This window comes from Neolamprologus multifasciatus, chromosome 20, assembly GCF_963576455.1.
Source record: "Neolamprologus multifasciatus chromosome 20, fNeoMul1.2, whole genome shotgun sequence".
In the NCBI taxonomy this organism is placed as follows: domain Eukaryota; kingdom Metazoa; phylum Chordata; class Actinopteri; order Cichliformes; family Cichlidae; genus Neolamprologus; species Neolamprologus multifasciatus.
This window is the reverse complement of record NC_140458.1, coordinates 2,137,629-2,208,045: the sequence shown is the minus strand read 5'-3', so window position 1 is coordinate 2,208,045 and position 70,417 is coordinate 2,137,629. Positions and strand designations below refer to the sequence as shown.

Sequence of the window (70,417 nt, the reverse complement as noted above, 5' to 3'; positions counted from 1 at the left end):
AGTTTTCAGGTGCTTCTGACGCGGGTTCATAAAACCCAGCTGTGGAGCATTTAAACATCTACATTTGTACCTGCTGTTAGCAGCATCATGCACGTCATGCTCCCAAACACAAGAAGCAAAAGCAGCTTTTGTCACACACGAGAGTCACGAGTTGGCTTTGAGTTTTTCTTCCCATAAATAAAAACATTTGCACCAAGAAATGAAGCAGAGAAAGAAGCAGCAGGTCCAGAAAGTTCCTCTCCAGTTTTCCACGAGCAGCTTGCATGAGGATGCAGAGGGAAGCTGGGGAGGTGCTGCCCCCTCTGGTCATCACCGGTCCTGCAGTAACTGCTACACTGGCCGGTGACGAGAACACGAACAGGACCACAGACGGACGGCGGCTCAGTGCAAGTACTCAAGTACTGCACTTGTACTTTATTGAAGTATTTTTCATTTGGATACATTAAATGTTTTATGTTTTGTGTATGATGCATATGTGTCATCATCCGCAGCTGCAGCTGTGATTTACACATTAATGAATGAAACATGACCCAGTGGACCACAGCCTGCAGATTTTAATACCGAGACTTTTGCACTGTTACATCTGAAGTAAAGGACGTGTTTCCCTTTGGAGAAGACTTTTCTACCTTTCATGCAGAGGCACAGGCCTGCACACGAGCATCAAATCATACACAATATCTTTGATCAAATATTTTAATATTAAACAGCAAACATCTCATAAAAATCTAAAAATAAGTCCAGAAGTTTGTTTTGAATTTTCCCGTCATCTCATAACTCGCTCAGACTTATTTAGAGCAGAGGCATCAAACTCACTTTACTTTACATCAGCTGCGTCTTCAGTGGCCCGGAGCAGCAGCATCGCACGAGCTTTACTTACGATCATTTCCATACGCAGGAGCAACAACACAAACACAACATTCATGTTGGTGAGTCGCAGTAAGAGCCACAGGCCTCAGTTTGCTCCACTGATATCAGGATGGCAGACAAACAACTGGTGCTGATTTTGTACCTGAACATGTTTCACTGAGCAGCACAGCTGCTGACATCTGCAGGGGGAGGTCGCCCCCTTGTGTCTGCATGAGCACACTGCAGCTTAAAAAGCCTCTAACAGCAGCAGTAATGCTGACGTGTTTGTGTTGCTTCTGCAATTATCTTCAAAGGTTGTATTTTCCTAACTTTCTATTGACGACAGTACAGGACAGAACCAGGTTTATGTCCAGTGTTGATGATGTCACAGCGTCTCACACAGAGGCTGTTTGTCATTAATAGTCTCAGTAAGACTTTCACTGCTGCAGCAGAAAGAAGATGCAGAGATCTTTTAATGACACAAATCAGTGATGCACATTTAAAATAGACTTTATCATTTTACTTTGGTAGGTTGAAGCTCCTTTGCCTTAAACTGCTGCCTCAGTGCTGCGGAGCAGGCGACGAGCTCGAGGCTGCTGCAGCGTCTCTGAAGCCCAGGACGTTTACACAGCAACCTTCAGCTCGTCTGTTTTTGGATCACATCTTTCACACCTCGTTCTGAACAACACTGCAAAGACTCTGTGGGGTTAAAACTGTGCTCTTCAAAACATTTGGTGCAAGTTTTAGCAGCAGGGCTGGAGAACGAGACGGTGGCTTTGGATGTGATGAAGCACAGCGGACCAACCACACGAGCAGACGACACCACGAATCATCAGATTTTCACAAACAAGAAACATTTACTTTCACCTGAGAGGACGACTTTGGACCTTTGAGCAACCGTCCTGGGCGTCAGACGCTCTGACCTCTCAAGTCAAAATGAAATATTCTAACACTGAGTTACTGGAGCTCTGACTCTTATGAGCAGTAAAGAGGCTTAAATTATTTTACTTATGATTAACATAGATGTCTCATTTTTAGGTGCACTACACCAGTGTTAGCCCTCAGCCTCCTGGCAGCTGCAGTTATGCTCTTAATTTGAAAATCCTACGTCGTCTCGTTCTCAAGTTATCGCATTCACAAACTCGGCGTCCACGCCACCCAGCGAGGCGATGACGTGTCCCGTGAGCTTTTTACGGCGAAAATGACACGATTTAGAATATTTGTATTAATTACAGACTTTGTGGAGCTTTGATGTGAAGGCGAACAGTCTGGAAACTTCACATTAAAGGTCGACGGCTTTGTTTAAAACAAAACAAACTTGGAGTTAAAAGAGGGGCAGAAGTTTTAATGTTTCCAACATTCAGCTCTTTACAAACATTTGTGCAGGAAGACGATGAATGACGGGAGACTCGGGTTCAGCTTCAATGACACAAACAGCTGTTTCACACAGCAGCTCATCAGCAGCCATAAATTAACACACCCCAAAAATACTTAAAGGGAACATTTGATTCTCGTGGTCTCCAGACTTCAGGCCACAAAGCAACAAAAACTAAATACACAGAAGACACATTTTCAAATGACACAAATGAAACCGAAGCAAACGAAGATTAAAAAACATAACTGGAATCACTCGGAGCTGCTCGCGTCCTCACACAGAAACAAACAACATGCTGCGACGTGCAGCTCAGAGAGAAACACGATTATTGCAGTTTCAGATGATCAGAAACTAAAAACAGTCACTGCAGCAACATTCACCACAGCTAACATGACCTCCTGTCACATTAAACCACCGCTCTAAGCAGATGATCATCAGAACACAAAACAGACTCAATTATTTTTATCTTACACGCTGTGAGAAGATGGCGTGCACTCTGATCGCACGTGCACGCTGGAATATTCACTTCTACTCTCGTTTCTACTGAAGCGAAAAGAGCGTAAAGGTTGGAAACCTTCTCACCCGGCTCCTTCGCTCCTCTGTACAACCGAGAAAGTTTAAATGAAAATGGAGGAAAGCTGGAGCGTTCTTCCACTTCCTGCTTCACTACCAGGTGAAACGGCTTTAAAAAGGTAAAAGAAAAGGCGGGAAACAACAACGGGACATTAACTGTAGCAGAGTTTACGATGATGTGCTCAATACTCCTGGGTGGCTTCTTCGTAGCCTGACAGGCAAAACTCGGGGCAAATCCAACCTTGGCATTAAAAACAATAAGACAACACACGCCGCTCACGCTGCGGTCGGGTCAGCCGTCTGCGCGCTAAAAACGCTCCAGAGGCGCTTCCAGACGTGTCGCTTCCTCCCACTGTAATCACACGATGAGATGAAGGCACGGGTGCCGGGTGACAGGTGGCGAGCAGCCAATCAGAGAGCAGCCACAGAGGGGGCGACTGTAAGAGGACGGAGAGCGCTTAGACGACCTCGCTCCAGGATTACACGACACAAAGCTCGCAAGCTCGGCTTCTGCGACGGCAGCAGCTCCTTCACCTCCTCCGCGCTCCTCCGTCTCTGTCCGTCCCCCGCTCAGGTGCGCCTCCTCTTGGCTCCTCCCGGACTCGCTGGGTTGGAAGACGACAGGAGCTTCTCGGCCGCTCGACTCCTCTTCCTCTTCTCTGCCTCCTTCCCTCCGCTACCGCTTCCGCCGCCTCCTCCCGTCGCCGCTGACGACGACCCTCCGTCACTTCCTCCCTTCTCCTTGTCTCGCTCTCTCTCCTTATCCCGACTGCTGCTTGTTCGCTCCGACATCTTCACAGAGGAGTTACTCCCTGAAGCAGAGAGACGGAGGATCACATTAAAACCTGCACAGAACGCTGGTGTGGTCTAAACTCTGCAGCACAAACTTCACCTCGTCGCTTATTCTTCTAAGACTGGTGGGACGTTTTTCTCTCCTCATCTTTTCTGACTGTTAGATTTACACTTGGCTAGTGTCGGTGTCACTACTGGCAGCATGAGGCGACACCTGGAGCAGAACGTTTGCTGTGGCTCACAGCGCAGTCTCAGGAGCATGGAGGATCCTCCAGGCCCGTATCTGCTCCTTTATCCCAGGAGGAAAAGGACGAGTGCAGCTACAACATGACCTCCAGCAGGACACTGGTGAGAATGTCTCTGATGTCTCTGACTAAACAATCAGAAACAGACATCACGAGGGTCGCCCCATGGCCAGACGTCCTCTAGTGGGCGCTGTGCTCTGACCAAAGTCTGACTTTACAAACTTCTGCAAGTGTCACTATTAGGGATGCACCGATACCGATACTGGTATCGGGGCCGATACTGTAAAATGTGTGTGTACTCATACTCGTGAAAGTTAACCGATACCATGAACCGATGCCAACTTATTTCATTAATCAGAGGGTGGCTTGTCATTTCTGTTGTAGTTTTTTTAGATTGGCCACTAGGGGGACATCCCGCGCTAAACAGGCACAGGGTTAGACGAGTGAGACTGGCGGCTCCAGATAAAAAAGAGAAACTGGAGGCTGCTGTAGCTAGGCTAAACAAAATGTCAGCAGTGTGGAACAGCCAACTTTAACTCAGGTTTTGGAAAAGCGATGAAAAATGTCAAGAGAAAATCCACGGACAGTTAAAATAACAGAGGCTCTGACTCATTTTATCGCTCTGGATGACCAGCCAATGCCGGTCGTGGAAAACATAGGATTGCACCGTCTTCTCAGCATACTCGAGCTGCGATATGAAATTCCCAGCCGCCCACACATCAGGGAGATAATGGTGCCAAAACTTTCTGAAGAGGTAAAGACAAGCAGTGTGTGCGCGATGTCAGTCCTTGGTTTAACGGCACAGTGGACTGATGATCCACGGGCAGATGGGGAGTTCGTTCGTCAATGCCAAATACTTTCGTTATTTTGTTTGTTTGTTTACAATACGGACACTCTGCAACAATTTAAAAGTTTATTTTATTCACAAACCTAATTTGTATTTATTTTATTCCAAACAGAAGTGATTATTTATTATTCTGAAAGCTCGAGACAGTGCCAATAGTTCAGTGATATTTTGTTAAATTACAATGTGGAGACTCTGCAATAATTTAACAGAAGTGCTTATTTTTCACTTGAAATTTTTTTGTGGTCATTTTTATTAAGATTTTATTTTTTATCGGCAGAGAATAAAATAAAACCTGTCTTCCAATTCATTGTATTTGTGTGTGTGTGTGTGAGAAGTATCGGTTTTTGTACTCTGTATCGGCAAGTACTCAGATCCAAGTATCGGTATCGTATCGGTTTGAAAAAATTGGTATCGTTGCATCCCTAGTCACTATCATCTGCTGAGAGCGAGCAGAAGCAGCTGGAGGGTATTTCAAACGGTTTGATTTTGAAATCAGAGCATAACTTGCAAAGTTGCTGTTTTAAAAAACTGTTATGTATGAGGAGGTGAAGAGACGAGTGAAACAATGTTTTTAAAGAGGATGAACAGTGCCGCTCCTCTGCAGTCCTGCCCGGCGGCGATGCCTCAGGGTGTGATGGAACGACTGGACTACAGAGTGGATCGACCAACTCTAGCAGCTCCCGATGAAACCTCCGAGCCTTAAACATGGCTGACGCTCTGAGTCGGTTGTGACGACAATATATGGCAGAGCACCCTGGAGTCGGTTTAACCTTTTCAGACTTCACATGCTATCAAAATGTATCAAAATGTCTGAAAGCGAGCAGCTAACTCTGAATTTAAGTGTAAAAGAACCGCTGAGGTGCCAGGACGCCCCAGCTGACTGCACCTTAAATGCGACACACAGTCTGGTACCTTCTTCATGTGTAGCTGGAGGTTCTCTCTCCATCCTGAACTCCTCTTTGGACTCCTCCTCTGAGCCCAGCTTCCCTACAAACGCACAAATTAGCGTCCGTTTACACAAAGAAATGATGTTAACTTTTTTGGTGTAATCAATTTAAAAAAGCTGAATTTCTGACGCCAGTTCCCTCACCTTCCTTCACCTCCTGGATGATGTCGTCGGGCAGGGAGAAGCTCTTCTCGTTGTTCGGGAACGGCAGGATCTCCGACTCGTGCTGCGTCACAGATAAATGACAGTCTCAGTGGTGATGACCGCGTTCAGCGCGGCCTGTAACAAACACTCAGCATGTATGTGTGCGTCCTCACCAGCGCCTGCATGTCGTACATCGTTCCCAGGTGGTCCCAGATGACGGAGGAGGAGACCTGCCGTCCAATGTTCTGACTGAACTTGTCTCTGATGCAGATCATGTGGAAGTGACGGTTCACGCCTGCAGACAGAGACACACAGCATGCAATGCATCATGGTCACTGTTTTTTACCAGGAAACACATTAACGCATCAGCGCGTCGGCGCTTTTGCCTTCCTGCAGTCTGACGGAGCCACCTACAGGCCAGCTGAGCCACATCAGTGCATTTATTGGACCATAACTTTTCATATTAGCTGTATTTTATAGAGGAACCCAAATCCTTTATAATCCTCCTCCCTCAGTTAGAGGGACTTTGAAATTAGCTTCTCTACTTTATACACCTTTCTTCTTTTTTGTAGAGTTTTCTTTCTTGACAATACTGAGTCACTCTGTTTACACATAAATCCAAAATTGGATTTTTAAATGACTTCTTTGAACTTTTTTGCTCTTACAAAACTGCAGGAGCAAAAATAAAAAAAATGAAGTGAAACTGTAACTGTACTGGAACTTAAACAGCTCTTTTCCACATTTACTGAGCATTCAAAGCATGTTCAACTGCACACTACATTCAACCATTCACACAGCGAGGAACCAGGCTGGACACACAAGAAAAGTGGTGTAGTTTTCCAAACACCTGGACTTTATTTTACCCGGAAATGGAATAGAATTCAACAGAATAGAATTCAACTTTATTGTCATTGCACATGTCACAAGTACAAGGCAACTAAATGCAGTTTGCATCCATCCAGAATAGGGCTGCCACAATTAGTCGACTAGTCACGATTACGTCGACTATCAAAATCGTCGACGACTGATTTAATAGTCGACGCGTCGTTTGAAGCTTTGTAAGATCACAAAAGACGCAGGAATAAGTAGTAGGATTTAAGAGTGTAATAACGGACTGAAACAGAAGATGGCAGCACTGCATGTACAAGGATGCCAGCTGCCGTTATACCCCGAAGAAGAAGAAGAAGAAGAAGCTGTGTCCCAGAATTCATAGCGCGGCCCAGCTCAGTTTCCAACAATGGCGGCAGCTTGTTAGTTTTAATATTGCTCTTATTATTCTTTCTGGGTCACAAAATAAACGTTTAACATATTTTCAGGCGAGAATCTAGCTGTGTAAACCTCAAATATCTGCTCAGTTTATCAAGACACCACATATTTTCAAAAGCGCTCCGACGTTTTCGGAGACGTCTGTTAGCCACTAGCTCGATAGCTAGCCGGGGGCAAGGCTAACTAGAGCCGTGAGAACACCGGACTCCCGCAAATTGTTTTCAAACCCACCGCTGTCTTTCGCTACTCAGGTTAAATATATATAAGTCACTTAGATAACTTAAAATGTTATTGTTTGGCTTTTTTTAGTATTTTATTTGTTCCTGAGTAAATCGGTTTGGCTGAGATTAAAGTTATAGTTTTTACACAGCTGAATAAACGTCAAGCAGACAGCTGATTATCAGAAGTGTGAGATGCTCGAGAATTTACTCCGGTGTCCTGTTATATTTTAGATAGCAAGGAGTTTATTAAACTTCACCAAAACAATCTGCAAATTTAATTAAAATGTAATAAACTATCATCTTGTCTTTATTTTTAGTTAGCACATACCTTAAACACTTAAAGCTGTAAGCTAATGATAGTTATATAAGAGCAGATGCTGCTGGTGCAATAAGCTGTACGTTTTAAGTCCAATGGATGATGATCTGATAAGTCGACTAATCGCAAAAATAATCAGTGACTAGTCGACTATCAAAATAATCGTTTGTGGCAGCCCTAATCCAGAATGCAATATTATAGCTCTATTACAAAAATGGGTCTATTATGGGTATGTTACAATGTACACGGTATGAAGGTATTTTATGCATAAGTAAATAAATAAATGCAAAAACAATATTAGAAAAGTTAAAAGCAACAGTGGCGGGCCCTTAAAAGAAGTCAAGTAAATTGAGTTGGACTGTAACAGCAGTAAGACTCCAAAGTAACATAAGGATCAATTTCTGTTCCAACAAAGAGGAACTAAAATACCGATGAGATCAACACTAACACACGACCTCATTAAAGGAAACAGGCCGCAGTTGGTTAAATCTGATTGTGGTGTCGATGAGCACTGTTAGGTTTGGTCAAAGGTATCAGTGTAATATGAGTTAGGTTAGGCTTCCTTAGTACTGGCCATGGGTTGGATGCAGTGAAGTAAACAAACAAAGAGCAGTAAACCTCAGAGTCCGCACAGCTCAGCTGATCTCACGATTTTTATTCAACTTATCTCGAAGTCAGCGTGTAATTCCCTCTTTGGGTCCTTTGTCCTGCCAAACACAATTAACAATCGTTTTTCTCCTTAGAATCAGTTCCACTCTTGACCTGCTAACCTAAGTGTCTCACCTGCAAGGCGAAATCTCTGGTTTTTAACTTTTTAAATGAGCATCTTCCATTAAACACCTGTTATTGCAATAAACTGAAATTAACGGTTTCCTAGTGTTTACATATTGGTTCAGAGGCTCCTGAAAGCAGTCCAAGTTAAACTGGTTTAACTAGAGGAGATGCTCCAGCTAGCCGCATGCTAACGTTAGCTCTGGTCTTACCGACAGGTTTATGTCCGATCATCGCGTGGAACAGGCACACCTCCACCTCGTGGCTCCACACCACCGAGTCCTCCCCGGGAGCCAACGCCGAATCCGGCGGCTTCTCGTCGGTCTGGTTCAGCGTCACATCAGCTTCTCCCATTATTAAGGCAAAACCTAAAACTGGCCAGAAGCAAACGACCGTGCTCCGTTTGCATCGGCAACCGGAAACGTAGTAAGACTTCCGGGTATCGGATTTCAAGATAAAACGACAAAACATAGCCAGAGTGGAAAAAAGTTTTAAAACCGAATTTTGAGGTAAATTCATTTATTTATTTTTAACAAATTCCAATAATAATCCTGCACTTACAGTTTCAGTGACCGTCGAAGTTAAAGTTAAATTATAACTTTATATATTTATTTAGAAAAGCATTTGATTAATTTCTTCTTATGCTGTTTTTATAGTTTTGTTTTACATTGTTTTATTTACTGTTATATTGTTTTTATATTCCCATTTCCTGTGTTGTAAAGCACTTTGTGATTTTTATCTGTGAAAAGCGCTATATAAATAAATTTTACTTGCTTACTTACGGTCCGTTAAAACGCCACATAAAGATGGCTCTAGAATTTTCTCTGTGTTTGGCACAGAGACACCTCAGAAAAGTGAAGTTTGTTCCCGAAATAATTCAATAAAACAAAGTAAAAGTGTCTAGGGACCTAAAAGACCTTAAAACTGCTTTCATTTGAGGAAGTCGCAAAGAAAGCGACTGGACTTAAGTTTCTTTCCAAGCCAGACACTTTACTGTTTTAATTTTACTAGAAAGCAGCATCAGAGATAGGATTATTTGTATTTTTTGGCATCAACATTCAAATTTATGTTAAACATTTTTATTTTCTATGATATTTCCGTATTTTTAAAGCCTCAAAAGACAAATTTAAAACCAATTTATCAGTGAGTTTACCATTGTCAGACATCAGATTTAAATCAAATTACAAGCCTCAAATATATTGCCTCCCCAAATTAGGAGTTCCTCAGGGATCTATTGTAGCTCCTCCATGGTTCTCAAAACAAGACAATGTAGTTTAGAAAACTATGTATAAATGCCCAAACAAACAAACTTTGTCGTGATAATAAAAAAATGCACTTTATCAGGTGCTATTTTGCCAAGTAGTTAAATTGTTAAGCACCAAATCTCTAAAGGTGAACATACAAGCAGTGGATGAGGAGTCATAGAAGCAGCCAGACTCGAAGGTTATGCTTCTCTATACGGTGATCAAAACACCAAAAGTTTTATTGCAAATAAAACGGATACAGTTGGCGCCGTAAAACGGCCGCCACCACAAATACAACCAGAGAGGAAGAAAAAAAACAAACAATTTCAGGTACATTATATTTAAAATTAAGTGGCTACTGAACTTCACTGAGCTGAATAAGAGCATTTTCTTTTTACATCGATACAAAAACTGTGCATCTCTTAATAAAGCATCCATAACAATCAATAACATTGAGAGTATTAACGTGAGGCCGATTATGTCCAGTTAGGCAGGGTTTGTCCAAGCATCCAAAAACTTTAATTATCTGCAACTGCATTTGATTTTATTTAAAAACAAGTTAGGACCGTTTTCCGTTTAAACCTTTACTTTGAAAGTCTGAATTACATTAAATTGCAGTTGTACTTGCATTAGGTTAAGTTTACTGGCGTATCCGTGGAAACAGTTGTAGGATATGTTGACATTATGGGAAATGCAGTTTCAAGCAGCAGATTTTGGAAATGAACCTGTAACACAGGCCAACAATCACGATGTCTCCGATTCTGCTGAATTTTTATTGGCTATTTTTCTGAGTTTGATCCTAGTTTGAGGAAGCTTTTGTAAAACATCCTGTGACACTTTGCCTCCTGGGCTCATTCTCACTGCTTATCAAACGAAGAAGCCACGGAGCTCCTCCCCCTTGCACCTTTTCACCAATAAGGTGTGAGAATGATGCCTCTTGCTGGGCAGTGAAGGCAGTTCAGTCTGCCGCCTCCTCCTTTTGCTCTTCTCCTCTCACAGACCAGAACTTTAAGACTGAAAATCAAGAATCCAGTTTTTATTTATCCAGACAGGAAAAAGTTCACCTGTGCAGCCGATTAAATTCCAGACACTCCAACTGAAAGAGACAGCAAGGAGCGAAACTGAGGGAAATATTTTGTACCTTTAGTTTCTAACTACAGCTGTCTTTGTCATCATTATTTATTACGAGTGGCTGCACTGCAGTATTCACACCTGGAGCTATAACTAATTATTTCACTGAACTAAAGAACCACAGTTGGAGTTCAAGTCGCCCCCTCGTTTTCCAAACTGTGCTTTTGGTTTCTAAACATTTTCCACAAAAACCACACTGGCATTTTTCTGTCACCACAAAAAGTGTATCTGTTACACGTCTGAGCAATAAAGCTCCAGAACCTTCACAAGAGACTGTAAATAAAAGATGGACAGCCACTGTGGCATCAGAGGGCAGGTCTGACGTGCTCATTGGCCACAGACGTGTCAAACCTGCTGTCTCACATTTAAACTAAGCTAGTGACCGACGCCGTAGACCAATGATTGCTAACGTGTGGGCTGCAGTGATGACAGCAACTCAGTTTTACTCAAGTTAAATATTTATATAAATTTATATCCATTCATCCTCTTCTGCTTATTGTCAGGTTCACAGGCAGGTTGGAGACTATCCCAGCTACCATTGGGCGAGAGGTGGTGGTTGGATTGTTATTACTGAACTAAATTTGCTGCTCTTGTATTCAGTTTTGTGTCCCAGTGGCAGCTGGTCACACTTTGGCCTCAACGCTTTATAGCAAACAACCTGCGTTGTGTTTTTTGAAGAAAATTGAAGAAAAAACAAAAACTAAATTAATACTTTCTCTTGAATTTCAGAGGGAAGCTTTTAAGACTGGATGAGCCTCGTGGGACTTTGTTGCAGCTCTCTTGACTTTGTGAAGAGCCATAAACTATTCATCTAACTAATCCAACACATTATACAACTGGAACTCTTTCATCTTTTATAGACATGTCTACGATATTAGCTCTCATCTGTGCACCAATTCACCTCCAATTTCCTAATTCTAAAACAAACCAACTACTTGATCCTCGTCAGGAACAGGAACCATATTTTAGGTTAAAAACCGATAACACTCGGACTGTTTCTACTTCCTTTCTGCGCCTCAGCTGTACGGCCCTACGACCTACAGCTGAGGGTTTAACTTGAAGCCACGTTAGCACCACAGGCCTGATTGGAAAGCAGATTTATTCTCTGGCAAACAGCCGGACAGACAGGGAGAACTCACATGTACAGTCAGCATGGAGACAAGTGGATGTAAACACAACACAGCTTTAACAAATGACAACATAACTGTATACCTAAAAAACTGAAACTGTTAGCCGGGGTTTCCCTCTTAAAATTCTGGCCTATTATAAGAAACAAATACAGATAAAACCGGTTGGAGATGATGATGCTGATGAGCAGAAGGCAGTGTGAGCAGCGCCTGGTGAGCGGAGACACCCGGAAACAAAGAACCACATCATTCCCACGCCTCCAGACTTTTTTACAGGATCAGATTCTGGGGATCGTCACAATCATCAGCGGTTCTTTGTTTGAGGGTTTCAGAAAAAAAAAAGGAACAAACAAGAAAGAAAATGGCAGCGGCGCTCGCTTTTCCGTCCGACTCGTCCACGCTCGGGGCCGTGTAGAGGCTAAAACAAGCGCTCCTCCTCGTTTCCCTGCCTATCTGAGCGGCGAGCTGCAAACACATGATGGGATCCGATTGGACAGGTGTTCCCTGACACGCCACTTCGTGGTCCTGTGTGAGGATTCGTGGTAGACACCGGGTCCCGAAACGACTTTTAATAATTACAAACGTCATCGTTGGCAGCGCGACGGCAGTCGTAACCACGGGTAACAGTCGGCGGCCGCTCCCGTGGTTATCAGAGACAAACGCGTTGGCAACATGAGCCCCGTTTCCCCTGGCTGACAAGCTGGAGAGACTGGAGGGGGCGGGGCTTCAGTGAAATGTGGTGGCAGCAGGCTGATGATGAAAAGTATTTGAAGGAGGAGGGAGGGCAGGGGGCGGGGGCGACATGGATATTATTGGTCCTTCTTCTCTGATTCTGTCACTTCCTCTTTAGTCTCCTCAGATGACTCCTCATACCTGAAGAAGAAGAAGAAGAAAAGGACGATGTTAGTGTGTCTCACGGATATGAATCCAATGCTGCAGTTCCTCTAATGGCCTCTGGAGGCTGGCTCCTAGAGCGAGTCAGTCTGCTCAAACACGCCGATTCAAACAGTTTGGATTCTCGCCAATTTCCACCTTAAAACTACTGAAAGGTGAGCGATCGCTTTTTTAATAAATCACCCATTTGGATTTTCTCGAGGCCTAAAGTTACAGGTGCAGCTGCTTTGCAGCGTTTGTAAAGATCGGTGGAACAAACAGTATCATCGTATTTTATTTCTCGGTTAATTAGCAGTGACCTGAGTCTGTGCACTGCACCTGTCTGCTGTACCAGTGCTAATCAAGCTAGCAACACCCCACCTTTGGTCACCTTTGGATCAGCTGAATCTTTCCTCCTTCATGATTTTATTAATGTTATGAAGGTGAATCTGATGGAGCGATGGTTTCATGTAAGCAGGTTAATGGGCTCATTAATGGGCTTTTTACCTGCCCAGGTGAGACAGAGAAGGGGACAGTAAAGATAGAGGGGCGGGGCTTCTACATCGAGGTGGGTTGTAATCTGCGGTGGCGCGGGGAGGAGCCTGTCGCCACAGAGACGGCATCCATGGAGCTAGCCAGGCTTGCGGGAGAGCCGCTGACGGTTGGAAAGGAAGTAAGTCTGGGAGAGGCGGGAAGAACTTCCTCTGAAGACTCATAGCTAACCACGGGGGGGACACGGGGGGCAGAGGAAGGAAATGGAGACACAGAGGAGATAAAGAAAAAGAAAAGAAAGAAAAAGGAGATGATAAAAGTAGTGAGAAAGAAAGGAGGCAACGACAGAATGAAATCATCTTAAACTCCAAAGGTCTAAGTTACTATAGAGCTCTACTGCTGTGACAAACGAGGAGGGTGGAGGATAAAGACCAACCGGAAAGGTGAAAACAGAAGACGGGAGCGAAGAAGAGAGGTGGGAAAAATGTAAGAGAAAGTACAAAACAGACATGGGAGTGAAATGATGAGGTCGATGAGCAGGAGACCTTCAGTCTGCTGACAGAAGCACCTGAACATACAAAGACTCTGCATTTAACATGGAAACTGCTGCTCGGAGAACCTGGACGGTTCCTGCAGCGCAGACTAAACTCCAGACAGAGAGATCCTTTAAAAACTGAGCAGCTGCTCCTGTTTTTAAAACACTATCATTCAATCAGGCCCCGAGGTTTCAGTCTCTCCTCCTGCACTGGAGTGTCTGTGCTGAAGTCAAATAAATCTTATTTATTCTTAAATGAAACAGAAATGTGGTTTAGCAGACGTGCACTTTGGTGCATTAATAACAGAAATGCTTCAGTCTCATTGGTCGATAGATCACACTTTTAAATATGACATTATACCCGACAGCAGCGGTTTGACTCGCCGGGGCAGTATTTGTTTGTCTGGCATAAAAAAGAAAAGAAAGAAATCTGTCCAATCACAGAGCTTCATTCTGGAATAAACAGCCAATAGGGTTTCAGTGCGCCAGGCATGAGATTCTGAACCTTTAATCCACTAAACAAAGAATCCTCATGAGTCTAACTTCAGTATTTACAAATAAATCTCTCAGTTCGTTAATTTTAGTGCAAACGTATGTTCAGACGTCAGAAACATGTTTTCCTGCTAAAACAAGCTCGGCCCTGCTGCCTCATGTGGTCACCGTGGTTACTCACCTGAACATCTCTGTGAGCTCTCCTTTGAACAGCGCTATGATGACGGGGAAGCCGACGCAGGCGGGCACCAGGTACAGCAGGGCGGGCTGAACACAGACGCCAGAGATTAAACAATCCAACCAGCATTTAACAGCTTTTAACGTCCTCAATCATTAAAACTGAGACGGGCAACATCATCGGGTCTTTTTTAAATAAATGATAACTAAATACTAAACACAGCAGCACAGCATTTAATGGTTTCTTTCCCTTGTTTGGATGTTGGTCTGTAAATAAATAAACTGCACAACAACAAACAGCCGTGAGCGGCGAGTAAATCCTTAAAGTTTTATTGGCTGCGGCTTCTTAAACACATCCTGTGCAAATTTAATACCTACAGCAGATTTTCCAGAAAATTAAAACTTCAGACTTTTCACTTAATAAGCTGCTCACAAAATCTGACTTCACGTTTGTCCCAGTTTGTTAATAAAGCCGACGTTTAGTCCGCCTCCAGGAAACAACAGACTCCACGTTAAAGTAAAGTTCCCGACTAGTGAGGACACAGAGTCACTGCAACTAATCATCAGTTGTTTAAATAATGCTGGGCTCACACTGTGCGATTTTTGGCCCATTTTGAGCCGATTTTTGAGTCGTGCGACCGTTTGTGATTGGCCCGATTTTGGCCTTCATCGTGCGTCGTGCATCGTGTAGTATACGTGGGGTAACGAGACGCGATTAACACCTCACGACCAGCTCCCGATCATCAATCGCTTGGTCATGAGGGTGTCACTGCAGTTTCTCACACTGCGCACGCGCAAACACAAATGTCAGCGAAAAAGACGGCGCAGCACGGCGGCGCAGCGTGTGATCTGGACACAAGCGATGGAGGCACTTGTAGAACTTTGGAAAGCTCATCCGAGCCTTTTCGATGTGGCCTCACAAAATTATCACGACCACAACAACCGTGAAAATAGTTGGATGGACATTGCTGCTCAATCACAGCTGATCATGTTTTTCATTAGCAATTTATCAAAGTTGATGGTGGTGTGTGTCTGTGTGAGTGAAAGACAGAGAGGGAGAGCGAGTGACAGATTTTCTGTTATAACCTTCATTTTATGGACGCACAGTGTGAGCACTCAGGTCGCATCAGAGCATCGGGTCGTATAGTGTGAGACCTGCATCGTGACCTATGAACTCTAACCCCTGCGAGTCAATCGTACAGTTTGAGCAGGAGCTGAATCGCGCGACTGACAAAATCGCACAGTGTGAGCCCAGCATAAGAGGAAAAAGAGCAGACTAGCTGACTGTAACTCTGGTCGGTATGACAGGATGTGGTTTTCATCGGCTTCACATGGGGGAGCTTCAGGGTCCCAGAGGTGGTTTAAACTGGAAATTCGAAGCTTTACTGCACCGATGATAAAAGGAATAACGCAAGAACACAAAGGTCCCAACCCTTAAATCGGAGCCTCTCTCCTATTCAAAGCTCTCTGGAAATCTCCCGACAACCTTCAGCCTGGCTCAAGAGCAGTTCAGTAAACTAAAGTCTGTATTCTGCTTGAATAAATTAGACTGAAAGGAACAGCAAACAGAACGCAGGAAGAACTCTGGGATACACAATGAATCGAACTTTAATCTCGATCATGATTTAGACTAAATTATCAAACGATGCGGCGTTTGCTAACGTGAATCGTCCAACGTGAACTCAAACGCCCGTAACTGCGCGTCCTCAAAATGAGCTGATGTGACTGGCTGCAAAGAGGCTGTTTTGACAAGAGACTGACCAATTACTGCAGTTTAGTTACAAAAACAAAGTTGAGAAGAATGATTGTGCTTTAAGCCTCGTACCTGTGCATGTTTGAAGGTGTGCATGACAAAGATGGTGAGGCCCAGTCCAAAGATGTAGGCCAGGAAGCTGGAGTAGAAATACGTCCTGCTGTTTTTATTCAAGCTGCAGGTAGAAGACGGTTTCACATGAGAGTGAATAAAGAACATTCGTCTTATTTAAATCCCACCAATGAGAGAAAACAAAGGAAACGAGGCAGCTGAGAGGAAAGAGGGCCGAGTGTTACCTGACATCGAAGCGCAGCAGCAGAGCGATGAAGATACCCGGGATGACGATGTCTCCCAGTCCCAGCATGGCAAAGTTACTGGCCTCCAGACCTTTCTCCAACAAGTCCTGTGGAAACACCACTGGAGTGGAGCAAAGACGGGTGGGGGAGATCACAGCAGGACAGGAGGTCAGCTGGTGAAGTCTATGACGAGCAGAGCTAAAACTGACACGCTCATACACAGCACTTACATTTGATTGGTGCTTCAAATGACTTGGCAACAGTCACCATGACGTTGGTCCCAAACACCTGGAGACACACAGAATAAGAATTCATTGTTGGAACATCTGGATTGTGTCAAAGTGCTGAAACTGAACATCTGGACATGACAGAGCTGAGCTCGACTACCTGAGCCGGACACGTGATCTACTCACCCAGAAGACGTCGTAGACAAACAGCCCCCCCAGCAGGATACAGCCGGTGCTGACGTTGTTCAGGTGGAGCAGCTCCACTCCGTTCAGGGCGAACGCCAGCCCGAACAGGTTATTGGCTATCCAGTGCTGTGATGTCACAATACACACGCACACGTGAGCACAAAATGACGCATCTGACCGGCTGAGACGAACACATTTACATAAAGCATTTTGTTTTTGAATCCTTTATACAGATGTTGACCAGAGGTTCTTTAGTCTCAGCTAAATGAACGAGTTTGGATTCAGAGGTTTTATCCTCATTATTCTTTAAATAATAATGTGAAGCTGACAGCAGGCTTCGATCACATTACAGATTTCAGCTCTATGCCACAGCGTGGAACATTATTTCTAATGGAAATAATTAGAGCTTACATTTTATACCATCTGTCATAAAAACAGGAAACATTTTAAAATCTGTCGATTTTCTTTGTTTCACACCGGACGTCTCAGAGAAATCACAAAAGGAATCAAACATAAGCACTAAAAACTATTTACTCAGTAAATAACTGATTTGGCAAAAACAATAATAACGTGCTTCACTGTTTTTTACTGCTTTTATGTAAAAGAGTAAACTAAACTTGCACATATTTGTGGATTGACCATTACAGAAACATCATAAATACTTCATTACCCACAGATCTGAGCTCAGCCACGTCGGAGCTCACAGCTATGCTCAGCTGTGTGTGCAGTGCTGCACGTGTCACTTTTACCTTTTTGAGCAGGTACCAGACTCCCACCACGGTGCTGATGAGCAGACACACCAGGTTCTTAGTGTCAAACTCATAATTGACTATTTCTGTAGAGACATGGAGATGCAGGTCAGACATGAATGACGTCAGGAGACCTAAATCAGGTTCAAAAGGCCGTTCAATAAGCCACATTTATACAGAGATGCTTACAGTTCTGACAGATTCAACCTAATAAACTTTAACTGAGGCCATTTGTCGCTTCCTCAGTAAACACGATTCAACGAGAAGATTTACTCCAAAACTTTACTCGTACTTTCTTTACAGTTTGCTCTGCAGATGAACCTGTACAGCAACATTATCGTCTTTACAAAGAGAAACAACATTCACTGTTCTAAGGTTTTATACATCAGGACATAATAAACAGATCATGTGGCCCACGGCTCGTTCTTTACTGCTTCAATGGGACCTCAGAGGGTAAGTGGCAGCCAGGCACTGATAGTTAAATGCACTTCATTAAGTGATCATCAGCAACAAAGTCCATCGTTCTAAGATTTGAAAATACTGACGGCTGCTAGTGCCATCTGTCAGCCTCCTCCTAGCTCAGGGATGGGGAACTGCAGGCCTCGAGGGCCGGCGTCCTGCAGGTTTTTAGACGTGTCAGCTGATGTAAATGGCTAAATGACCTCCTCAACATGTCCTGAAGTTCACCAGAGGCTTGGTAATGAACTGGTCATTTGATTCAGGTGTGCTGACCCGGGGTGATCTCTAAAACCTGCAGGACGCTGGCCCTCGAGGCCTGGAGTTCAACAGCCCGTCCTAGATTCATCTTTGGTATCATTTTGAAACCTATGTTCAGAAATTATTGTGTTCACAAGCTTTTCAGACCTCTGAGGTCACTGAGATTCTAACTCATTCGAGATTAGTAGCTGCACCTGTGGGATGAATTTGAAAATACTGCGTTGCCTCGTTCCTGAGTTATCGCATTCAAACTCGGGTTGTCACCTCGGCCCATCCACCCGTAAAAATACCCTTTTACAGGCGAGGAGGGTAACAATTATTCATCTGAAAACTTTCCATATCAAGCCCAGTTAGCATGTTAAAGGTTAAAGTTCATGACAGCACAGTTAGAAAAAGAAAGCACAGCTTAGGTTAGTGAAGCTTCATCTGAGGGAACGATGACATAATCCACAGCAGCACAAACATCTCACACCAACGATTTAATCATCGAGCCGACCGTGACGTCCTCTCTATACCAAAGTATTCTGGGGTCAAGCGTGAGGTCGTCTGTCTCATAGCTAATGCTTGAGCTAACATTTGGTCCAGAGGAGGATCCAAGCACAGCAGCAAATGTCCAACAGAATAAGAAAATCACCGTGCAGCAGTGACCCAGTCAAAGTCCAGACCTGAGTCTGAATGAGACTCTGCAGCAGGACTTCAGAGAGCCGCGCATTCACGAAACCCCACAAACCTCAACCTGAAGCAACATTTGAAAGAAGACTGGACTAAAATTCCTTCAAAGCAATATGCAAAACAATTCACTTCCTCTGGCATCTTTGCCATGCAATACTTTAAGAATTAAATCAGAGCAATAAACTGTTTGAACATGTTTTAGGTTTTTTGGGTGAAACAAAAACATTTCTCCTTTTAGGAATCTGGGTCTTTTAAACTGTGTATTTTTAAACGGTGTTTGTTCCCGTCGTTGGTGGGACGGGCAGCAGGTCTCACCTTCTTTGGACTCTCCGGAGCCCTGAGTGAAGAGCAGCTGGTACTGTTTGTTTGGGAAAGAAGCTGGGAAGACTCTGGACATCAGAGGACTGAGAGACAGAACCAAGAACAGAGTAGAGTCACCTCCAACATCAGTTAAACCAAAGCGATCTACTCGCACACACATTCACGTTCTCTGACGTACCTCATAGTGTGAGACAGAGCCAGGACGCCCAGGACGAAGAAGTAGACCGACAGCAGCAGGTTGATGTACTCTTGAGAGAAAACCTGCGTCACAGCACACGTCCAGCATCAGAAACAAGCCTCATCTGACGAAATGCACCGTTGCAGCTCTCCCTGAGGTAAGAGACGCCGACTTACCTTGAAGAAGAGGTAGAGCCCGAATAGAGTGCAGCTGGCGATGATGGGGAACCTCGCTGCGTCCCGACTGGTGATGGTCTCGGGCATGTCGGCTGCATTCTGGGAGAAACGGAGCGGAGACAGAAATATGAGCAGGTGAGGTGAAGGTTCACCAGAAGACAGGGATGTGCACACCAATCCAAACGCCAGGTGAGACCACACCAAGCTAAAGCCTCCCATCACAAATTTAACCTGAAAGAAGATGAACTAGTCTCCAGACAGAAACCAGTGAAGTTTTAAATTAAGATCATCAATTTTAAATTAGGGTTATATGGACCACAGATTATGTGTTGTAATGTAACTGTTACTGTCAGCGTTTAACGCCTAAACTAACCCAAATACCGGGATTAACCCTGAGGCGCTGTGTGGGGCGCTGTGTGAGGAGCTGTGTGAGGCGCTGTGTGGGGCGCTGTGTGAGGCGCTGTGTGAGGGGCTGTGTGAGGCGCTGTGTGAGGCGCTGTGTGAGGCGCTGTGTGAGGCGCTGTGTGAGGCGCTGTGTGAGGCGCTGTGTGAGGCGCTGTGTGAGGCGCTGTGTGAGGAGCTGTGTGAGGAGCTGTGTGAGGTGCTGTGTGAGGCGCTGTGTGGGGCGCTGTGTGGGGCGCTGTGTGAGGCGCTGTGTGAGGAGCTGTGTGAGGCGCTGTGTGAGGCGCTGTGTGAGGCGCTGTGTGAGGCGCTGTGTGGGGCGCTGTGTGGGGCGCTGTGTGAGGAGCTGTGTGAGGAGCTGCAATAAGCAGTTGCTTCACTCTGCAACCACAAACTAATCTGAGGCGCCGCCTGCTGCTCGTGAAATGAGGCAACACAGGCACCACAAACCTGCCTGCACAGCTGTCATGCTGGGGGTCAAATACTCAGTTTTGCTTAGAAAGCCTGAAGTAACTGCAGCTGTAATCAGAGCCGAGCCAATCTCTAAATACTAGAATAACATGCTGCAGTGCGTCCTCCTCTGTGGAGGCGACAGTGGAGCATCGCTGAAGAAAGAAAGGAGCAAACTGTCCAACAAGTGCTCACCGGGACTGATGGCAGGCACACAGGCACAAATCAGGTAAATATTAAATATTAGTGTGTTTGTCACTTCATGCTACAAACTGATACGAGTTTAACCTTCAGTGACAGCCTGAGTTAGACCCACAGACGAACACTGAACACTATGCTTCTGTAATAAAATCTGATTCTTATCGAGGCGTCGCTCGTGTGGATATTCACCATTTAGCAACAAAGCTTCTCAAAGCTGGGACTTCCTGGTGGTATAAAAGGCTTTGGAGGATACAGCCATCACACCAGCGTGGGTTTGAGCGCTGCAATAATTACACAATGGCAGAAATGTGCGTTTCCACAGACATGCCAGAGGGCACCTCCCTGTCCTCCTCCCGATCAGGCCGTCCTTCCACACTCCGGTCGGATCGCTGCAGCTACCAAAACTAACAGAAAAGAAGAGCTACTGTAGACTGACAGTAGCCCTGAGAGAGAAGCCTGAGAGTCACCTCCATCTATATTCTCCTCCATCTACTCACCCGAGACAGAAACTGGGACAGAGGAGGATGTAGAGGGATAAGGAGAGGAATCCTACACAAACCAAAGCTCAAGTTTACAGTAAATGCAGTATTAATATTACAAACATTTTCTAAATGGTAACATTCTGTCTTTCCTGAAACTAGAGATGTTTTCAAAGCAACATGAGCTTCTATAGAAACCAGTAAATCTGCAGGTGACTGAGTTACATGTACCACAAACACACAGCTGTTAGCAAACAGGCTGAAGTAACACCGTGTTAGTGCGAGTTAGACGCTGCTGAGATCTACATCAGGACGAGGTTAGTCGCAGGAACCTGCATGATGATGCATCATCATGCAGGTTCCTGTACAGTTAATATTCTAAAAATAAACCTCAGTACTGTGACGTTTGCGTTTTATGTACCAGAGTTTGGGCTCCACTGAGTCCAGTCATTTTTTACTCCCTCAGCTTTCAGAAGTATTTTCTACTTTAAGCCGTTATTCTATTTGCAGGCTGTTTGTGGTTTTGGCTTCTTTAACGAGTCTTCTGTGCATGAAACTGGTTCCTGGGATTGCTGCAGGACTTACTGCCAACATCCCGCCCCCGTCTGTGTTATGTACTGCTTTGAATTTGTTTTTGTTAAAGTCTGGCTTACAATCTGCATTAACCTGAATCAGACTAAGTGATCAGTGCAGTCGGGACGCAGGTGAAGCTTCAGTGGAACTTTGCATGTAATCCAGACGCCACAGTCTGTGTGCGACCGCCGAACCAAAGAGGCCGTTTAAAGTAATCAAGTTCCCGTAACGTTATCAATTCCTTACGTCACCCATGAAATGCCGTGCTGATGGTTTGAGGACAGTTTAATGCAGCCATCAAAATGCACATTATTCTGTTAAATTTCGTATTTTCTTTTACTCAACCTTCATATTTAGACACGTTATTTCCCCCATTCTGATAAATTCCTTTCTGCACAAATTTTCCTGAAGTAGTTTTAGACAATTTCCTGGGAAATCCTGTAGCAGAATCTTGAACCCGTTTCAAAAACGTGTTTATACTTTTGGCACCGCGTTTCATTTTCTAACTCCTACAGAGCGTGTGAGCAGCTAGCAGTACCCATTAAGACACAATGAAGTTGAATATATCAGGCAGGAATAAACTGGGACTATCAGCCACAGCAGATGATCTCTTTTTAACTTATCAGTGCAGAAAAACAGAAAACAATTTAATCTGATTGGTTCTTGACCCTCTTCTTCTCCGTTGCAGGTGTTCCTTTTATTCACATGTCTGTTTGTTTTTGGACAGCACACACACTGAAACAAGCGTGAGCTGATGAGCAGTTTGTTGTTCCGGCTCCACCCAACACCTCTGCGTTCATGCAATCCCTGCTGTGTCAGTGCTGGAAACCAACAATGTCTGGGTGTATTGGTGCACACAGCGGCTCTCATACTCACTCTGAACCCAGAATCGTAATCATTTTCTCCGAGCTCCTACAGATAGACAGACAAACAGAATGGGTGGACAGACAGATGTGCACACAGACAGACAGGGAGAGAGAGGATCAGATCGGCAATCAGGAGCAGGGCTGGAAGCAGGGCCCAAAATTAAAGCAAGCAAACAGGTGTCCAATGCAGGAAACAGATCATCATTGCTGGAATTACACAGGGCAACAGCTTCAATGAATCTGAACTCATATTCATATTATAGGATGGCTGACAGAGGAGAAACAGCGAGAAAGAGGAAGAACGGAGGAAGAGAGGACGGATGCCATGGACGCCGATTTTAAACTGAACATCACCCGAGGCTCAGGCAGAGACTTTCTGTCAGATTTACCAACGCCAGCACAAAACCCTGTTTTGCCGTTTAAAAACCCCCCCCCACATCTTTGCTACTGAGGTACGACCCGAGTCGTCACCCAGAGGGTTTACAGCCCAGCTCCAGGTATTTCTCATCTCCAGTGTTGCTATCCCGATGTCACAGGGCAGAGCGTGTGATGCTGAGGAGAAGGAAACACTCTGAGGAGCCACAAAGAGCCATACAAGTCACAGATGTATTAAAATGAGACAAGTATCTCCGTACAGTGAGCAGAGCGGTGTGTGGAGGGTTATAGTCAAACTTATAGTTCACAGATCATCAAGAAAACCTCCAATGGTACGTGCACACACACACAGAGCTCTGCAACATCACAAATCCCTGTCATGTGTTTCGCAATAACTGTTAAAGGCTCCATCCCATAACACGGTGAAATATTTGAATTAATTATTCAATACTGTATTTCAATTTTCTAGGATCATTTAATGCCAAATACAGATAGCATCGTATCTCTGTGAGGCTTTAATAAACAACAAATTTGAATGAAGTCAACACACTCAGGCTGATTTTCATACCTTGTTTTTTCCGTTTCCAACTAAATGTGAACAAAGACCCAGTTTGTAGATTTTAATTATTTTGTGAAGAACTATAAAATATTTAAATTCTCAGCATGACTGAAAATTCTCCCAATGAGGTGCTTTATTTATGCAGTAATTACAATCAAAACAAAGCCTATAATGTTAAAAAACCCACATATTTCAAACTATTTTCCATCTTCCTCACAACGGAGGGAAGAAACTGAGCAGGTGGAGAATTAGCAAACTGACAATTTCACAGTAGTACGTATAAATGTAGGGTTAAGATAGTTAACTTAAGATAATCCATAGGTGGCATCGCAACACCGCAACAATTGTATAAATGGAACCTGGCCCCTACGGACGAATGTTGGAGATGTGATGGTCAAAATGCTTTGATTTTACATATCTTATGGAGCTGTTCGGTACTTCGGGATTGGTGGGAAAATATAATGGAGGTAATTTTCAGTGTTCTAAAAAGGAGATTTGGTATCTCACCAAAACTGTCCATACTTGGTATAACCACAGAACCTTCTGATGGAGATTTTTCCAGTTATACAAAAAGATGGATTATTCTGGCTCTTACTACGGCCAAACGGGTCCTGCTAAGACATTGGTGGAAAAAGAGCCCCCCTCCCTATGAAGAGTGGCTAAAGACAATGGCTAAGTTGGCGTCTTACGAAAAAGTGACTTATGGTTTATTAGACAAATTGCATCAATATGATTGTATTTGGTCCTTTACAAGCTGGCTTTCTGTAACTTGAAGAACAGAAGAGTAATGACAGAGTGGTGGTGTGGGGATTGGTGTGCGAAGAAAGAATAGGATAACTTTCCTTTGTTTTGTTTTTTGTTTTGTTGTTGTTGTTGTGTTTTTGTTTGTTTGTTTTTTAAACTATTTATGTAGTTACCCTTAAGTTCTGTTATTGAAGTTTAAAATGAAATAAATAAAAATTGTTGATGACAAAAATAAATGTAGGGTTGGGGTCAAAATGACCCACTGGAAAATTAATCCACAACTAAAAATAGTCCCCCGAAAGAAGACTGCCTGCTGTTTTCAACATCTACTAACCAGCTGATGTTTTAATGGTTACTTTGTTCTTTAAATTTCCAAACTGAACATAAAATTAAACATTTAGTTTTGAAATTTCATGTCAAATGATCATTTCAACTTTGTAATGATAAATGTATTTTACTAACTTAAACATATATTTTATCTCTAAATATTTAATACTTTTCTCTCTTTATCATTATTATCACTCCTGCTATTTTCTTCTTAATATAACTGCACACTCTCTATATGCTCATGTAACGCTGAGGAGCACGAGCCAAAGAATGTCATTATGGGTAAACGTGGCTACACTGTTTCTCTGTACGTGACAATAAAACTTGACACTCTTATACTTGCCTTGTAAATCAGTTGTGTAATAGTTTCATGTAAGAAAAGACAGAAACTGCGTCCTTTCGTAAAATTATTTCCATTCTGATCTCGATCCATCTCATTTCCACTGAGTACGATCCTGTTTTGTGAAACACCTGCCTCAGGCCACCGAGCCGATTCCCTCTTTCCTCGCGAGATTTCATTCGCTTCCTGTTTTTGCAAATGTGTTAAGCAGCCGCTGATATTAAAGAGACCAAAGGAACACCCGTGGTTATGATTTCTGCCTAGTTACTGCTGTTTACGTCTCATTTCAATTAATTTTGCAATTCCTCCTGCGTGACACGTCCGCCTCGGTTTGTGGATGCCTTACATGCGAGTGACAGGATCCGCTGTGACTCAGTGAGATAAAACAGAGTCTACGTTAACTATAACCATCAGTGAAGGCAAACGTCAAAAACCAAAGAAACGAGCGACAGAAAATGAGAAACATGACAGAGAGCAGCGTGAAGCGTTCAGGCTGAAGTCATTTCTGAGAGACGGGTGAAGCTTTCTGGCATTACAATAACTGAGCAGCACGTCAAACCGAAATTCATCAAAAGTGGTTTATGTCTTGTGCTGTAATCAGGGGAAAGGTACATTTGTCCCTAACGTGACAAGAATCCATCTAGTTTCTGTTTTGTCTTTAGCCAATTAAAACATCTTGAGGGGAAATGAATATTTCTCTCTGCTCGGAAACCCGTTTTTATGCCTTCTGTATATAAACAGAAGAAAACAACATCTAAAGTCATTCTCTTCTGTCTCATTGTCACGTGTAAATCTGAAAATTTAAACACGTATAGTAGCCAACAAAGTTTAATCAGACTTAAGGTTTCTGAATTTGTCTGATCTCTCGACGCTTCTCACGGTTACAGATCAGGTTCTGGGTCAAACTGATATTGCTCCTTCACTTGGACAGTCACACAGATATCACCCACTCTGAGAATTCAGTTTAGACATTACTCTGTTTCATGCCCCGACGTTTCCCTCTTAAATCCAAACTTTGTGCATCAGAGCATGGGGAATTTTCCCCGTTTCACCTGATCCTACACTTGCTGCAGGACAGGTAGTTTTAACATGAATCCCCAGACAGTGCGCCCATAAAGGCAGAGCACCGTTAGAGCAGGGTGTCTGTCTCTGCTGGTGATACCTGAAACAGCAGCCGGTTTCATGTCACAGCTGTTATTAGCAGCTTCCGTTTATGCAGATTAACGTGATCTGCCAGCTGTGTTGCGTCCTCAGAGTCACTAATAAAAACCTCCATCACCTCCACCCGGCTGTTCAAAGGATGTGGGAGGCTTTTTTTTCCTTTAAGCTAACTGCGCATGTCTGCAAAAACCCCCAAAACGAGAACAAACAGAAACAGTACACGTCTCTCTCCATCACCTGGTGATGCGTTCACGACCACGAGGCTAGCTTGGCGTTTTCTGACAGTCGGTTTAACCTCGTATTCATGTCACGACTCCGTTCAGCACAGTCTGTTTTCGGCTCACTGTACATCTTTTACTTCAACTTTAGGTTATTACTCCCCTCCCGGATGGCAGCGGTCCCTGTTACTCAGCCAGGTAAAAGTCCGTTAGGAGAAATGTAAATAAACATCTGGGCACACATCCTTTCCATCACACGCCAAACAAGCACAAGTTGAGGAAAAAAAAGAGTTTAAACAGACACACACCAGAGGACCCGACACCCACCACCCAGCGTTATGAGTGCAACAAGTGCAGATAACGACTTTAAAAGCCTAATTAGCATCTGGAAATAACCGGTAAAATCAAACAGCTGGATCTTTAAACCTTCACTCGGAGTCTGGACGCGTATTTCCCAACTTTATCGATAATTTCAGCACATCATTCTTCAATTAACTCTATCGCGACCCCCACTTCTGTATTTGCTTTGGAAAAATATTATTTTTAGCGTTCTGGTGAGCCGCTAGTTAGCCAGCCGCTAGCTGTAGCAGCTAGCCGCTGAAGGCTAACGACAGGCGGGCTGAAGTCAAACCTAAACGCCGGGGTCCACTGACAGTTACCTTGGATTTTGAGCAGGTGACGGACCGCAGGGCTCCGAAGAAGATGGGCAGGAGCGCCATGAAGACCAGGCTGCCGTACGCCAGAGCCGTGCCCTCCGGGGTGGCCACAAATTTGGCCGTGGCGTTGAGCGCCTCGGTCCCGTTGGAGTCCGTGGCGTTCAGGGCGTCCAGGACGGCCGATGCGGCGGCCTCCGAAGCAGAGGCCGGGATTTGTTCAGCCTCAGACATTGTTCTTCACACAGAGAGAGGCTTCGGGGTCTGTTGAGGCTGTGGCGTTAACTGACAGGCGGATAGAAGTGTAAGCTGAAGCGGGGAGTCTGTCATTCATCTACCGCTGTGCTGCTGGAGTCCTGATAAGGCCACGTTTCCTAAAGCAGTGAGCGGAGAGCAGGCAGGAAGAGGAGGGCTCAACCCGCTGCTGTTTCCGGGGACACTGACAAGCCGTGCACGGCAAAAGAGGAGGTACCACGGGAGTAAAAAAGCAGGTAGTAACCATCTCTTTGTTTCTGCTTTCAAAACTATCAGACTCATATATTATCTATACATAGATAATATATGCATATTCTGAGAAGCCACTAGATACAAACAGCAAGAAAACAAATTAATACATTGCACACAAATAGCAGGCTATCTATATTAATGCAACTGAATTGTAAAACAACAACAACAAACCCCCAAAAAAGTTTTTAAAAAGCGCGAGCAATGGGATATTTTTTTACAGTAATAATGAAAGTTTGTGATGCATGAAGTGTGTTGTGCTTGCAGTATGACGACACGCACAAGCACCAGATGCTTATTTTTTACTGTTCCCTCATTCACAAAGAGTCGTCGCAAGGAAATGATCAGTGGGTGGATCGATTCAAATATCAGCAGTAACCTTAACAACGCTGGGATCGATCACCTAAGTCCACTAAGTTGCTCCCGTATCAGAGAGGAGACAGGTCTGTGCAAACACCGCTCCTCTCCTGCAGGAACACTTTGCTCCGCCACAGTACGAATCAGGTGGGCTTAACGTCTTAGACTTTTCTACTTTAAATAACACTTTCGAAATTAATTGGGCTAAACATTTTCTTAAAAACCCTACCTCTATCTGGAACTTTATACCATATCATATTTTCTCTCGTTTTGGTGGCTTTAATTTTATTTTAAATTGTAATTACAGTGTTGAGAAACTCCCTGTAAAGCTTTCATCCTTCCATAAGCAGGTCCTCTTAGCGTGGACCCTCATTTATAAACACAACTTCTCACCTCACAAATACCTTATCTGGAACAACAGAGATATTTTATATAAAAATAAATCACTTTTCCTGGAAACTTGGGTCCAAAATGGGATCCTATTGGTGGCTCAGCTGGTTAATATAGAGGGACAACTACTTACTTACAATGACTTTATTGCACTATGTAATTTTCCAATCAGTGTTCAGGAATTCTCAATGGTGCTTGGTGCCATACCCTCAGGGACTTTAATGTTATATAAAAACACTGACAGCTCAATATCTACCTCAGTCACTCTCCCTGATCCAGCTGAGTCACCAATAGGAAAATTCTGCTTTTCACAGGAACTTGGTAACAGCAATAAGAGAGTACGTAGTTTATTCCAAGAAGATATCGTCTCTCTCCCATATATAATATCTTATTGGAACCGATATGTTCCAGATATCAAGTGGAACACAGTCTGGATGATCCCCCATAAATATCTGATTGTAAATAAGGTGAAGGAAGTCTCATTTAAAATTCTACATAAATGTTATCCAGCCAGTCACTACATGGTAAAATTTAAAAGGGACATAAATACCAATTGTACTTTCTGTGGGGATCATCCAGAAACTGTGACACATCTTTTTTGGTACTGTTTTTTTACACAGAGATTCTGGAAGGAATTTAGCAGGTTTGTTATTGTCCATATTTTAAGGGAGTTTTCTTTACGATGGGAAAATGTTTTATTCTGTTTCTTTAAGTTGCCCAAGAAGTATGATAAATGTTTTTTTATGATAAATTTGTTAATACTTTTAGCTAAATTTTTTATCCATAAATGTAAGTTTACTAACAAAACACCATATTTCTGTCATTTTTTTAAGGATGTGGAAATGTACATTCAATCAATATCAGACTCCACCAACAAAAAGGCTCTAAAACAATATATGTATGTGAATTTCTGCGTGTATTCTTATAATTGTTACTTTTTTCTTTTACCCCTGGCCTTTGTGTTTATGTTCTGTTGTTTTGTATACTTCATCTGTTTGTATGTTGTATACTCATTGTTTGTTAAATAAAGTTTAAAAAACAAACAAACAAACAAAAAAAAACAACTTTGCTCCGCCACCTCATTCCTCCTGTGCTGTTCAGTAGTTCCACAGTCACGTGAGTCAGTGGGCCATGTATCTAGCAGGGCTGGCTCAGTGGTTGAGAAGGGGCGGAGCAAAGTGTGTCAGCATGAGAGGAGCGGTGTTTACATGCTTCCTTTCTGATGACCAAGAGCAAAGTATTGAACTTACAGCAGAGAAGCAAAGTCCAGCATTGATCCTGTAATAATATCAATATCCAACTACCAACCTCTGTATATTTTATTTTATTGTTTACTCTATTTAATTTGTAAAATATGTATACACACACACACACATATACACACACGTAGATATACATATTTAGTATACACATTCAGTAATATGCATACACTCTTATATTGTACATATATTTATTCATATAATTCTCAGATTTAGCCATTCTTATATTTTGCTTGTTCTTATGTTATTGTATTTTTGCACCTCTGTTGCTTGTGGAGCTCGCACACAACAATTTCACTCACATGTACTGTACCAGTGTACCTGCACATGTGATGTGATAATAAAAGTGATTTGATTTTAACACTATCATTGATCCAATGCCGATATCAACGCTGATATTGATACTATCAGTGTTTGGATCGATTCTCTGAGCCCAAAGCACTGATCTATGCAGGCTGCAGTCAGGAAAAAGTGAAGTGTGGTGGAAAGGTATTATGCCACGACACTCACTAGTCTCATTGATGCTCATGAGATTAGGGAGTGTTATAAAAATAAAATGTCTCCATAATCCCAATCAACAGATTAGTTTTGTGATATACAAATAATCAAAGGTGATAGGATCAGCAAATCAATTTGAAATACATCCTTAAAAACTTTGTGGTGGATGAAGTGTTTTCTTACTGCAGTAAGAAGAAATGCAGGATAAGACGCGTTCTGCTCAGTTTTAATTGACAACAACAGTTGCTTCAAGGTAAAAACAGGAGAGAACGTTCAACATCTGTCTGCTGTCATCAGGAGGGAAAACCTGACCGATGACCAGACAACAGCAGATATGAACATTTATCTTTGTTCCCATATGTATGCAAACTCTCTGCATTAACTGCAGACGATCTACACGGCAATTCTTGTCCTGATGGAAACACTGAGGCAAGTTATTGTCAGCTCGACTCTGTGGATATTTACACTAAACAGGTGAAGAATTTTTAAATCACTGTACAAGAATTTATACAACCGAGCAGCAAGTCAAGAGGATTTGTTCATGTGTGACACATGAACAAGGAACGATCTTTACAATGAGGAAGTGGCTCGTCTTCCTCGTTGGTGGAGCAGCTTGCTCTGACAGATTGCAGCTGCAGCACCTGCAGGAGGACTGATGGAGAGTCACCATGTCTGAAGAACAGGATCATCTGCTTTTGCTTTTTAAATCATTTATTGAAAAGTAGATTTTTTCCTCTCTCTGGCTATGCTGCATGTATTTCTGATTATCTGATGACCCTTGTGTGTTTCTTAGTAGGTGTGTGTGTGTTTTTGAACTCATTTAGTAATCGATCCATCCCTGTGGTGTTTTCAGGTGAACCTGTATCAATGCAGGCAGCTCGTCCCAAAATAACAACATCTTAAGAATGTTTTTTTAAAATTTTATTTTACTATTAAAAAAACTTTACTGAATTTTATAAAACTCTCAAACAATGAAAATCTTAACATTTTCAGAGGAATTCTAAATATTTACATCAGTTTCTGTACAGACCCGAGGGGGACATATCAAGAAAAAGATGGAAGGAAGAAGAAAACAAATTAAGAACTCCTAAAAAATAAAATCAGATTACATTTTCACCTCATAACAAACAAGACTGTTGGATGCGCTTTCGTCTTGATGCAAAAACCTTAATTTAAAATATTTTAAAATCAGCACCAAAAACCCTGAAAGTCTCATATTTGAATTTTTGTTTTAAATTTTTGCACATTTTTCTGTTGCTGGAGCTGCCTCGCTGCTCAGTCACTTCACTTTGGTCTAAGAGCAGTAGAGCTGGGACTATAAAATAAACCCGTGTTAAAAGAACGGACAGCGCCGAGTGATCCTGGCACGGCTACAAGGTGAACTGGTTTTGGAATAAAAAAGACAAACGAGTATATAAAGCATTCAGAGCCTGAGACGATCACAGGGCAGAGAGGAAGGACCAGACGATCACAGAGGCACTTATTAGGCTCAGGAGGGGCGTGGCCTGAAGGAAGAGGGCGGAGCTCTTTAATACCACTTCCACTGGGTAATGGTCGCTCAGCTGCACCACCTGGCAGACAGAAGCAATGGAAGTCAGAGTCAGACATCATCAAACAGTGTTTACATCGGGCTGTTTTAACAGGACACTCAGGAAAAGGTGACAGATATTTAAGGTGACCTGGCACCCGGCCTGGGAATGAGGATAAAAGCTGATCACTTAAATATGACATTTATTTTTAAAAAAGGAGGAAATCCAAAACTATGTTGTGCAGCTTTCTATAATTTGGATTTAAATACTGTTTTTTCAGACGCTGTATTATTATAGATAAAGCTACCCAGCAACAGATCAGTGCTTACAATATTAAAGTAGTATACACATTCATTATTCTACATGTATCATATTGACATATTGCATCGGTGTGTGGTTCTCCAGCTGCACCACAGAAAGGCACTCCAGAGGGTCATCAATATGGCCCAAAAAAAAAAAAATCATTGGACATCCTCTTCCCTCCCTGAAGGACCTGTACAGCACTCGCTGTCTCAAGAGGGCACGCAGCATCCTACGGGACTGCACACACCCAGGACACCGGGTGTTTAAGCTGCTGCCGTCCGGCAGGAGGTTCAGGCTGCTGAGGTCCCGGACAAATAGACTCAAGGACAGCTTTTACAACAGGACAACAGCCCTGATCAATGCAAACAGCTGACCTGATTGGCTGCCTCCCTGGACTTTTTTAGGGGGGAGGTAACAATGTTTCTAACAATAATAATATTTATATTTATAACAAGGTGCAACAATAATTAATGTGCAATAATAACAGTGTGCAATAAAAATACACTTATTCTTCTTTTTTATTACTAAGTTATTATACTGCGTTGTGTTGTTCGTGTTGCGTTGTGATGTGTCGTATCGTGTCGTGTTGTGTTATATGTAGTGCCGACGTAGGACAGTTTTCCAATTTCATTGTACTATGTATGACTGTGCAATGACAATAAAGAGTTATCTTATCTTATCTAATTAATCTTACGAATCAGTATTTATGATCAAATAATATAATTTCTACATAATGAGTGGCCACTTTATTAGGTATACCTAGCAAAGTGTTGAGCTGCTTGTTAACACAGATGTGATCAGTCACACGGCAGCAGCTCAAACCGAGCATCAGGATGAGTGAGGAAGGCGATTTAAGTGACGCTGAAACCTGCTGTGGTTGTTGGTGCCAGACGGACTGGTCTGAATATTTCAGAATGGTAAATAGACCGGTTCTTAAATAGGCTTTTCTGCTCCGAGTACTCAAAGCTGACGTGGTGGAATTTTCCCACACAAACATCTGTTTACAGAGAATGATCTGTGCAGATGTGTTACAGCACGCTCTTGTCAGCTAAAAACAGGAAAAACATCAGACTCCTTTATCATGTAATATAACTGTTTGCGGGCTCAGACTTCGCACGTACTCTTATTACAGCTCAAGAAACTATTTTCACCGATGTGCCGTCATCATAAAATACACAAATTACTCATAACTTTAAAATAAAATAAACACGTAGATAAATTGAACCCACTAAGATGTTCTAATTTTTCAAACTTCCTTTTCAGACGTGTACTAAATTAATGCAAATCCAAATGAGTCAGAGTTAAATTTGTTTGATATGATAAGACATTTACAGACATTTAATGAGTAAACAAACTGTCTATGTCTGCACACTAGAGGGCGCTGCAGAGGATTCTTAAATATCAATTTCATGCCTTCAGACATAATGCCGTGCCAAAAAAATTCTGTCAAGAAGACTACAAGCAGCCAAATGTCAGCATAATCAGCAGATGATCATAACCCACACTGAAGACAGACAGCAGCGTTTGTCCTGCTGGGCAGGAACTAAAACTATATAAAGACTGTAACAAACTGACGCTTCCAAATGCTTCAGGAAGGCTGTGATTGTGTTTTATTAGACCTATTAAATGTGACCAGTATATATGTGGTGTCATGTGATCAGTTACCTCACTCCTGGACATTTTGAACTCTGCTCCGAGATCAAAGACTTTTGCAGAGAATGGCTTGATTGCCCTCAGGAAGGGTTCTCCATGCACAACAATCCTGCGCACACACACACACACACACACTTATTTTCTGTTCAAACACACACAAACTAAAGCATTAAAATTAAATGCAAGAACATAAAACTCCTCATCCACACATGAACCTTTAAAGTTAGATTAATAACAATAAAACTGTAGCTGACACTTTGTTCGCTGACAGCCAGCAGGTCACTCTCTACATTCACCAGCTGTTATATGTTAATCCACAGTTTTGTCAGCACACACCTGTCGTATGCACAGCTGGTCACGTCGGTGACAGTGGTGTCCTCTCGGTTTCTGATCAGCCAGGAGAACTCTGACTTCATGAACAGCCGTATGTTTCTCCTGTCACTGCGTTTCACATACGCACAGCTGGCATGGAAATCTCCCAGGAACATCACGTTCTGCACACACAACAAAGCGAGTGAGTCAGCCTCCAAAGTATCCCACAGTAAAACTTCACCAGTTTTTTAAATCCTGCTGTGAAGGCCGGTGCTGCCCCTCAGCCTCCCAGCAGATGCACCTGTGGTTTCAATCTGAAACTCCTACATCGCCTTGTTTTCAAGTTATCACATTCACAAACTCGCGTGTTCGTCCTGATGACAGTACACCATTTACAGCCCAGGGGTAAAAATGTTTACATTTAAAAGAAATGCATAAATGCTTTTAGTCTCTATAAATATCTGCATCTTGATGAAGTCAGTGCTTCTATTTATTTTTATGTTTCCAAGTTAAAGCTCGCTGATAACAATAACAATAATATTTATATTTATAACAAGGTGCAATAATAATTAATGTGCAATAATAACAGTGTGCAATAAAAATACACTTATTCTTCTTTTTTTATTACTAAGTTATTATACTGTGTTGTGTTGTTCGTGTTGCGTTGTGTTATATGTAGTGCCGACGTAGGACAGTTTTCCAATTTCATTGTACTACTGTACTATGTATGACTGTGCAATGACAATAAAGAGTTATCTTATCTTATCTTATCTTATAAACCTGACGTCTCCTTCTGTCTACATATGGACACTTTTGCCTGCAAAAAAAATTTATCCAAAAACATTGCAGATGGCAAAATGCTGATACCGAGGCTTCAAAATCCTGAGTGCAGAGTCAGGCTATGGTTTCAAAAGTCAGTGGTTTTTCACTTGTGTGTATAAAGTGATCTTGGATTCCTTGAAAGGCTCCATGTGAATAAAGTCATTTTCCATTTTAAAGCAGACCTTTACAAACACGGATTATGTGAAAATCAGAACAAAGTTCTCTGTCAGATCTGTTCTGATCAGCCTGTTATTAGATGAGTTTTCGCACCGTGTTGTTCCATTTCTTGCTGACTTCCACAAAGACGTCGTAAAGCTTGTTGATCTCCTGGACGGCCTTGCTGGGCTCACTGTGGAGAGGGACCAAGATAAACTCCCCGATTGCTGCCGGGTGGAAAGAGAAAAGGAAAAACAAGAAGAGAAAGAAACAAAAGAGGAAAAATGAAGGGCAGCGTTTTAGTTTAAATCTGAAACTAAGAAGAAAAGCATTCAAAATGTTTTCTTATGCACTCACATGCATTCCTGCTTTGGAAGCGAACCACAAAAGGCTCTCTGACAAACGACTGCTGGCTCCTGTACTGGTATTGACCCGTCACGTTCACCGTCTGCACCCTGTTTGGAGAAGAAAAGATTAAATGCTGTTTAATCATTGGTACGAGCAGCATGTGACCCCTGGTTAATCTAATTTTTGTTCAGCCCCTCCTTCATGACGATTAAGTGGCGAAGTGGTGAAAGTGACGGTGAGGTCACGATTTATCCAAAGCTGGACAATTTTAAATGTTGCATTTGATTAATGTACTTTAACAGTAGCTGTGACGCTTGTCTACACTTTACAGTTCAAATCAGCAAGAGATCAATTTGTGTTCATACTGGAGGGCAAAATGAAAACCAATGGAAGATGGACAAGAAAAGTTGAAAGCCATCAGGTGCTCAGTTCAGAAATAATAGAAAAGAAGCGAAGAGAAACGAGCAAAAGATACAGGCAATACAGGCCAGAGGGAGTGTTCGCCCGGGGCGCCAAACAGGCTAGGACCGCCACTGACCACAGCCATGTCTTACCTGTAGATGAAAACATACTTCTGCTTGTCGTCAGGAGAGTTTCCCAAACTCTCACTGGCCACTGCCTCGTAGTCGTACTCTTCATACCTCAACGCAGAGAAGGAGACAAGAATGTGAAAAACGCCGCAGAGAAAGGAGCTGCACGTCACACAGTACGCAACACACGAGCCCGCCAAAACATCAATGTGAACAGAGGAGCACGAGGACCGCTGGGGCTTATGAAGCCATCAGGTGAGCCTTACAGAGCAGTCGTCATCGTTCTTTCAGAGAAACAAGGAAGCTAAAGCCAGATTTATCCCGGTGATCTGCTCTGCTGGAGTTCACGCCTCGATGAACGCTCCCTCGTGCACCTCTCTTCACATGGTTCAAGCAAATTCATACCAACATTCCTACAATTTAAACAAACTGCATTTTTTAGGTAACCAGTGCCCTAGTCACTGAAATGTCATTTTTTTAATGGTCTTTTTATTTACACTTTCAAAATAAACCTGAATGTAAAAAAACAAAAATGTGTGTTTGTGGTGGGAAGTCATACATGCATGTAAATCTGCATGTAACCACATTATCATGTTTTAGAAACACATTAATGCTTTTTGTGCCTGAAACGCTAAATAATATGCTAACATGACCAAAGCTAATGTAGCCCAGTCCCGTGATTTTTACTACACCTAAATATAGTATCCAAGTACTTTGAGTATTTTTTTAATTTTAGCTCTGTTTAGCTGCTTTTGAGCATTTTAGCATTTCCTCTCGCCTTCTATTTCCATCATTTTAATCAAATGTTTCTGTTTTATGAGACCACTGTGGTTTCATTCTCTGTGTTTTTTTTTTTAACTCATGTAGCCATTTTTCTCGTTACATTGTGACTCCTAATGTCGCTTAGCAACTATTTCATGCCCAGTTACATTAGAAGCTTTTCAAATTATTCTGTTGTAATGCTACTAAAATTAATACTGAAACTTGGCACTTTAATCTACTGTAGGCTTATTAAAATGTTGTATGGACTTTTATTATGGGATTTTGGTTAAATATGACAGTAAGACTTCTTGAGATGAAGTCTTAATACTAGAAAAAACACATGAAAACAGTCCAGCGCGATAGTCCCAGAAGTGGAGCTCCCCAGGGCTTAGCACCCGGACTACTAAGCTTTATGTACAGAAAGGATTTCAGTCACGCTGTCAGAAATATGAGACATATTTCAGCACGTGAAATTTGTAGTTTGGGGTTTTTTTTGTAAATTTTACTTTTATTTAGCTAGATATAAACATATAAACATAGGTGTCCCAAACATACATGAAAATGTTTGTTCTTCAACTTGAACCCACAGCATGTTTTTTTTTTGTACAGCGCCCGCCCAAAGCTTGGACACACTGCACTGATGGGTAACACTTTCTTTTGTTAAGTCAAAAGTACCTTTCACAGTAACCACTTAGCTGATAAATATTTTTGCAATTTAAACAGTCAGCAGTCCATAAACACATCACATATTTACATTTGGTTATGTGCTTTCACATGTGCTCATCTGCATTTCCTACAGCTTTGATCCTCGGCTGCTCAGGTCTCCATGCTACGTCACCATTGTGAGTATAAATGTGCTCATGTTAGATAGAAAGCACTTACATGGGAAAAGCATAGAAACAAGTGCTTGTGTGAATGAGGCAAGTGTTTTGAGTCCTCACTCAGACTAAAAAGCGCTACATTATTACCAAATGTAACAATAATAATAATAATAATAATAATCAGGGTTGTAGTGAACGTTACTTGAGTTGGCATTTAGATTGACATTAGTTTCTGTGTTTCTATTCTAGTTTCTATTCTTCTCCCCATAAAGACTGCATTTTACCACCTCCCCGTAACCATAACAACAAGTTTTGACATCTCCGTGCGTGTCAATAAAGATGAGGTTTGATGACCATTAGAATAGTTTCCAGGTTTTTCCTGACGGTAAGTGCACGAGCAGAGACCACCCTCACTAACTTCTAACGTGTCGCTCTATAAGCAGACATGAAAATGACACAAACAGCTCAGCTCATGAGGGTTACTAGTGGCCCTCGAACCTCTTTTTAAGGCCCTGCTACTGACTAGGAGGCTTTCAAGTTGTTGAGTTAAATCAGAATCGTTCAGTTCATGCTTTTCCCTTTAACAAATACTGGACTGATAAACCTGTCCGACACATTTCCATCCCGATTTTCTCTAATAGTGACTTTCCAAAGTAAAGTGTTACCATTTCAGGCATTTTGGTTAGTAAAGGGTGTAAATTTAGGTTATTAGGATTAATGAATATGATTAGATGATACTTCACATGCTCATTAAATCCAGTGTACCTGTCAGATCCCCTGTTGAAGGCAGACAGCAGACACATAATGACCATTGTGCACATATTGTGGTTAAGCAGTGTTAGAATACTAGTTGAGTATATTAAAAGATCGAGCAGTTTACGGTCTTGTGTGTCAGCAACATGCCCACAAACTCTTTAGCAATAAAAGCAATCTCTTTGCATCGTTATCATAAAACACTGACTGGTAGTGAACTGGAGCTTTGTCAGTACACACATAAAACAGGAGTAAGCCACAGCCATATTCACTGAATCATGCTGACACCTGTTGGTGCCATCGTGCTGTATTTTCATAGGGCTCACAGCTGCTGTATTAGAAAGGGTCAGACTTCCCTTTTGCTCTCACAGTCTCGCTTCATGCTGAAGATTTTTGGAAAATGCTTTTCCTGCTTATACTTTTTCCTGTCAAATATATGAAGTGTAATCAAAATGTTCTGGGAAAAATCAAATATCCTAAATGATGTAAGTGATGTGAGGCAAGGTAATCTGATGGAGCGCTGCACTCTTATATGGCTGGTTTTATTTGAGAAGAGAGAACAAAGTTGCCAGGTCAGGTGAGTGAGCGCAAAATGGGACAACTACAAATAATCAATAATAGTGAATAATGACATCATCATATGATTATTTCAAGCACACGCTGTCTCTGTCCGAGACCACAGAAGTCCCACCTACCTAATGGTCAAACTTTCTCTTTATGATTAGCAACCAATGAGCACTGAGGAGAAGAAGTCCTCTTTAAGGGCAGAAATAAACTCAGCTGACGAGATTTTCATGCTGATAGTTTAAAGTCAGAGTTTCCAGCGAATGTTTACCTGTTGAGCACAGACAGCAACTTTTCAATGGCTCGACCGTCTGGATCCACCACGTGCTGTAAGAGGCTGATATCACAACGAGTCAGGACCTGGACACACACATGGGCACACAGAAAAAAGGTCATAGGTCGAGTCATAAACACAGCACCAGATCCAATTCTGCCAATAATTCATTCATAACAGCAGCAGGAAAAAAAAATAAAATAAAATAGATAATAAAGTGTGTGTTACCAGTTTGAGATAGTGCATCAGTCGCCCGTTTGATGCTTTCGCAGAGTCAAAATTCTGCACGTTGTAGGCACAGATCCTGAGTTCAGTTGCTGACTTCAAGACAAAAATGGAGAGCAAAAGGAAGAGAGAAAGACCAGAAGAGCGCCACCTCATGGTTGGATCTGTGAAGGAATAAAACACGCACTGTCACTGATGCAAAGCACACAGTGTCCAAAACGCACAGCTCTCACTGACGTGGGGTAAGCTACCAGAAACCAACGTGTGGAAAGTCTTCACAATGCCTGCAGTTTGGAAATTTGATATAATAGTGAGAATAAAAGATTCCAATGACGATCAACCGTCCTGCAGGTCTGACCTGCGCGCAGCCATGAATCCCCCCAAAAAGCCAAGACGGCAGAGCAACTGTGGTATCACTACAGATTAATAACCACACTTCCTGTCTGCACATGCAGAAACATAGAAGCAATTTACAACCATCACACAAAGACGGTGCAGCAGCAGCGCCACTCACGGCACAACCACACCGCCCACAGTCTCCATTTCTATCGATATTCTTACACAAGTTCTGTTTCCTGTTCGCAGCCTCTGGCTCACATTAGTGTAAATGTTACACAAATTGATAACCTATATATGAAATGATGACTACATTTTTAACTTGAATGCAAATATGAAAAAGCACAATCCCATTACAGGACACACAGCAGGGTGATCCTTGTTCTACAGTTACTTTCTACACTGAGACAAATTTCTGTCACATTGTTACAGATATCAGGTCATAATGGAAACAAAAGCTGCTCAGAAACCTTCAGGGAGCAGCTGACCATCACAGTACGACACAGTCAGTTAAACTTGAGGAATATCAGTCTGTCCGGTCGGGAAGCATGAGGTGCACTGGAGAGGCAACAACAAGAGAACGTCCCAAAAGCGAATGTGTTAGCAGGCGGCGTTCACAGATGACTCTCCTCTTCCTTCCTCCCTAGTTTTGTGTTTTGTTAGTGACCGTCAGATGTTAGTGTCTCAAGGATGGCATGTCCATTCATTGCATCACAAGAAGGCCTGTGCGCCTCCCAGCACAGTCTCAAGAGTGAGGAAGAAATACCATGACATGACCGTTAGAGAAGACAGACACACAAAAGTCAGCAGCAGGACCAATATCTGCTCCTTTGTGAGAGGAGGGAAAAGAAGCATGGCCAGGAAAATCACTTCAACCTGTCAGAAACTGAACTGAAGAGGTCCCAAAAGGTTCATTCTGGTTAACTCGATGTAACGTTTTCACTGGGAGAAATGTTTTGTTACTCATCAAAGTGACTTCTTCAGTCTCAGCTGACTGCATCTCTGAGTCGAGGAGGGGGCCTAAGGGTACATCTGTCACCACCTCACAGTGTCTGCAGCCATTCCCCGACTCTCTGTGAAGGGTACTCATGACTATTGATCGGTAACTAGTTGTTATGTCAAAACCAGGAACGCGTTACTCGTTACTGGGATTTAGATAGGCTCGTTATTCGTTACTTCGTGTGGAGGCATCGTGGAGCTTCCACAGATTCAGTAACATTAGCAAGTGGTGGAGGCAGCAGGTGGAGGAGGGAAAGGGGAGGCAGGAGGAGCAGAGACCCGAGGCGGCCGCCGGTCCGAGTGTGAACTGAACTTCAGGTAAGAAGTTGTGAGCTGCAGTCTATCTGGTCAGATATAAACCAAGTTTAGGTGGAGTTTATTTTAGCTGTGCTGACTTTTTACAGTCAGTTACAATAACTCGTGAGCTAGCATGACGGAGTTTCTATACAGCTGGGTGGTGCTATGATGTTACTGATAGTGAACTTTATTTTATTCATAAGGTTAGTTAGTAGAGTTTCCAACTGTCCCCTTAAAAACGGAGTCGGCTCGTATTCAGAGAAAATATTACGCGTTTCTTATTGAGGTGAAAAGGAACAGTTTGTCCCGTAATTCAGCTACAATGAAAAAGACACAAAGCTGGATTTATTCTGTCTTTGCTGCACAGCTGCCTCTTCTCCTCTCATTCTCTACCCCCCCCCTCCTGTTTCTACTTCAATCATGAAACTGATCAATGATCAGCTGATCGGCTTTCCTCTCTTGTTTGTTTATCGCCCACTCTGCGCCAGAACGGGGAAACCAGCCGATAAACCACAGCAGCACGTTTAAACTTGATCAGCTGTTGTTAGAATTGATTTAATATTAATTTCTAGTATCAGCTGATGTTTGCTGGAGCCACAGCTGTAAAGCTGCTGGTCATGATGTTTGGATATGTGGTGAGAGGGAAACATGAAGATGAAACCAGGAGATGTCCTTACTGAATCATCAGAGCTGTGATGGAGAAACAGGTTTACCTTTTAGGTGACATGAATGAGTTGAAGTTATGAACTGTTTCTGAGAGACAAATAACACCAGGATCCTTTTCTAAGTAGCTGACAGCTGGTAACTGTGCAGGGGCGGGTCTAGCAAAGTGTTGCCAGGGGCCAGGTAGGGCATTAACAGGGAGAGGGGGGCACAAAGAAATACTTTCTTATTCTCATTTAAAATGTCTCACTTTTAATAAATAATTATCTGAATCTTACAACAAACGATTGATAGATTGATGCATATATACCATCAGAACAGTGTACATCACTGTCACAACAGTGTTTGTTTTCATTCAAAGGCTTTATGATTTTTCCTATAATGGCGGCCGGTCAGTCAAAACGCCCGGGACGATTTTTTGTCCCCGTCCAGCCCTGTATGCAGCTCATCTGCAGTCTGCTGTTACCTACATCTTCCTATTCAGAAGGCAGAATTTCTGAGTTCTGAGTACAATCAAAGCACCACGACTGCAGTTTTTGTGTTGGATGTAAAAATTGCACATGACGCTGTGACGTAGGCTAGAATCATGGCGGCGGTCAACGACGGTCCAGGCGTGGGATTTCTCTCGTGGAAATATGCACATTATCTTTTCCTTTCTGTTGGTAGGTGGCACAGTGCACTTGTGGAAAGTAAGCAAGCTAGAAGACTGGCAAAGTTATGGAAGCAACACATTAACAAGAGAAGTCTGAGTAAAACCAAAGTTACTTTCCCTAGTAACTAGTTACTTTGACAGTAACTGAATTACTTTTGATAGAAGTAACTAGTAATGTACTAAGTTACTAATTTAAAGTAACTTACCCAACACTGGCTGAGACTGATGGATGAGTGACGAAACGTTTCTCCCACTGAAAACATCCAGATGAACAGAATCAACTTTTGGGATTTACTCACCTGATGATTGAGCAACAATTCGAGAGCGTCACAGGAGATTGCAGCATCTGTGAGTTTGACCTGTGCTTATAGCCCAGCTTTAATGGCATTCACCAGAGATCAACAGGACCGGCAGGTCTGACACATGTGGAAGACGTGAGAGTCTGGAGGCGTCGAGGCAAGTTTTATGCATCATCCAGCGTCAGTGGAGGCCTGAGGAGGCACGTCCGTATCCTGCATATTCTCGGAAGATCAGACAGATCGACTGCTTTTAGATGCGGGGATGACATCATTACCCTTCTGCTAACGCAGTGCACTCTGGGTTCCTCCACTGCTCATATTCCCCAGATCTGAAACCAACCAGGAACCTCTGGGTGCCACAAACGGTCCACGAGGTCACTGATGCCCTGATCCAGATGTGGGAGGAGGTCCTGAGGGCAGCCTTCACTGTCTGATCCAGAGGTTGGGAGTGTACACTCCTGAACAACTAATGTAGTTTTACTTTAAACATTCATATTGTATTACTTCTACCTCACTACATCTTGGATGAAAACACTACTCTTTGTACACTTTTTTAAACCTTTAGTTTTTTCCTCATTTTTAATATTTCAAAAATTAGCTGGTGGAGTAAATATTGTCTTTTTTAAATGTTTGAGCATCTTTTTGGTAGTAAAACTTGTTTATGACATGTGACTGTTCTGGGCCACTCAAGGGCAGTGAGCCAAGCTGTGAAGGCATCATCATGATAACCATACATCACAGGTGCTTCTTATTTAGTCTGATCCTCATCTGCATTAATGACGATGAGCGAGGCCGTGCTGCAAAGCAAACGTGTTCCCAGATTTGATGACTACACAGGTGAAACAGCGAGGTGAGTCAGCTCACAGGAGCAACAAATGGAGAAAGAGGACGAGAGAGCGAGGCTGCTGGGACAGAGAGAAACTCCACATGAGCCTCATGGCTGCAGAGGAAAAGAGGAAATGTTTAACAGTCTTCAGGGGAGGAGACGCAAAAGTTTGTACAGCTGAGAACGAGAGCAGGAAGTGAGCCGTTTGATTTTAAACACCAGCTTAATTTTAGCCTGTAAACATCCTTTCATAACTCATGAGTGTGACGGAGAAACAGTGTGAGTGTGGAGGAGTCGTTTGCCAGCAGAGCTGACTGGTCTGACTGGTCTGATGGACGAGTGACAGCATGCTCAAGCCTGTGGGCAGAAAAGCTCTTTGTTTGCTGACACACTGTAAATCATTTTATTGTTGCACATTTTCAATAGTTTTGATCATGAAAATTGTTTTTTGTTTGATCCATAAAGAGAAAACCTGCTGCTGTGTTTAATGCTGCTGTTCCTCGAGTGTGCCGAGCTACTGCAGCTCTTTGTGACACAGCGTATCCTTGTGCAACACGATTTTCATCTCACTCTGATGCTGCTTTTTCACACGCTGACAGCAGAACTATCCAGTTAACATTTACAGTCACGAGATTACTCGAAATCAGCCGCAGGTGTAAATGTGAGCGTCTCCATACAAACAGAAGATCTGGCAGTTTGAGTGTCAGCTGTATGTTAACACAGCGTCACAGTCATCCAGGATCCAGTCCGAGGTCAGACGTGCAGCACTCAGAGACGGGCCTCAGTTAACATGTTAAACGTTCAAAGGTCTGCAAAGCAAATGCAAATCTGAACAAACAACAAACCAAAGCACATCAGCACAAACACCAGCCGTCAGCACGGCGGTGGAGGGATGATGATGATGATTTAGGCCCTGGACACCTCATTGAGCAGACTGTGAACTCCTGTATACCAAAGTACTCTAGAGTCAAATGTCAGCTCTGTCTGACTGACACTAAAGCTTGGCTGTAACTAGATCACGTAATAGCAGAGCAGCGAATCTCTAACAGAATAACTGCACAAGAAAAGAATAGAGGTGCTGCAATCACCCCGCCCAGCCTGCAGTCTGACTGAAATACAGCTGTGCATAAATCACTGCTCAGAAACGCCAGTGAACTGGAGCAAGGCTGTAAAGACGAGTAGGTCAAAATTCCTTCACAGTGACGCGAGAGCCTGAGTCGTAGGTCGTACTTTCATTTCCCATGATTGGAGAGCACATGCACATCTGTATCTGAAACATTTGACTAAACTGTTTTTAATGCAGCCTTTTTAAAGTTGAACCCATAAATACACAAACACACTCTGTCCAGGACTTCTCACTATAACATGACCTTATGAGGCACAAACAGAGCGAGCAGAGATGTATATGCTGCCTGCTGCTAATAATAAAATGAGGAACTTGCAGGAGTTAAAGTGAAGTGGTTCCTCGCTGTGGTCGGGTTAGTTAGCAGTCAGTCAGCCCAGCTGTGACTCTTCACTCCGCCCCTCCCAGGCGTAAATGCGGTGCGACCGGTCGAATGACTCCCTCAGTACGCCAGATTTCCACACACCGACCTCCCTGACTGACGACAACAACCCTCACTGTAACCTGCACAAGACGGGATTACAGCACAAGGCGAGCAACAGTTTACAAGCTGCTTTGCCAAGTTGAGCACTTTGAGGGTTCAATTCAGACTCTTGGGTTCTTTTTTAGGCTGTGGATGTTTTTGTATCAGAGTACATGAGGCCTTAAAATCCTGTGTTGGCAAACAAACAGTATCATATTGCAGCCACCACCCCACCACCTTTCACAACTAGGGGAACTTTGTGGAATTAAGCTTCTGGCTACACAGTCGTCGAGCTGCTTTCGAGTACAAACAACAGTTTGATTTAAAACTGTAAACTAATCAGCCTCAGCTTTCAGACTGAACATAGAATTAAAACACTCGCGTCACCGTTTCTGACACTTGGTTGAAAGACTCACTCGGCCTGTCACAGTGAGTGACAGCACAAAGTTGATTTTGATGTTATTTAACCAGGAGGTCCTGCAGGGAAAGGAGGAGGGGCTTACTTTGTAGTCACTGCCACAAAAGTTCTAGAAACAAGTGTCGCCGCTCGGCAGGTGTTTTGAAAAGCCTTATTTCAGTTGTTATTTTAAAGTATCACCTACATTTAATTTAACTTGTATGGTTACCAGGAAAGAGTCTCACGTGGCCGTCTTTGTTATTTACGGTTGTCGTCTTTCTGTCCCACAGCTTTGATGTCAGGACTCTTTGAGCGCCACGTCTCTCTCTGCTCTGACCGAATCAGTAAAACATCCAGAACTGACTTTAAATTCTGTGAATGGCTCCAAACTTCTTGGGATAAACCGTTGGGTAAACAGGAAGCACAGTTCATGTGTTGTGTGACCTGCTTCATTGTTCTTTCTGTTTATGAGTTTTAAGAAAGGATCTGTGTGAGAGCTGCGCTCTGGTAGGACAAACCTGCATTTAACGGGTTTCTGAATTCAAGGACACAAAGTCCGACATCTGATGTGTTTGAAGCATCTAATCTTAGAAGATCAATGCTAAGAGCTAGCTGCTATGGCGGCTACCTGCCCCTCACTGATGTGCACCACTGGAGTTTTATGGGTTGCCAGTAAATAACGGTGCATTTCAGAGACTTTCAATGTCTCTGTTAGGAAGGTCAAGGCGTGCAGGAGGTGCAGGCTAACATTTCATCTACTAATGGGTTTAATTTTTTACTCACTTGTTAGATTTAAGCATAAAAATACTCGTGAGTTGGATAAAACACTATGAAACGTTCAGTTAAGGTTATAAAAGATTACAAGTAGCAATAGAAAACCAACAGACGCCACCCCGACCTCTTCTCCACCTCAACAGATAGTTCGACTTCCTCCTGCCATCATCACTGCCGCCACAGAGAGTCCTGTCACCAGAACATGAACTCTACTCATTACCATTCACTGCATCAGAGAGAAACACATAAGATTTGTCTTCATAGTTTGATCCACATATTTATACACATCCAGATTCATCGTGACTCTAAAATGGAAATTCATAAATCGTTCCTGTTTTTAAGGCTCCGTCAACAGTCCCAGTTAGAGAGGTCAAGACACCAACCTCACTGTACCATTGCTGGTTTCTCACTTTGTTCAGGCGTGAAGCAGCAGACATGGTTAGCCGGTGACTCGGCTCTGAATGTTTCAGCTGGTGAGGTCAAATTCACCAATTATTAACAAGTTAATGCTTAACACGATCGAAAAGCACAAGTCACACGACTTTAAAGCCTCTTTCATCCAGAAAGAGACACAATGAAACCAAAATAAGCTCCCAAACAGGTCTGTTAATGATAAATAGACTGAATGCCAGTTTGGCACAAACTGACCTCAAAGGCGGACAAAAGAATAAAAATGGTTGAAAATATGAATCAAGGAGGGAACAAAGACACGGCCGACTTCACAATGAGGAAGCAGGCAGAAAAACACAGAAATCAGTGCATTTTACACACCTGGTTTTTACGAACCAGTGCTGAAGCTCATCTGCAAAACTTTCACTTTCAACATGTTCTAAATAAACACCAAATATGTTTCCTGAATAAAGTCTTTCAGCTCAGCTGGACCATTAATAAGTGTGAGTCCAATCACTTTTCCAGCTCAGCACCCTTGAATTTGGAATATTTTCATGGAAATAATCCAAGGATCTTGGAAAGAAAAGTGTCTGGACTTCTTTAAGTTTCCTTTAAGACGTTTCTTCAGTTCTAAGACCAGCTGGTGAAGAGTCAGACAGATTTCCTCAGAGACAATCCCTTCATTTTCCTGTTAAAACACCAAAGAGGCTGAATTCTGAGCTAGTATTTATGCTTCTGTTTACACAGCGTGCGTGAAAATATCTCAGTTTTAAATATTTAATCTGGAGTAAAGATTCTGTTAAAAGCGTTGCTGCATAATTTGAATACCTGCTGCTTCTTTCTACATCCTACTGTGACCGCCTCTGTTTTACATTCCTGCTGCTTCACCTGTTTTATGTGGGTTTTCTTTTGTCACGGCCACGCACTGAAACACCAACAGATTCCTTTGACGTGACTCTGAAAACATCCGAATTTAAGTTGGGAAATTTAAAAGATGTTAAAAACTAATACCATCCTCACAACGGCATAAAACACTTAAACATTAACAGAGTCCGCTCACACAGCCTACACACCCACGGCCACTTCAGTTTAAGCACTCACACACTGAGCAGACCCAGTAACCGGTACTGGTCTCGTCCCAGTAACGGCTGCTGGATCAGTTGTTGGTTTTCGTACCTGTTCAGGTGAGTCAACTTACGACCGTCTGCTGCTAAATCTCTGAGCGTGTCCCGCTGGGTGTGGACGCTGCGTCAGCCTGGAGCAGGTAAAGACGTCCAGGTTGTTCTCGCCCTGTAGAAATGCAGCATTCAGGGTCTGTGGTAAAGACGGGACGTTTTTTACATCATGACATCTGTGACACCCATTTTATGTCACATGATCAACCAACTTACCTATCAGCTGCAGCCCTCGAGCAGGTGTGAGCCACAGATGAGCATGACGTAGTCTGGTGAAATCTGATTTCCTTACTGCAGCCACATAAAGCTCCCACAGCGCTGTGCAAAAAAGTATCATCGTCATAAGAATTATTTCATATTTAACACATAAAGTGACTTGAAATGACTTGAACTGTCCAAACATTTGGTTAGGCAGTGAAAGCTTGCTGGAGTGGAGTCAGTGAGAATCTAAGATTAGTTAGAAATGTCATCTCTGGATATTTAAGTGTGTTTTTACAGTAAAATCAAAACCTTTGAGTATTTCCTCATCACATGCTCCACAGTAGTTTAAAGGTGTGACTGATCATGTGTGATGATGAAATCCCGTGGCTTCTCGGTTATGTTCACACTGGAGTTTAATAGCTGTGAGAAAATGTTGAGCAACACAATTATTTCCTGTTACTCCACTCATACCAGAGCCACGCTCATCTGATGCAGCTAGCATGAGCTCAGCTGGGAGCTCGAGGCTTCCTGCTGAATTCTGGGTAGAGGAAGAGGATCTGTGGGAGCAGAGCTGTGGGTCCGGAGAGGGCTGCAGGAACTCTACTGCTGCCCTCCAATCAGGCTGCTCAGCCACAGGCCTGGCAGGAAGAAGGATGCTGAAAAAATACTTGTGAGCTGAGCTGTTCAGCTCAGAGTGGTGTGTGTGGGTATCCTGTTCCTATTGCACTCTTCACAGTTCCTGATGCTCCTATTACCACTGAGACATTTTGTGCTTTATTGCTACACGTTCGCTCCACTTCTTCCTTCAGTGCCCTGAACTTCTCCTTTACCCCATCCTCCTTATTTCTGATGTTACTGTCTGCTGGGATTGCCACATCTATCGCAGCTGTGGCTTTCCGTTCCCTGTCAGTCACCACTGTGTGGTGGTTGGCCAACAGGACCTCAGCCTGCTATTCTTTCTCAGCTGCCTTCTGATGTGTCTCCTATCAGGCCTTCTGCAGCCCTGATGCTCGTGCACACTATCCCAGCCACTTGGTTGTGCCTCTCGGCGTCTGCTGTTTCAGCTCTTACAGCCTGCTACTGTGAGCTGGACTCTCTCTGGGTCACTGTTGCACAACTTGCATCCTGTGGGAGCTTGTGCTGTGGTAGACTCCTGTCTCAGTTTATCTGGTGCTTAGGGGCCACGGTCAGAGCCTCTGCGATGTCCTTCAGGCCGGCTTATTTTAGCCACTTCCACTGTATCTCATTATCCATCGATCATCATCAAACATCAGAATTTCACAAAGAATCCCAACTTTTAGAGACTTGGAGTTTTATTACTAAACTGCCTGTTTTATTTCCATCAAACTGCTGTAGACTTTTGAATTCAGTTTCATAAACACAAAGTTCAAACAAGTCATTCAACTTTCATAATTATCAAGATAGCGTTTACAGTTATTCTGGTCTCTGGTGTGTCTTAGCATCAGGAAGAATGAAAACAGTGTTAGTGAGCAGGTTAGGAGGTTAATATCAGTCCTGTATACTTCATTCATACTTCATTCTAGGAGAAGTTCATACAGTTATATGACCACAGACTCATCTCTACAGATTGTTGTGTACTGTTCTTGTAGTTGGTTGTCCAAACCAACTTTGTCCCTCTGACATACTAATATTCTAACCTTGTCATTGAATGCCTGAACATCTCCACCTCAGCCTCCTGTCTTTTTATCAGTGCCACCATCTGTAAACCACACATCACAACAGGCCTCACTACTGTCTTTTAAAACTTCCCTTTCATTCTTGCTCTTGCCCTGACACTCACTCCACCCTGCCTGCCCACACTCTCTGTTTCAGCTCTCTTGTGGAGTTGCAGCTTAAATTATCAGCTCAAATAGCTGCTGCAGCCCTGGATAGATGCACCGTGACCCCTGTGAACAGAACGCTTCCAGTGTTGTGCCAAAAAGTGATTAAAGGTTGGTGGTAATTAATATAGAACCTGTCAGACACATCTCAAACATATCTCTCATAAATGACTTTAAGTATATTAGACATAAAAGCACACAGAAATGTGTTTTTGGTAGTCCATCGCTTTGATCTCACTAATTGTGATGACTCAGTGAGCATGTAGCCCCCTCTGCTGGTCGGACCCGAAGAGTGCATGTCCTTATATGGCAGCTGCCCGATATCCAACCCCGGGCCGCCTCCTCCTGTAGGCTGCGGCGGGTGGACAGCCCCAGGAATAAGGATACGGGCAGTCAGCTGTGTGCGTGTGCGGAGCCCACAAACCCCGACAGGATCGTGCGGCTCCCAGATCCTGACCCGTTGGGCTTCAAACTTTACTCTGGAGGAGCTGGTATGGTGTAAAAGGAGCGGAGGGAGTGCGGGTGAGTCCCGCGGAGCTCGGAGTTAATGAATCGGAGGTGGAGGAGCAGCTCGTGGAGTGTAAACAAAGTTTTCTGGGGTAGCTTGTTAGCTAGTTAGCCGTTAGCGCCACAGCCCAGTTGATGCAGTCATAAACAGGAATGTCAGCTTCAAATCAGAGGGCGGAGACTTAAACTTCTAATCCCCGGTGCTCGGATAGATTAACAGGAGCTGTGGGAGTTTTTCCGCTTCAGCTGCGGGGTGAGTTCGTCCAACCTCCGGAGAGCTAACTAATCGCATTTATCGTGTGATGCTCAGTAACTTTGAACCCCCCGACAAGCAAAATGTTAGCTGGTTTGCTAATGTCACACTGCTGTGCGTGTTAGCCTCCACCTCTACAAAATACACATTTTATTACTGGTGTCCATAACTGATACATACGTGTGTATTTAACGTTGTTTCTGGTGTTGACTACATAATAATTATCTGAGGCTTTCACGGACGTCACGTAAATTCGCTTTCCTCGTGCTTAATAGTTGTAAAGCGTATTCAAACTTGTTTATATTGTTAATAGTAATTGTTATAATTGTTTGTTTAGCATTTTTTGCGTAAAGATACAGCCTAAAAGAATAGTAAAAGTAAAACAAACAAAAAGAATGAAAGAAGTAGAAAAAGATTTGATCAAACAAAAATTAATTAAAAATAAAACTGATGGAGCCCCCCCCCCCACCCAATAAATCAATAAATAAACAAATAAATAAAAGTCCAATTTAAATACAATTAAAATGAAAAGTGAGCAGCAGAAGAACAGATGTTAATCAGGATTCACTGTTGCTGTCACTCAACCAGCTGTCAGCTGAGTTGCTGACTCTCAGCTCTACAGGTTAAAGGTGTTTGTTCTTGTTTTGGTGGTTTGGAATAATTTTAGAAGAACACCAAAACGGATAAATCCTAAAATCTTGTTAAACTCCTTTCACGAACAGCCCAGATATACATGTTACAGAACGCAGTCTTTAGCAGTGCACATGACTCAGTTTACACAGCCCATCCTTTTTATGTGACATTTTATAATCCATCGACCTTTATTCAGCCGTAACTTTGTGTTTAGCACTTTTCTTTTACAATTATTGTCTAAACCTTTTATTCTCTCTGTATGAAGATAAACACACCAAAGTAACAAACCAGTCTAATTTTCCATACGCTCTAATGCAGCCCGCTGGATGGCTTAGATAAAATGCATTACAGTTGATGTAATGCAAGCACAGGAGAATGCAAAAGAAAAAGTATTTTTAGATCTAGATAAACTATTTGAATCATACTGTTGTTCAGCTGGTACAGGGAAGGGTTTGTGGCTTTATGGATCCACTATGATCACTAATGTTTCATCACTAGAGGTCAAATTGTTTATGAGCAGAGTCCATCTGCTGGTTGTTTTGTAGGTGATGTGGCTCTTTTGACTTCATCAGACGGCGACTTCCAGCTTCTACTGAAAGTAGCATTAGAATGAGTACTTCAGAGTCTAAGGCCATGGTTCTCAGTCAGAGTGCAGTGAGTCATCAGATGTGTTGAAAATGCAGAATTGGTGAGCGAGGGATCCTGAGGAAGTTCAGCAGGCCAAAGCCTGGCTGCAGGCTGACACAGCAAATCGGTGCATTATTAATGTGTGACACGGTTTCCATTGAGAGGAGCTGCCAGCTCTGTAACTGGAGCCAGCTCAGCGGGTTTGTTTCACATGTGGATCAGTGTGTCTGCAGTCTCTTCCTGACCTGGATTCTAAAAGTGAGTGAATTTTATTTTTCCCTGTGGTGCTGATTCACAGCCCCAGACACAGAATAGTGATTTGCAAAGCAATTCAAGACTGCGTTATAGAAAAATAACACAGAAAATAGTGCTGTGTTTGTCAAATAAATGCACTTTTGGAATTTGACGGCTGGTAACTGTGCAGGGGCGGATCTAGCAAAGTTTAGCCAGGGGGGCCGATAGGGCATGAACAGGGAAAAGGGGGCACAAAGACATACTTTTCTTTCTTATTCTCATTTAAAATATCGAGCTTTTAATAAATAATTATCTGAATCTGACACCAAAGTTTTAATCTGATGTAAAATGTATAGAAGTCCATTACTGTATATAGTAACTGTTAAGTCTAATATACCCTAATAAGCTATAGTACTTTTTCCTTTGGGAACCATCTGTGCAGTCTGCAATTCTGTAGAAGAAAGATGTTGAATCTATTTAATTATTCTTGAAAAATAATTTATTTCTGTGCATTTTTCCCACTGCATCAAATTAAAGTTGATTACGTCGATTAAGCATCATGAGGTGGAGGATGGTTCCCTATTTTTAAATTTTTTGCTGGGAGTTTGCAACCCTATTAGTTTGGTTGCTTAATATTTCTGCTAAGTACTCTTTAAAATACCAGAACAGGGAGGATGGAGCAGGTTTAAGTTTATTAGATTGATCAGTTTAGCTGAACTATGAAATATTTTGTTGTATTTTTTACATACAGGTATAACAGAATAGCTTTAGTGTTGTTGTTTATTTAAACTTGAGTATAAACTTATACAAAATGCAGCAAGATATTAAAAAAACGTTTTATTGATTAAAAAAAAAACACTATCAGATTCATATCGGTATCGGACGTAAAAACGTGGTGTCGTGCATCTCTACTGCTTACTGAAATCGGTTTGTTGGCATGTGATTTGAACAGGCCTACCTAATGAAGTGGCAGGTGAGTGTGTTTCTAAGTACAGCTTCGTTATCAATGCTACATATACATTTACATGTAGATAGTTCATGCAAATGTATACAAACTACATGCAATAAAAACTTGTGCAAAACTAGAATGGAAAAACAAATGAAGCTTTAATAAGTAATAGATAAAATGACCTTGTAATCTTCTATTTTTTTAGGCTCCTCCCCCTGTGGTGGCCTGGCAACATCATGGCGTCTCGGCTGTTGGACCGCCTGAAGCGCTCGCTGTTTAAAGATGGTCAGGGGCTGGAACCTGAGCAGGAAGAAGGTGGCGGGCCGGAAGAGGAGGCGTTCAACCAGGATCGCTGGGAGGACGAGCTGGCGGAGGATGAGGAGTGTGTAACCGATCGGCTCGGAGGGATGCTGTGCTTCGACGGCACAGACGGCGGCCTGGAGGATGGAGCCGAGGGTGAAGGGTCAGGACAGGACAGCGACTCTGACTTCCTGGGAGAGTCGATGGAGGACGGTCCCAGCAGCATGGGTGAAGTGCTGTTCTCTCTTTTCACTCGATGGACCTCGAGCGAAAACATTTTAATGTCTGAATCTGATTGAAATCAGTGCAGATCAGCATTTCTGCTGAAATTCCTACATACAAGAATGACCCGAATGAGTGTTCTTCAATACGGGGCGATCGTTGGGAGTTTGTCTTGTAATCAGAAGGTTGCCAGTTCGAGCCCCGGCTTGGACAGTCTCGGTCGTTGTGTCCTTGGGCAAGACACTTCACCTGTTGCCTACTGGTGGTGGTCAGAGGGCCCAGTGGCACCAGTGTCCGGCAGCCTCGCCTCTGTCAGTGCGCCCCAGGGTGGCTGTGGCTACAATGTAGCTGCCATCACCAGTGTGTGGATGGGTGGATGACTGAATGTGTAAAGCGCTATACAAATGCAGGCCATTTACCATTTACCAATACTGTTGTTTGGTTCAAACACTTAGCAGACATTGATTAATGATCAGCAACAAAGTCAGACTGGGCGGCTGTGACAGAGTTTATTTATCAGCTATCGATACAAAGTAAAAGTTTACCCAGCGATGGAGCACACAACAACTCACAACCTAACAGCCTGCAGCTAATACATGCAGGGATGTTGTTCATAGTTGTACTAATGCTTTAGAGATGTTTTTATAGCTAAAACCAATTAACAGAAACTATAATTAATGTAATGTGTTAGCCAGCTCCATGGTTACAGCTCAGCAGTGTTGATCTCCAGCAGTTTAGCTTCAGTCCACTGAACTACGCTCGAGGAAACCAGGGCATGTTGTACTCCCTGGTCACCTGACCTGGCTTTCACCTGTCTTTTGTAGACACCAGTCCTGTGGGTATTTCCCCAGTGGGCCACTCCTCCTCTTCCTCCTCCTCCCTGCTGACTCGGCAGCTTCAGGAGAGCTGGAGGAGTTTGCGCGGACTCAGTGGAGGAAGCTCGGTGTCCTCTGTGAGATGGCAGACGGACAGCTTGTTGTTCGAGGTGACCGACGCCAGCGTGGTGCAGGACGGCTCCTCAAAATATGTGGTGAGTTGGCAAAGAGAAAAAAACTGTAACATTATAACCAAAACAGACATAAAAGCTTCCAAATCCAGGCACTCTAGATTTGAAAAGGCCTTTAATTTATTGGTCTCAGACAAACAAATACACCGACAGGTATCAGCTTGTTCCTTCTTCAGGCTGCTGAAATACGAAGATGCCTACAGAGCAATTTGAGCTTCAGGGCCAGAGAGAGCCCCTGACTCTTGTATCTTCTCTGTGTGCTGGTGCACATCCATAGATCTCTGATCAGAGTCACGTATACGTTATAGTCTCTGTCCACAGGTGATGTTTTAAATGTGCCATGGGACGCCGTGGAGCTCAAACTCTCTGCTCTCCGTTTCTCTCCAGCTGTACACGATCCATGTGATCCAGTCTGGCGCGAGCGATAAGATTCCCGCCATCATCACGCGTCGGTACTCTGACTTTCGGCGCCTCCATGCCACTCTTCGCCGTAAACACGGCGAGCACATGGAGCGTTTCTGTTTCCCACGTGAGTAAACCTCATGTACGCTGTCTTACCTTGATGCTGTGGTTGTTACAGTACAGGGAAGTAAGAACTTCATAAAACATGAACGTTTGGTTTGAAACTCCGCAGGAAGAAAACTCAGGAGGAACTTCACAGCAGAGACGATCGCTAAGCGGAGCCGGGCGTTTGAACAGTACCTGTCTCACCTGTGTTCCCTGCATGCCCTGCGGGGGGCGCTGTGTGTCCGTCAGTTCTTCTACTTAACCGACTTGGAGACTGGACAGCTGCTCATCAGGTAACTCTCAAAAACCTCTGTCTCCTCACCTTTATCCGTCAATGTCAGGAACAAAGTGAAATGATCAAAATGCTCTCAGTGCTGAAATGTTACTGTTTCTATTACGCAGATAGTGAAACAGGCTAAAAAACAAAGAAGGTATTTAATAGATTAATAAAACTTTGAGTTAAACAATTGAGTCATCACCAATTTGTGATCTTAAGCTAGCTGCAATATTTGTGCAAATTAATTATGCTGTGTGGTCAAATATTAGAGGAAATATGTCCAACATGCACTCTTTTTGATCAGTGTTGGGTGACTACTCAAAAAAGTAATATATTACACATATTACAAATAACTAGGGATGGGTATCGTTTAGGTTTTATCTGATACCAGTACCAAACCGGTACTTTTGAAACGGTGCCGGTGCTTAAAGAATGGAGAACACAAAATTGGTCCAAAAACCTCTCATGTTCAGCTGTTTTTTGTAAAAAGATAACAATGTTAGCCTTTTCTGCAGCTATGGGGCATATATGGTATCACTCTTGACTGGAAGCAGCTTAAACAATGGAAAAAACACAAACTTTGTCCAAAAACCTCTCATGTTTAACTGTTTTCCACTTTTTCTTTGGTCATTTTAGCCTTTTTGTCCAGGGTGAAGGGAGTATCTGCCATCAAACAAGAAGACAGCCGCATGTAGCTATGATGATGTTTGCTAGTTCACCTTACATGCATTAATGTAATAACGTGGTTAGCCTACTCAACGTAAATTACACACGAACAACATTAAGCTACTCACGCAGAGAAGAACGGCTGCTGCTGCATCATCATCCTCATCATTTCTGCTACACTGGCAGGGCTAGGGGCCAGGACTCTCCTCTTCGGGTTTTTGGGGGATGTTGCTAACTCCGGGTCCGATAACAGGCACCACACCCGCAGTAGATGTGCTCGGTGTGAGGTCTCGCAGCAAGCTATCAAATACGCCGCATTTCTCGGCTTTTAAAAAAAACGCTATGTGTCGCCAGGTGTTTCATCAGATTTGAGGTGTTACCTCCTTTGACAGTATCACAGTATCAGCTTAAAGCACTTGTTGCAGCTGCTGAGTTTGCATCTTTTGCTGTGAAGTACAGCCAGACTTTGACCGCTTCACCTTGGGCATTTTTAATCTGTAGCTCTGCTCTAAAAGAACGTACGTACCTGGACCCGCCTACTATCCTCGGAAACGTAAAATAATTGGCTGGAATCTAAAGTGTATCACAGCTCAGGGGAAAAAAGCACCGAAATGTGCGCTGCTTTTCTGTCTGGTTACTACCGTTTATGTCAGAACAGGTACCCATCCCTACAAATAACACTTTAATATAAAGTAATGCAGTACGTTACTTGGTTACTAAAGGGAGATGATAATTCACATTACTTTCAGTTTACTCTGTAAAACAGCCTGAAACACATTGTGTCATATTTACCATTTAACAGTATAAACCTGAGGCTACAGCCCCCCACACCAACACAAACCCCTTATGTATTTAGTTATGAACAAAAAGCCGACAACACAAAACAAAGATGAAAACCAACACGAAGAGACTTTAAAGCCGTCGTCACGGTAATTCCGGTAGAAACGAAGGCTGCAGCCTGTCCTGGGTCTGCCCCAGGACCTCCTCCCGGCCCGGAACACCTCGCCCAGGAGGTGCCCATCCTTGTCAGATGCCCGAACCACCTCAGCTGGCTCCTTTCGACTTGGAGGAGCAGCGGCTCTACTCTGAGCCCCTCCCGGATGGCTGAACTTCTCACCCTATCTCTAAGGGAGAGGCCAGCCACCCTTCGGAGGAAGCCCATTTCCATCGCTTGTATCCGTGATCTCGTTCTTTCGGTCACTACCCACAGCTTGTGACGATAGGTGATGGTAGGGACGTAGATCAACCGGTAAATTGAGAGCTTCGCTTTTACACTCAGCTCCCTCTTCACCACAACAGACCGGTACAGCGTCCAAATCACTCCAGCTGCAGCACCAATCCGTCTGTCAATCTCCGGCTCCCTTCTCCCATCACTCGTGAACAAGACCCGAGATACTTAAATTCCTCCACTTGAGGCAGGGTCTCGTCCCTGACCCGGAGTGGGCACTCTTTGAGAAACTGACCTCGCTGGTATTTGCTAATTTGAATGCCAGCAAACAACTTTGTGCTTGATTCTTGGATGGCACTTTGTCGGCTAAAAATGTTTTGCTGATTCTGCAAACTAGCTGCCGACCCCGTTCTTGCATTGACCGGTTGTTAGCATTATTAGCATGCTTGGTGGAAATGTGACAGCTGATGTTGTATTCACATCTAGACATAGATCAGCCTTTGACTGGGCTGAAGAAGTATAAACACTCACACTCGATGTTTCTTTTCTTTTCTTTGGCCCGCTCATTGTTGCAGATGGGCTCTGAGCATTAGACCAAATCACTGCGCCTAGTGCGCCATCTGGTGGAACGCCAGGCATTACAGGACAAGGTCTAATGAATGCAGTCATAATTATGATCTGATTTGGTCCAGGACCGAACAGCGCACCTCAACATCTTAGCTTGATGCTTGTTTCTAAATGTACTGTAAGAGTAATATTCGATTTTCTTGTGCATTTCTTGAGTTTATTGAGCGGTTTCCACTGTGAGTGTTTCACTGTTCAGTTTCTTGTTTCGTTGAGGGCGGGACGTTACCAGGATGCCTTGGGTCCTCTGCTCAATGCCAAGAGACTGCAGCAGAAACTGGGATGGGCAAGTTACTATGACAACCAGACTCAGGCCCCTCCTCCAACCTCCTCCCATTGGTTCTTCACCCTGGTGGGACTGTCGAGCTGTTTCCAGCAGGTGGACCAGCTGGAGGAGGCCCGAGATCACTGTGACCACGCCCTGCGTGTTCTCACCCCCACCGAAACTCAGACTAACACAGAGGATAAGCCCCTCCCACCTGACAATAAGCCCTTCCAACCGTCGGAGACGTCGCGTCTGGACGACGACAGGCCACACCCCCTGCTGTTGCCGCTGTTACGAGTGATGGTTCGGCTGTCGTGGCAGACGGGAAAAGACAAGCGACAGTGGGAGGAGCTTCTGCAGCATCTGGAGGAGCGGTGGGTGGGGCTAGACAATCATCCAACCATCAAAGAATTTCTGGTTAAACACAACCTGCAGGATGGCGAGGGTGAGGGCTAAAGAGCGCGCACGCCGCAATCAGTACGGTACGGGTCGAGTGTTAGAGCCACTGCAGGGGAAGCAAAGCCGAGATTTTCAAAATAAAACCTGAATGTTTTGAGTAATTTTAGTTTTATTTTTAATTTAAAAAAAGTTATTAAAGGGAAAAAAGTTTCACCTGCTTTTTAATGTTGTGATGTTTTAATGTGGGATTGGAGGCTGCCTCAAGTGGCCGTTAGAGGAACTGCAGCTGTTCGCACGAGTTTGGTTTGAGTAATAAAACCAAAAACATTGTTCCGAAAAAGAGTGATGTTAATGTAATGAAAGAGTGGGCTTCAGTAAACACAGAAGCTTGATTACAAAATGACGGAGCTGATGAGGCTGAAGGACAGTTGAGGCCTTCACCTGAAACTCGGCCAGTTCAAAATCTCAATTTTTATTCCCCCTGACAGCGGCTGTAATACTCTGAGTACTAATGGGTCAGTCAAGGGTTCGGTCGTAATTTCAAAGCCTTAAACTAGTTCAGTGGTCTTTGTAGGTCCGATGCTTCACGAGTTTTGTTCTTAACCGTGACTCCTCACAGGATTTCTAAAACAACAGCCTGTTATTCTACTTGAAGAGGAACTTCTACAATATTTAACTTGTTTTCTTTTTCAAATAAATTTATTTTGAAAACTTGATCCAGTCGAAGGAAAAAAAGTGTCCACATCACATTTTCAGAGTTACAATCAGTGAAACTGCAGAAATGTTTCGTAGAAACGTGAGGAGCACAGATTAAGAACAAAGCTCCAAGAAGGAAGCAGAGGAAGGAGAAAAGGCTGCCTCAACAAATCACAGGTCATGTTTCACTCTGTGACTCTGAGGAGGAAGTCCTTTTAAAAGTCCTCTGACTTCCTACTAAAAGGTTTACTGATGATTAACAGTGTTACATATTGCAGCATTTAAAAGGGAGCAAACGGGGCAGAATGTAGAGACTCCTTGAATCTTGATGCACGACGGGTTAAAGGCGCCTTTAAATGTTTCACAGCAGAAAACTTTGGTTGTATTTGAGCTCTGATGAAAACAAGAAGAGCGACACACGTGCAGAGAGCGTCCTGCAAAAACAAATGACAGTCAGACTTTAGTATCCATCTATAAATCGATATCGGTAAGTGGGGCGGGGCTTTCTGCTCATGGTGAGCACTCAGAGGCTCCAGGCCTCATTCACCCAGCCACACATTCATGCTTTTATTTAACACTCAGCCATCCCATAATACTCTGCTTATCCGCTCGCTGTCGTTGTGTTCGGCTGTTGATCCGACTGCCTGTAAATAACAGTAATGTGGCGCACTGAGCTGCAGTAAATGACTAGAATAGGTCTTTAGGTCATTTTAAATATATTTATATTCTTAAATGTTTTGTTTGTCATGTTTTATTTCACATGGAGCCTTTCGCGTTCCTCACACTGAGGAATTCAGCGTCAGACGCCGTCACACCTGCTAATATAAACGCCTGTTTCTCTTATTCCTGCATATAAATCAGTCACCTTCACCATATTATCAAACTGTGTCCGGTGTGGGTGAAGCTCACAGGGCTGAGCAGGTGGATCATATGGCTTAAGGCTGTTGCAGAGGCCCGGGCTTTAATCCGTCCAGAGGCCTTTCATGGTTCCCCCGTCCTTTCTCTGTTGTTGCAACACAATAAAAACTAAAAATATATAGTTATTATATATATATATAGTTTATATAATATATATACTTTAAAAAACCCTTTTTGGCTGCAGGGTTAAAAATATAAGCACCACGTTATCTGAAGGTTCTGTTAATTGATGGCTGAACTTGACAGTTGAGCTGGATCCATGATCAGTGTCTCAAGTCAATTAAAAAATATTAAAACAAGATCTGTGGCACACTAACTGTACATTATTCAGACAGTGCTGCAGGTGAGCTTCCTGCTAACTCATTTTAGTGCTTTAAAAGGTTGATTGAATGATTTTGATAACATGTAAGGGCTTTTTTATTTATTTATTTTTTTTTAGAAAGAGTGAAATTATTCAGTGCCTTTCTAGATTTTAACGAGGTTGTGATGCACCTGTGCACCAGGAATAAAGGGAATCGTGAGTGCAGGTGAAACAGGAGCTGCAGAAACTCCACAGCGCACCTGTAAAGACCTGAGCTGTGACACAGTCGCGCTCACACTGAGCCTGATCTGTGTGTCTGCGTTATTTGTGAGAGAGATTTCATCTCCCAGCTGAGGAGTAAAGCGATTTACTTGCACGTGTTTTCCTCCACCTGCAGTGGAAAATTTCAGTGGAAAGCGTTGCGTGCTGCCGGTGCGTCACATATTCAGCGGTTAAAGAGGCGTTAAATGAGAAACGCTGTTTATCTGGAGGAACACTTAGCGCCTCTCCTCCCCCCACGCAGCTCTCACAGCTTCGCCGTCATTCGAGGTAAAATCTGCGTGCTTTTTACGTGGATGCGGTTACTGTGGAGACCGGCCCGAGTGGACGGCCACACGAGACAAAAATAGATGCGAGGAGCTGGGTTTACATCAGCAGGAGAAATGTCAGACGGGACTGATGGATGGAGGAAAACAGGTGATTCATAATGAGGGACTAAGCAAAGTTGTCAGCGCCGTGATTTTGGCGCTGAAGGTTGGACACCATGCACACGTAGAGATTTATGCACTTCCTGTGTCACCTGTCATGTAGAAAAGCTGCTGATTTGTCAGATGTGAGCGCTGCAGGATCACAGTACATGTTCTGTATTATGCAGAGTTCTGCTGCACTACAGAAACCCTGCAACGCTTTCAGCTTCACTTTCTCATCTAATCTGGTCAATGTCTGTCTGTGTGCAGCACTTTATGCTTCTCATTCACACTCACCAGTCAGGACCGTCAACCCTGTGATGGGTGCATGAGCAGCTCTGGCTCCTGAGCTCCCTCTATACTGAAAGTAGAGTCAGAGGCCACTGCAGAGGAAGCGTGTATACTGGAGACTATGCACAGGCAGTTTCTCACTTCTGGGTTCAGTGACAGTTGTGTTAGCTGTGACCGTTACACAGTAGCTGTCAGCCTGCTCTGGTTTCATACAGACCACAGTAACCACAGGGCATCGAGGGGGGTCAGCGCATTCACACCCCGACTGTGAAATACTGTCAGATAGGGCTGCCACAAACTATTATTTTGATGGTCGACTAGTCACCGATTATTTTTGTGATTAGTCGATTAATCAGATCATCATCCATTAGACGTAAAACGTACAGCTTATTGCACCAGCAGCATCTGCTCTTATATAACTATCATTATCTTACAGCTTTAAGTGTTTAAGGTATGTGCTAACTAAAAATAAAGACAAGATGATAGTTTATTAAATTTTAATTAAATTTGCAGATTGTTTCGGTGAAGTTTAATAAACTCCTTGCTATCTAAAATATAACAGGACACCGGAGTAAATTCTCAGCATCTCACACTTCTGATAATCAGCTGTCTGCTTGACGTTTATTCAGCTGTGTAAAAACTATAACTTTAATCTCAGCCAAACCGATTTACTCAGGAACAAATAAAATACTAAAAAAAGCCAAAAATAACATTTTTAAGTTATCTAAGTGACTTATATATCATGTTTAACCTGAGTAGTGAAAGACGGCGGTGGGTTTGAAAACGATTTGCCGGGAGTCCGGTGTTCTCACGGCTCTAGTTAGCCTAGCCCCCAGCTAACTATCGAGCTAGTGGGTAACAGACGTCTCCGAAAACGTCGGAGCGCTTTTGAAAATATGTGGTGTCTTGATAAACTGAGCAGATATTTGAGGTTTACACAGCTACATTCTCGCCTGAAAATATGTTAAACGTTTATTTTGTGACTCAGAAAGAATAATAAGAGTAATATTAAAACTAACTAGCTGCCGCCATTGTTGACAACTGAGCTGGGCTGCGCTATGAATTCTGGGACGCTGCTTCTTCTTCTTCGGGGTTTAACGGCAGCTGGCATCCTTGTACATGCAGTGCTGCCATCTTCTGTTTCAGTCCGTTATTACACTCTTAAATCCTACTACTTATTCCTGCGTTTTTTGGAATCTTACAAAGCTTCAAACGACACGTCGACTATTAAATCAGTCGTCGACGATTTTGATAGTCGACTAATCGTGACTAGTCGACTAATCGTGGCAGCCCTACTGTCAGACGATGCTAGTGCTACAGAAGCATGTGCAGAGTGTCCTTCGGTCTCAGCGTCTCTTTGAACGTAGGGCCGCTCCTGCAACTAATGATGATCTGAGTAAAACTGAACCTAAGTGACTCATCAAAAAGCAAGAAAACACTTGGAACAGTTAAATCTGTTTTGATGTCCACACAGCTGAGCCGAGTGTTTTAGTGCATCGCTCTCTGATATTTCAGTTTGAGGAAACGAGCGGCAGTGTGTCAGAATAAAGTCCTGCAGGATGCTTCGTGGGGCTGTTGTCTGCCTCACATGTGTGCAGTTTCTCAGCACAGGAGGAGAAGAGTGGGTTGAACCAACTAATAATTCTAGTGCCGGACGTCCTTATTTTGAAGAGCTGTTCAGGGACGGCGGAGGAGTACGTGATTTTAACCCACTTCTTACTTTCAGTTTAAGCAAAAATGACTTTCTGAGAGGTTCAGCTGAGATTGTGGTTTGGGTTCAAATATGCTTCTTTGCTGCATTGAGGCTGCGCAGTGCTTTAGATGAACACCGTGTGCAGCTGCAGGTTCTGCAGGATCTGACAGCTTCAGGGCATTACACAAAGCACCAGCTGATCTCACAGCTGATTGGTTTAGACCAAAATGTGGACGTAGTTTCCCCTCTCAGCCTCTGCAGCTCTCCATGGCTGCCAGCTGTCTGTTAATAACAGATGACATTATCATTACTTTTATTTTTACATTACAAAGCCAGTCTGTGCAACAAATATGAAAGACCCGGAGTACTAGTTTCTGGAAGGTCACAGTTTGCAGTGAGAGTGTTTCTGTGTTTTGTGACACTGACATGAAAATGAAAACAATCATTTGAGCTGTTAATCGGATGAAATGTGAAAAACTGCAGTTACTCTGAATGTGTCTCCTGCTTGATGAATTTTTATTTTTACGGTGTTATTTGGGCTAAAGCTGAGCGCAGACACGTCACAGATGTTTCTAATGGTTTGAAAATGCACTTGTTGTGTCAGATGTGCAGTTTTCAGTGTCGACTGTGTGTATCCCACTTTATGCAAGTGCAGCAACACGTGGAAGAAATCAGTGTGTGGGAGGCTCAGCGTGGATCTTTTGGCATTTGCAGCAGCACTTCATCGTAGAGCTTTGTTCAAGTTTATCTTCTGGAATGTTTGTTACAAACTGCAGATCATGCCTTTGTTTTTCTTGCATCTCTGAGATGAGGGCTGTGATTCTATTCTATTCTACTTTATTATAGTAAGAAATGTGGAGATCTTGACAGTTGTATAAAATTATAATAAATATATATTTTTCTTTTACTAAATGATGTGTCTTGTTTTTATCTACATGCCCTGAAAGCAAACTGATGATGTTACCTACTGACCGAGTCTTCTACCAATCATTTCTTTAGGTGACCTAATGTAACGCGTTTCCAGAGCTTGTTGTCATATAACACATGTTTAGCTTCATCAGTTTGCTCGGGCACCCAGAAATTTTCAGCGGGGTCAGGGGTCAGGTGACAGTCAGCACTCCTTTTCCTTCTTTGGGGTTCAAGTAGCTTTTCATAGATAAGAAGGTGTTTTAGGGTCCTCATGCTGGTGGGTTAAGAATCCTCCACAAAGATGTAAACCAGCGAGAGAAAGTATCCAGGAGTGATGGACAGGACGTGAAATCTGGAGCCAAATAAACTTTTTAAACAACATTTTAACCTAAAAGGACAAGATTTCATTTGTTAAATGTTAAAGTTAGACAAGAGAATTTCCACTGTTGATAAAAGGAGTTCAAGTGGATCAGAAACACTCATTCGTGTGGAAAACGACACTGCTGCCAAATCAAAGACACTCTGGGCAACAAGAGCCTGGAAAGAAGGCTGTTACCTGAGGAGCAACAAGCGAGTGTAGGTCTGCAGGGAGGTGGTGCAGAGGGTGGAGCAAGTCTCTGAAGGATGTGGTTGATGTCCTTTACCCGTAGAAACCTTCAGTCGAGCCTCGATCTCACATCGATGAAGCCTCTGTGACGCTTCACTCAGGTCTGCACAGTCAGCAGTTTGTCCTGATAACAGGTGAGCAACAGCTGCAGGCTCTGAGTCAGGTAAATCCATTAGTTTCATAGGGGCGTGGCCAAACCATCGCGCTGGAACATTTTGCTGTGGCTGTCGCCGTCGGTGACTCTACAGTGTGACGGGATGCGAGCAGGTGGGAGGGTTTCTGAGAACGTGAGATGCGTTTGTGTTTGGCAAAATGAGATTCAAAGGCAATGACAGGTCACAATATGAGCCTGACTGTGTGCTGAGCTCATCCTTACTGTATGTGGTCCAGGTGATCGATTAATCACTCACTCGCAGCTGAGGATCCAGCTGGAATTGGTAAGCAGCCACACCTCTGAGAGGACGCTCAAACAGGAAACCCGTCCACCGGGACAGCATCAAAGACATGCAGGGTCTTCTGTTTCCTTTGGGAGCTGATGGAGAGCACTTTAATCACAGTGACAAAGATCTCTGCCTCTGACGCACTTTAACCGCACGGTGTTAGCTTTATCAGTGCCCCAGTCTGCATACTCACACACTCACGTTTTATTAGCCATGAACAAAATAAGTGAAATAAGGTCAGGGCTTGAAATTGTGAAACAATTTTCCAAAACAAACAACATATTTAAATTTCAAATGTGTCAAAAATATTATAGCCCTGAGTTTGTCTTTATTCTACTTTAACCTATTGTCTCCCATATTTCCTCAAATATATCCAAAGTTTCCCGTAACGGTATGGAGAGTGTATGTAAGTTTATTCTGCTGTTGGACCTTTGTGATGTCATCAGACACACAATATGGCCGTGACCACAGAAACCTTACACGCCTGATGTTTTAAACCTTGTCTGTGAGGGGCAGCCAATCAGAAGAAAGCTGTTTTAGGCAGATGAACTGAAAGGATGCACCAAAGCTGCTTGGTTAGAGTCCAGGAGTAAATACGTGGAGCTGCACATGAACAGAGCGGGTCGCCTTTAACGATGGCGGCAGCGATGCCTCCTGATGACCAGCAGAGGTCGCCCTCTCTCAGCACATTTAGTCATGATGACGCAGTTGGCTTTGAGATTCCTCAGCTCCTCTGATGGAGGAGTTTGCTCAGTGTGAAGTAAATCGCGGGCAGTTGTGTGGCAGCTGTGCGGGGGTGAAACAGACGAGCAGGAAACGGAGCCGCTCTCAGATTCAGCCCAGGTGGCTCGCTGCTGCTTTTCTCTGTGACGACTGTAAGCTGTAAATCAAGCCTGTGCGAAACATTACCATGGTGACAAGGCCAAGAGCTGAGAGATCGGCTTCTGTGGAAACACCAGTTGCTATGGCAACGGTCACGGAGCAGGAAAGAAGCGCCAACATGGCCGTCGATGGAAAGCGTCACGTCCGAACTCGGAGCGCGCGGTCACAGCTCGTAATGAAACGGCTTTTTTTTCTCGCCTCGCAACGAATGAGGGGAAATGAAAGAAATCTCAGGGACACCTGTGACTGAGCCGAGCGCTGGCTGTCGTGGAAATAACTCATTTGGTACAGAAAGGTTTCACTGGTCTGCTTCAGACTAAAGAGGCTCTGTGGTCAGTTTCCAATCCTCATGTTTGTCCCGGGACGAGAGCTGCGGATCCTCAGTGGAAACAAATCATTTTAGCTCCCTTCCAGCTCCTGTAGTTCTACTCTGTTTCTGATTGGTTGCCCTTCATAAACGGAAGGTTTGAACAACAGGTCTGTGGGGCGTCTTCGCTCAAAGCTTTATATTTTCATTCTAGAAATTCACAATGTGGCTTTGCATTACTCACCGTTGGAAGAAACCCTTACTGTTCTCAGAGGTATCATCCTGTGAGCTGTGCTTGAAGACGGCACAAAGAAACGAGCTCATCATGTTCAGCCAAGCTTTCCTGTAAAGCCTTGAGCTGAGCGTTTTCACCTTTGTCACTAACAGAGATGGGCAGTAACGCGTTACTGTAATCCGATTACTTTTTTCAAGTAGTGAGTAAAGTAAGGGATTACTATTGCAAAAAGGTAATTAGATTACGGTTACTTTCCTGTGAGCATGCTGCGTTACTGCGTTACTAAAACCGTGATTTTTTGCGAGAATGTCTCATGACAGTGACGTAAGCGAGTGCGACGTTCATGACAACAGCTGTGTGCAGATCAACAATGGATCATATATCGAGTGCAGAGAGAGTATGAGCGTGCAGCGTTTAAAGCGTGGAAGTACTGACCTTACTTTGAGTTTGATTCCATAAAAAGTGACAAAAACATTAGTGTCCGTTGTGCGTGGGAAGAAAACTTCTTTTTACAGCGAAAAAACTCCTAAACTTCACTGACATGATGGCTGCGACACACCTGCACCAGGGTAAACCTCCGCCTGCCTCAGTCCTGCTGTACAGGTGAAAATAGAGCAACAGGACCGCTAGTCTTAGATTTTATTTATTTTCTGCTGTGTTTTACTTGCATCTATTTGAAAGACTGAGTGTAAACACACAAAAAACTATTTTATGTGCTGGAATGTGCAGAAAATAGGTTTAAATGTTAAATTAATTTCTTCCAGTCAGAGAATGTTGCAGATAATTTAATTTTTGCTTGATGCATAAAGTTAAAAGTTTAAAACTAATAAAACAAGTTTTAAAAATAGACTTTTTAATTTGATTACATTTTGTATGATGGATTATGCAGAAAAAGTAGAATTGGGATTGAAGTGATTGAAGATCTGTCGCTTCATTACCTATTCAGGGTGTAAATCGTGTTGTTAAAAAGTAACTAAGTAACTAATTACTTTCAAAAATAAGTAATCAGTAAAGTAACGGGATTACTTTGGGGGGGAGTAATCAGTAATTAGTTACTGATTACTTTTTTCAAGTAACTTGACCAACACTGGTCACTAAAACCAGGTGTTACAGGTGAGACAGATCTGACAAACTACAGATCTCTGATTGGTAATCACATGTTAAATACCCAGACATCGGGTCTTTGGTGCTGCTGTAGCAGGTTATGCTAACGTCATTCCCATCAAAGGGTCTGACGCTGGGTCCGAGCCCTGATGCAGTCAGGGTGCTGTTGCCTATCCTGTAGAGGTCTGTACATCCCTCCATGGTTTCCTCCATCCTCTTGAGACTCTGCTATGAGACAAAGCAGACTTATCTATCTGTGTCAGAAAATAAGGAAAAGAGGAACTGGATGGAATCCAGTCTTTAAGTCTGACATCATTAGCCATGCCTGGGCCCAAACTCTGCTGCAGGACTCCAAGTCTAACGATCACTTCGGCATCACAGAGTTAAAAACTGTCTAAATCATTTCATCTGTAATAAAATGATCAGCGTTGCTGCTTTACCAGGTGTAACAATTAAGTTTAACATCCAGGCATCCATGAAAACAGGATTTATGAAATTTAATGGAGTTAGAAGTTAGCAGGAAGTTAGCTCGCTAGTTTGCACCTAAACATTTCATAGCATGTTCTGACTGAGAGATTTGAAATAAATTCAAACGTACAGCTCTGCTGTCACTTTGACATAAATGAAGACAGGAAGGTAAACAGCAGTGACGTTTGTAGGGTTACTGAAGTTGGGCTACCTGGTATATAATGATGTGCTATGTGATTGCTAGCAACACAGCTATGTTAGGACGAAAACTAACTTTTTCCCACTTGATAAAAGTTAACATGAAGGTTCCCGATGGTTCGGGACAAATGCAATCACATGGCAGGATGCTGTAAACGGACCAAACTTCATTCGGGAGAACAACTGAGATAATCCACCCACAATACGAGGTTAGTCATTAATATACTGCTGCATGGGCTGTAGTTGCATCGCAAGGGTTTAAAAACTGAGCTTTAAAATGATTAGCGGTAATAAAAACCTAGAGAGGCCGACTGTGATCACTGACTGTTTTTAGGGGCTTGTTGAGATTAAATAGAACAAGATACAAAACATTAAAACATGTTAAAAACACAACAGCCTTATTAAATGCAGACTACTTTGGGCCCGGAAGCAGGGCTCATCACGTCATCACTTAAAGACCGGATAGGTTCCCATTTAGGGGGAATTGGAAAACTCGTAACTCCTCCCACCTGCAACTCATCATAAGAAATTAGTTGTTTCTGTATTTGACTGCAAACATAAAGATGGGCAGCAGAGAGCAGAGAGCTCATCAACATATCGTCTAAACCTGGTTCGCCCCAGAGGAAAAGGCCACGCCCAAAACATTTGTCCACACTCTTCACTTAAAACGTAAAGACACACAACTCACAACACGCATGTTTAAATGTTCACAGTTTACTGACATTTCTTTACAGGAGTTCTGGGTGATCGAGCAAACCAGCAGAAATCTCTCACAGCTGCAACAGTTTCACAGACATCATGATTCAGATTTTCTGTCACATTTGTGAGGTCACAGGGTTCATGAAAACACAATCTGAAAAAATAATCGACACCGTCTCGTCAGTAGTTCATCACACATAAACTCGCTTCCTGACGTCACGCAGACACGACCTGAGCGCCAGGCGTTACAGTGCAGTTGTGCAGAAGGATGCAGTCGCTCAGAATCGACCTGCCACAGGCTGCAGTGAGAAGTTTGGCAACACGACCTCCGATTATTGCACACAAAATCGGCGAAGATGCATGAACAGATTCGCACAACCTGAAGAACATGAAGGGTCATTTACTCTCTAACCACAATCCTCAAAATGTGCTGAAGCATACTTTGTGTTTAAAAGAATTCACCAATAGCCACGAAATAAACGGTCAAACATTTGTGGAAATTTGCTCATTTCTCTTTTCTTTTGAGACGGGAACCAGGACAACCCTGAAACTACCTCTAAAGTTACCGCGCTCATGGTTTCTTGATGGAACTACTTTTTGTTGAGCGGTGACTGCGCGCTGCCTGTGGCACCATGGCGTCTGATCTAAAACCTGTCCTCTGTGACAAACATGGCTGACACTACGCAGAAGAGAAAAGAATTAAAACCACAAATTTCTAATTTACATGCTCGTCTGTGTTTGGAGTTTTCTAGTAACTCCTAACTTCTAATCTAGAAGCTTAAAGTGTCCGATCATCCCATGCTGAAAACCGATGGCTCAACGTCTGTGTTCATTTTGTTCATTTTGACAAAAACTAGAATGAAATGTATCGACACTTTTGTTGATGAATAGTGACTACATGTTGTGCAGCGGAGTTAGACGTGCACAGTTTGATCTGGGGGCGGGATTACGCTCACATGCTCCGACAACATGTCAAAGCTTGGGAGGAAGAGAAGAGTAAATTTAACGCTTCGTAAACTGTGTGCAGCAACTTTTACATTTTTACACTTTATATTTTAGTCAACTTCAGATTTAGTCTACGAAGATCTAATAATGTTTAGTCGACTAAAACTAGACTAAGTAAAGGACAAGTCTTCACTGTCAAAGGTAAGTACAAAAATCTTACACTGGTTATAGTTACATAATGTTGATCTGTGGTTTTAATTTCACAGTCAAAGCAGAAATATTTATTTCTGTTATTTGCCACTTTGTTACATACATATGTTACATATGTTACATACATATGTAACATATGTAACATACATATGTAACTTTGTTATATTTTGTTACTTTGTTACTTTGTTACTTTGTAACAAAGTTACATATGTAACAAAGTTACATATGTATGTATGTACATATATTTTCATGTATAAAATATATTTTTGTACTTTGACAGTGAAGAATTGTCCTTCACTTAGTTTCAGGAGGACCTGGCAGGGTTCAGAGAAACGTGTTCATGACTTTACTGACTGAACAGCCGTTTGGTATTTCAGCCCAACAAACGTGGCAAAAATAAATGGCACTCTTTGCAAAGTAGCTTGTTTTGACCTCCCGAGAGTTTTTCAAGGATGCAGCATCTTTTGAAAACTATGAAATCTTCATGAATTGCACACAGCCATGATAAGCACTATGAAGGTAGAAGTAAATATACCAGTGGAGACCAGACTTGGCTTCTCTTTACTTTTCCGTGCTAAGATAGGCTTCCACACTGATGATCATCTGAACCCAAGAAAAAAAGGAAAGAGCAAATTTCCATGAAAGTTGTTCATGTTCAA

At 43.1% G+C, this 70,417-nt stretch overlaps 4 protein-coding genes across 10 annotated transcripts; 1 reads left to right on the top strand and 3 right to left on the bottom strand.

The window, feature by feature from the left end:
• Positions 1 to 2,170: 2,170 nt before the first annotated feature.
• On the bottom strand, positions 2,171 to 8,785 carry mrgbp (MRG/MORF4L binding protein). The gene is made up of 5 exons (XM_085147254.1): positions 8,555 to 8,785; positions 5,942 to 6,063; positions 5,769 to 5,850; positions 5,591 to 5,665; positions 2,171 to 3,606 (listed from the first exon to the last, which is right to left on the bottom strand). Exons 1-5 carry the CDS (start codon positions 8,694 to 8,696, stop codon positions 3,365 to 3,367), a joined length of 663 nt encoding a protein of 220 aa, XP_085003380.1. The 5' UTR covers positions 8,697 to 8,785; the 3' UTR covers positions 2,171 to 3,364.
• A 3,013-nt stretch (positions 8,786 to 11,798) lies between these two features.
• On the bottom strand, positions 11,799 to 27,482 carry hm13 (histocompatibility (minor) 13). 4 transcript variants are annotated; one of them, XM_085147247.1, is made up of 12 exons: positions 27,043 to 27,478; positions 22,670 to 22,705; positions 19,689 to 19,787; positions 19,513 to 19,595; positions 19,329 to 19,417; positions 17,625 to 17,710; positions 16,876 to 17,001; positions 16,693 to 16,750; positions 16,463 to 16,583; positions 16,239 to 16,341; positions 14,418 to 14,503; positions 11,799 to 12,717 (listed from the first exon to the last, which is right to left on the bottom strand). In XM_085147247.1, the coding sequence occupies exons 1-12, from the start codon at positions 27,268 to 27,270 to the stop codon at positions 12,654 to 12,656; spliced, it is 1,179 nt and encodes a 392-aa protein (XP_085003373.1). In that variant the 5' UTR covers positions 27,271 to 27,478; the 3' UTR covers positions 11,799 to 12,653. The 4 variants fall into 4 exon arrangements, with proteins under 4 accessions (XP_085003373.1, XP_085003374.1, XP_085003375.1 ...); XM_085147249.1 differs by lacking the exon at positions 11,799 to 12,717 and adding an exon at positions 12,746 to 13,435 and having other exon boundaries at positions 27,043 to 27,482; XM_085147248.1 differs by lacking the exon at positions 22,670 to 22,705 and having other exon boundaries at positions 27,043 to 27,476.
• A 3,467-nt stretch (positions 27,483 to 30,949) lies between these two features.
• LOC146494039 (deoxyribonuclease-1-like) lies at positions 30,950 to 47,723 on the bottom strand. 4 transcript variants are annotated; one of them, XR_014871701.1, is made up of 12 exons: positions 47,707 to 47,722; positions 47,492 to 47,629; positions 39,100 to 39,260; positions 38,869 to 38,957; positions 38,046 to 38,057; positions 35,722 to 35,808; positions 35,177 to 35,274; positions 34,934 to 35,046; positions 33,866 to 34,023; positions 33,542 to 33,638; positions 31,394 to 31,615; positions 30,950 to 31,347 (listed from the first exon to the last, which is right to left on the bottom strand). XR_014871701.1 is itself a non-coding variant. In XM_085147252.1 (12 exons), exons 4-12 carry the CDS (start codon positions 39,250 to 39,252, stop codon positions 31,484 to 31,486), a joined length of 939 nt encoding a protein of 312 aa, XP_085003378.1. In that variant the 5' UTR covers positions 39,253 to 39,260; positions 42,250 to 42,296; positions 47,492 to 47,629; positions 47,707 to 47,723; the 3' UTR covers positions 30,950 to 31,483. The 4 variants fall into 4 exon arrangements, 3 of the variants coding, with proteins under 3 accessions (XP_085003378.1, XP_085003377.1, XP_085003379.1); XM_085147252.1 differs by adding an exon at positions 42,250 to 42,296 and having other exon boundaries at positions 30,950 to 31,615; positions 47,707 to 47,723; XM_085147251.1 differs by having other exon boundaries at positions 30,950 to 31,615.
• A 5,248-nt stretch (positions 47,724 to 52,971) lies between these two features.
• snx21 (sorting nexin family member 21) lies at positions 52,972 to 63,666 on the top strand. Its single transcript, XM_085147246.1, has 5 exons — positions 52,972 to 53,263; positions 54,082 to 54,287; positions 54,651 to 54,792; positions 54,898 to 55,063; positions 57,722 to 63,666. Exons 1-5 carry the CDS (start codon positions 52,972 to 52,974, stop codon positions 58,224 to 58,226), a joined length of 1,311 nt encoding a protein of 436 aa, XP_085003372.1. The 3' UTR covers positions 58,227 to 63,666.
• Positions 63,667 to 70,417: the final 6,751 nt, after the last annotated feature.

Coding starts and splice junctions, on each gene's coding strand:
- hm13 (XM_085147249.1), bottom strand. CDS start 27,270: ATGTCTGAGGCTGAACAAATCCCGGCCTCTGCTTCGGAGGCCGCCGCA. Junction 19,418..19,512: donor GCTCTGTCTCACACTATGAG/GTACGTCAGAGA, acceptor TCTGTCTCTCAG/TCCTCTGATGTCCAGAGTCT. Junction 16,342..16,462: donor CTGCTGCGCTTCGATGTCAG/GTAACACTCGGC, acceptor TTCTACCTGCAG/CTTGAATAAAAACAGCAGGA.
- snx21 (XM_085147246.1), top strand. CDS start 52,972: ATGGCGTCTCGGCTGTTGGACCGCCTGAAGCGCTCGCTGTTTAAAGAT. Junction 53,264..54,081: donor GGACGGTCCCAGCAGCATGG/GTGAAGTGCTGT, acceptor TGTCTTTTGTAG/ACACCAGTCCTGTGGGTATT. Junction 54,288..54,650: donor ACGGCTCCTCAAAATATGTG/GTGAGTTGGCAA, acceptor GTTTCTCTCCAG/CTGTACACGATCCATGTGAT.
- mrgbp (XM_085147254.1), bottom strand. CDS start 8,696: ATGGGAGAAGCTGATGTGACGCTGAACCAGACCGACGAGAAGCCGCCG. Junction 6,064..8,554: donor GATCGGACATAAACCTGTCG/GTAAGACCAGAG, acceptor CTCTGTCTGCAG/GCGTGAACCGTCACTTCCAC. Junction 5,851..5,941: donor TGTACGACATGCAGGCGCTG/GTGAGGACGCAC, acceptor TCTGTGACGCAG/CACGAGTCGGAGATCCTGCC.
- LOC146494039 (XM_085147252.1), bottom strand. CDS start 39,252: ATGAGGTGGCGCTCTTCTGGTCTTTCTCTCTTCCTTTTGCTCTCCATT. Junction 35,275..35,721: donor AAGTATGTTTTCATCTACAG/GTAAGACATGGC, acceptor TTCTCCAAACAG/GGTGCAGACGGTGAACGTGA. Junction 35,047..35,176: donor CTTCCAAAGCAGGAATGCAT/GTGAGTGCATAA, acceptor TCCACCCGGCAG/CAATCGGGGAGTTTATCTTG.